Source organism: Pelodiscus sinensis, chromosome 2 (assembly GCF_052426305.1).
Source record: "Pelodiscus sinensis isolate ZL-2025 chromosome 2, ASM5242630v1, whole genome shotgun sequence".
NCBI classification, from domain to species: domain Eukaryota; kingdom Metazoa; phylum Chordata; order Testudines; family Trionychidae; genus Pelodiscus; species Pelodiscus sinensis.
The window spans coordinates 136,441,082-136,513,170 of NC_143053.1; positions in this window are offsets into that span (position 1 = coordinate 136,441,082).

The window sequence follows — 72,089 nt, forward strand, 5'->3', positions numbered from 1 at the left end:
GCTCAGATATGCGGCTGTGGGGTGCTCCGGAGGGGAGGAGAGAAGATTCAGATGCTGCTCCTACCCCTACCACAATCCCATTGGCCGGTTTCTGGACAGGCACTGGCCAATGGGAACTTCCTGTCTGAACAACAGAAGGTCACAAAGCACAATCCCTTTGCTCACTCATTCAACACATGGGTAAGCAGGCAGAAACATTTTAAACTCTGCAAGCCTTTAGCTCTGCAGGCAGCCAGGCAGACTGGTAAGTCTCCTGCTGAGACCCTGCCTCTGGCACTTCAGCCTCTCCCTTTCCAAACCCTCTGCCCCTCACTCCTGTACCACTATGCCACATGCACCCATTTCCCCTCCCACATCTTGCACCCCAATCCCCTCCTATCTTAGATCACATCCTAAAACCCTGCACCCTGTTCCCTGTTCCCCTCCCTCCTTTCCCCAAACTCCCTCCCAGATCTCATTCTCCCTCCTGCATCCCAATGCCTTACCCCAAGCTCCCTTTTGAATCCATCCTCCATCACAGACCCTGATCCTACTCCATTAATATTATGGAAAAGCCTCGACCACTTTCCAAAGTCTTGGGAGTAGCCCCCTATAAAAAATTATTGCATACACCTGCTCTAGGTCTATGAGTTAAGGGCTCGTATCACTCTGACTGGTCATGTACAAACTAAGTATTGTATGGTTCACAATGGATGCTCATTTAGGGTCCATCTACACAGAAGCGTTATTTCAGAAAAACTGACATTATTCGGAAATAACAAAGAGTGTGTATACACTACAAGCCTTTATTTTGAAATAGTGTTGAGCTGAAGGACTTCTTACTCTGACTCATGGTAACCTTTATTTCACAAGGAGTAAAGGAAGTTGAAGGAAGAATGTTCTTCCTTCCACTTCCTGCTGTGTAGACAGCACCAAAGCTATTTCAGCTTTAGCTACGCAATTGACGTCGCTGAAGGTGCGTATTTAATTCGACTTTTGCATTGCTGTGTAGACATACCCTTACGGTGTAAGCCAGAGTGGGGAACCTTTTTTCTGCTGGGATCATTTAACCCAGAAAAAAAATCAACATAAAAAGCAAACATAGGACCCCAGCTTTCCTTTGGGTGGGCAATGATAGGGAGACCATTTCCCTACTCCTTCTGCCTGCAGGTCTCCTTTCTCCTTGGAAGGAGGAGGGGTTGGCAGGATCAGGGCATGGGGATTGCCCACTTTGTCCACCCAATACTCCTGCCAGAGAGCAGGGTCAGGATTTGGACTACATGAATGTAAGCAATGGGCCAGATCCAGCCCACGGGCCATAGGTTCCCCACCCTGGGGTAAGCAGTCAACCAATCAATACATTTAGGAGGCTGTGGGAAAAATAAAACAACAGAGATATTCTTATGCTAGAGGGCAGGTGGCGGTGAGGTGCATCACAGTTCTGGATACCTCTACCCCTAGTGATTACTTAATTTCAAATTACTTATACATGTTTTTATGACGAAGTGCTTAATGTCAACAAATATCTGTTGGAAATGATTAATCTGCTTAATACAAATTCTGCAAACATAATGTAATGTTGGTTTTATTTCTATTCACTGTTATGGATAAGCAAGCATTCTGCATTGTGACAGTCCAATATGTCACAGATTAAAAGGGCCAGTGTAGGGTGGAAGCTATCCAACTCATTTCTTTCTCTACTTCAAAGACATAGACAGTCCAGTCCACAGGACATGGAATCACTGACGTATTGATGCTTGGTTTTGGAATTAACAGATGTACATTCTGAGACAGTCATGTGCAGCTCCTTTGGGACAGTGGCATCCCCTTCAAAAAAAGCTACCTTTCTTTATTTGCTCGGTAGTAAAGTCCTTTTATATTGAGCACTAAGAGCTTAGATTTAATCATTGCTGCTTTTAACTACATATTTAATATTGGACAAAGAAAACTGTTGACCTTTGACCTCCAACCCTGAAGTTGCTGCAGCACTTCAAGGCCTAATAACCATACTTACTGAGAGACATAGCTTTGAACTCCCCACGATCCCAGTGTGACACCAGTATTTTTATTATAAAATGAAATACACATATTACAATAACGTATATAGCAAAAAGACAAAGCAGCAGCTTCATATTATAAACTGTGGTTTTACATCCATTGAAAGTCATGATTTTGCATAATTGATGTAAATAATTTACACAAACATACACAGGGAGATGACAGGCTTTGTGGGATGGAGGTACAATATGGGTAACAACACTATTCTGCTTTGTAATGGATGAAAAGTTGAAGGATATGCCTTGGGGGCTGAGTAGATTGAGCATCTCATAGTAAATTGGAAATCTTATAAAAAAAAACCCTGAAAAGTCTATGTATTTCTTATATAAAACACACTTAGCTCCATGTTACTTTTCACATAAATGTATAAGTATGACTCCATTTTGAGTATGTGTTGTTCTGACTCCATTTTTTGACAGAAATATATACAGGCAGTCCCCGGGTTACGTACAAGATAGGGACTGTAGGTTTGTTCTTAAGTTGAATTTGTATGTAAGTCGGAACTGGTACATATTGTAGGGGAAACTCTAGCCAAACATTTTTTTTAGTTTTGGATAGCATAGGGAAAGGTTAACTCCCCTCTAATGTTTGTTTTGCTGTCTGTTCCCCTGTTCAGAAGATTTCACATCTATTTCTGTCCCTGTGACAAACTCAGGACTAAAGGAGTAACTCATCAAATACCAAACAGCTCTGCACCATGCTTTGAGCTAATAGCTTTATTTCCACACACCACCCAGGGTTCTAGGAGGAGGGTCCTTTTTTTGCTAACACAGTGAGGCCTGCACTTTGTTTGTTTTGGTGGAGTCTTTGTTTGCCCAGGGAGCCCAGCATGTATAGGGGGAGGAGGGGCGGAGAGGCTGCTTTTGTCTGTTCGGCAGCCTGTTGCTCAGGGAAGGGGGCAGCCTGTTGCTGGCAGGGGGGTGGGGGGGGCAGCGGGCGTGGGGAGGCACTTTTCCTCTGCCCGGCAGCTCTGCGGGACCCCAGTCGGAGCCGGCCCGAGGAGGAGGAGGATCCTAGGACCCAGGTGAGCGAGCTCCGGGAATGCTGCTGCGCATGTGCGGGAGTTGCCTCACCCCGTTCGTATCTAGGGATCCGACGTAAGTCGGATCCACGTAAGTCGGGGACTGCCTGTATTTTATATCAAATTAAAATACAGTTTTCTCAGTGCAGAAGATGCAATACGTATGTATGATGGCTGCTAGAATCAGAAGATTTTCACATTCTAACGCGGTATGGTATGTCCATTTGAATGTAATTGTACTGATAAGGCTTGTTTGTTTTTTTAATAAACATAAGCTACTTTGTTAAGCCTGTACTTAGATGTCACAAGATCTAAATTCTAATCCTGGTTTTGAAAAATCATTATGTTTCTGTTGTCAAGTATGTTGGCCTCTCTCTCAATCAGTATCCCTTTAGATAAAATGCTTACCTATCTTTGTAAACAGCTATGAGATCTACAGATTAAAAATTAATATATAGAAGTGCAGAGTGTTATTTGTGAAAAAAAAAACATCCAATAACAGATTTCATGGGAGTTTTTATGGTATTTTTATCTGCAATATATCTCTCTCTATACTTTTCTCTCTTTAGTTGATGACCTCTTTGTTTTGTTCAGGAGATTTTAAAAACTGCTTTTTTTTTTGCTGAGCATGGGCAAATTGTATCCCATCTACATATTATATAAGAACCTAATAGTTATAAATGTCCATTCTGGGGCACACCAATGGTCCATCTTACCCACAATCCTATTTCTGATAGTGGGCAATACCAGACCTTCAGGGGGCCTGTACATTGGTACATTTTTTGCAAGATCCACCCTTGTCTTGTTTCCCCTGCTTCTAGCATTCATAGGATTAGGGATATCCTGAGCACAGAGTTGCACATCTGGCCATACTGGCTCATAGCCATTGATGGACATTTCCCCCAAAATTTTATCTTGTTCTTTTTTTAACCTACTTATATCTTTGGTCTTCACAACAACTCATGGCGATGAGTTCCACAGATTGATTGTACACTGTGTAGAAAAAATTACTTTCTCTTGTTTATATTGAACCTTATGCTTATTAACTTTAATGGTTGACCCATATTTTGTATGATAGGAAAGAGGAAATAGAATGCCTGTATTCATTTTTCCTGCACGATTCATGATTTTGTAGATGCCAGTCATCCCCATCATCTTTTTAACTAACATATAGCAAAATGTGTGCACTTGCATTGCAGTGACATAGCCGGAAGGAGACACTCAGGTGGGTGAGCAATGATAGAGGTTTTTATCTGTAAAAAACAATGAGGAGTCCAATGGAACCTTAAAGACTAACATGATACAAAGTGATTTTACCCATGAAAGCTTATGCCCAGACAAATCTATTAGTCTTCAAGGTGCCATGGGCCTTCTCATTGAATCAGATGAGCTCAGTGTCGTAGGTAATTACAAAATAACTAAGTTGCTGAGTCTGTTTACACTGGGTGTGGTCATTGACCCTTGTGCAAACTGTGTCATAGTCTGTAGTTTGATATAACCACTTGCCAGATCCTGGTCATGTCATTGGCAAGAGGAAGATTGCCCTTGTGCAAGAACCGGCTCTGCATCCCTCCTGCTGAGGTAGCTAGAGCAAAGGATTTGAACTAGCATGCCTTAATAGTACCAACCCCTGGATCCAGTGCTGCACCCATGTGGCTATTAGCACTCAGCATAAGTTAAAGCAGCTTTTTGGCTGTACTTGCTTATGTCTGAGATGCAACCACAGGATCAGATAGTGGAACTGGGACCTTAATGTAAACCTTGCATTACTGGTTGGCCAGAGCTGAATATCTGGCCTGACAAGTGCAAAATGGTAAATTAATGTGGAAAACTGAGTTGGTGGCATTTTAAACCCACTTTGCAAAGGGCTAAATATAGTAACCTAGTCCTTAAAAGAGTTATGCTGGCAGTGCAATGCCCCCTCTCCTTCAGAATGTACCAGAATGGTGTTCTGGCACATTCCAGCACTACTCAAGCCCTGCCTAAATGCAGTACAGGACACTGGAGAATGAGACCCACTGTATTCATAAACCCTCAGTCCAAAGAAGCATTGCAGATCTTGTGCTCCAGGATAAAGCAAGTTTCCTCTTTTACTGCAGGCACTAGCACTACCTTTACATCTTAGGCCACTAGTAAGGTAAAGGCAAGGAAGAATCTAGCACGGAGCATAGTCAACCACCTGTCTTTTCCCATCTGAATAACCATGGGTATGTCTACACTACCACCCTAGTTCAAACTAGGGTAGTAATGTAGGCAACCGGAATTGCAAAGTAGGATTTGAATTTCCCGGGCTTCATTTGCATAAAGCCGGGCACTGCCATTTTTAAATGTCTGCTAGTGCGCACTCCGTGCCACACGGCACGGACTAGCTTCCTAGTCCGAACTACCGTTACTCCTCGTGACTACCTAGTCCGAACTACCTAGTCTGTGCCGCGTGTAGCCGCGCGGCATGGAGTCCGCACTAGCAGACATTTAAAAATGGCGGTGCCCGGCTTTATGCAAATGAAGCCCGGGAAATTCAAATCCCGGGCTTCATTTGCAACTCCTGTTGCCTACATTACCACCCTAGTTCGAACTAGGGTGGTAGTGTAGACATACCCCATGTTATTACTTCTCATAAGAGCCTCTGGTAACAAGTGGGACCAGCTGCAAAAAACAACTTACAGGAATGTTGAAATAAAGCTTCCTTTTCAATTATGTTGTTTGACATTTTTTGAAAGGTACCTAAAAGTCAAACACTCACTCCCTTATGTGAATTGAGCTAACTGCCTATTAAGCTCAAAGCACAGAACTCTCCCTTAACCATAGCAGATGACTACTTATGAGCCAAATTAATGCTGTTTCTCTTGAGTACTTTTCAGGGGTACCAATCCTGCTCTCCACTAATGTCAATGAGACCAGGAGCAAGTGGTAAAAGTCCTGCACAGCTTTCCCAAGTAGGTGAATATGAGACATTAGATTAACTGAAACATGGGACTTTGTTCTATTATAAATTCAGGAGTATCAAGGCTATTGTTGACCCTTTAGAAAAAACAGATCTATATTCATTTTTTTGTCACAGTTACCATGTTTGACTCTGCTGGGATCTTACCCATGCTTTTGGAAAATGCATGTATCAGATGCTTTTTTTTTGAGACATCTAAGGCTGCAAGCATTTTATAGATCAAAATGAGCTGTTAATTGGAATAGTTTTCAACCTATAATTTAGATTACTTCAGTGGAACCCTTTAAGCTTTACTATTAACAGACTGTGGCTTTCTGTGAACACTTTTCTTAGCTGGTGTGTTATTGCGTTCATAATCTGATCTCCCACATTTGGTGGTTTTAAATATTTATATATATGCATGTGTGTGTGTGTATACACACACACCTGCACTGTTCAATAATATTGTGAAACTTAATTTCAATGTTCTAAAAATACCAATGATGTTTTTAAAAAAACAAAGATGTTTGCGAGAAAAGAGATTATTTACAAGAAAGCCAATTACTTACCTTACTGTGTTAACCATCCTGGCTGTGTCTAGACTGGCCAGTTTTTCCGGAAAATAAGCTGCTTTTCCGGAAAAACTTGCCAGCTGTTTACACTGGCCGCCTGAATTTCCAGCACTGACTTCCTTCTGTAAGAAATCAGTGTTTTTTGCAGAAATACTATGCTGCTCCCGTTCAGGCAAAAGTCCTTTTTGTGCAAAACTTTTGCGCAAAAGGGCCAGTGTAGACAGCTGAGATTTGTTTTGCGCAAAAAAACCCCGATCGTGAAAATGGCGATCGGGGATTTTTTGGGCAAAAGCGTGTCTAGATTGGCCACGGACGCTTTTCTGCAAAAAGTGCTTTTGCGGAAGAGCGTCCATGCCAATCTAGACGCTCTTTTCCAAGAATGCTTTTAACAGAAAACTTTTCCGTTAAAAGCATTTCCAGAAAATCATGCCAGTGTAGACGTAGCCCCTCAGTTACAGAGACAGTGTAAATTTCAGTGCATCTAGAACAAAGAAGAGATGTTAGAAGTATTGTATAATAGGCCTCTTTCTTCTCCTGCTTGTTGTTGCATAGCAAGAACAACTCCACTAAAGTTAGTATTGTATAAATGGGACCAAAATCAAGTACAAAATATCAAATTTTAATCTGTGAATTTAGCTATATGCTGCATGTGTGGCTTATTTGGTGTACTGCCATTATGTTTTGTTGATGTGTGTTTGTGGTATGGCATCAGCATGTTTAGGTTATTTGTTTCCAACGTAGGTGCCCATTCTGCAAACACTGAGACATACTTACATAGATCCTTGGGACAGAGGCCATCTTTATGTTCTGTGTTTGTACAGCACTTTGCAGAATGGGGACCTTATCTAGGACTAGGGCTCCTGGTGGCTGGAGTCACTTCTTAACAGAAACTTGGGTTCCCCAGTATGGTGAGGAACTGTAGGAAAATCATCATAACTGAGTCTTAACAGATGTATTGCTGGATGCAGGGGTGTGAACAGAAATACAAAGATGTCCATTTTCGGAAGGGCGCTTTCCGCAACCATTGTGGCTATAGAAGCTGAGTCTCCTGTCTCCCTCCTCCCAAAATGTGGCCAGAGAAGTTGGCTTTCCCTGCCACAGCCCTGAGGGCAGTGGAGTTCACTCTCGAGATGGATCTTCCTCTGTGACCCTTGGGCTGAAGGAATTCACTCCCCCTGCCCCAACCTGATACCAGAGACATCTCTATTCCCACAGATTGAGAAGACCTATACTCTTGCTTGCACCCCTCTTGTGCATGCCTCTGACTGGATACCATGGGGGATGTTACACATCCTACCTCACCCTAGCTCACACCTGATGCATCCCTGACTGCAGATAGACTCTGAGACCTGGAGAAGGTTGACTGTAGAAGTGTTTGGGATTGCCACACAGACACATGCCTCATCCCTTGGGAAGGAAGGTCCAGAAACACAACTAAGGAAGCAGTGGCTGTTGATACCTGCTCAGTGGAGCAGTTTGTGTGTATAAACAGAGCAATCTATTAATTTTAATTGCCTTCAGCTGTCTGATGATGGGAGGCATATTTATGAGCATGCAGTGCCAAGCAGGTAGAATAAGCTCTGTCCCCCATTGTTTGTTCTAAAAATCGTATTTTTTTATCTTCAGGAGCCTTGTGACTTCAGCCCTTTGTGACCATTTATAATGGACCAAATTCATTGCAGCTTTTAAAGATGAAGTTAATAAATATGCAAATTTTAGGAAGCAAAGCCTGAACAGTGCGTTTAAATAGTAAGTGTTCTGTATTTTCTCACATTTTAAATGGTCTTCACATTTATAGTGTTTGTGCACAAGTGATACTTTCTAAAGAAATGCTATATTACTAGAAGCATCCAGAGACCTTCAGAAAAACAAGGGGCTTATCCTCAATTGATATACAGTAATTCCTCATTTAACACTACAGATGTTTCAGAAAATGATCGTGTTAAGTGAAAAAGTGTTATGCAGGGTCAATTTTCCCATTGAAAATAATGGAAAAGGTGGGGGTTGTGTTTCAAGTGGTGGTGTCTGTTGGGACCAGGACATAAGGTTGGGGGAGAAAGGGGATTGAGTTACAGCAGAGAGGGGAGGTGTTTGGCTCTTGGGAAGAGAAGGGAGGGGAATTTGGTTGGGAATATGCCCCTGTGACGGGTCTGCCGAGACCCGCACTGCATCCAACAAGGGGCCGGGGGGTTACTGGGGAACGGCACAGCGAGTGGTGAACCTGCTGCCACTTTGCAGGGAGGCGGTGGAAGCCCCACACAGCCACCGGCAATGGGCTGGCTGGGGAAATCATGTTATTCCAGGGACAGTCGTGTAATTCAAAAAACATTCCCTAAAAAAAAATCGTGCTATCATGAAAACTTATTAAGCAGGCACGTGTTAAATGAGGAATTACTGAAAATTGATGTAGATATATCCATTGTCTCATGAAGTTAACCATTTTAAAACAAATAAATATGGCCCTAATGTACTACAAATATCAGGGTATGAATAAATCTACTTCTATCCTTATGGGGCAAGCTAAGCACAATATAATAACTATGTCTTGACACAGTTAGCTTATCTTTTTGTTTCAGCTACCCTATTTAAACTCTCTAATAACTAGATTCAACAAATACATAAGACAAATACATTTAATTGGCTCAACAAGAAGCTTAAGATAAATTGGCATCAATTTCTTGTTTGTGTCAAGGAAAAGGAGACTTGGGGATTACTTACAAGCCTAGTATACATGTTTACTACGAGAAATATTTCTCCATCTGGATTTTCTACCCGGAAGAGCTTCTCTGCATATGGGTTAAAAATGATTCAAGAATTTCACTGGAACTTGCATTGCTATTTCTTTTGCACAAATGATATATATTTGGGAGGACAAGGCAGAGAACTAAGCAATCATGACTTCTGTAGTCAGGCATTTCTTGGCCTCTGTAGGAAAAAGAGCCTGCAATCAAGATTTTTCCTTCTTACATAAGAACATAAGAACATAAGAACGGCCGTACTGGGTCAGACCAAAGGTCCTTCCAGCCCAGTATCCTATCTACCAACAGTGGCCAGCACCAGGTGCCCCAGAGAGGGTGGACCGAAGACAATGATCAAGCGATCTGTCTCCTGCCATCTCTCTCCAGCCTCTGACAAACAGAGGCCAAGGACACCATTTTATCCCCTGGCTAATAGCCTTTTATGGACCTAACCTCTATTAAATTATCTAGCTTCTCTTTAAACTCTATTATAGTCCTAGCCTTCACAGCCTCCTCTGGCAAGGAGTTCCACAGGTTGACTACACGCTGTGTGAAGCAGAACTTTCTTTTATTCGTTTTAAACCTGCTACCCATTAATTTCATTTCGTGACCTCTAGTTCTTCTATTTAGGGAACTAATAAATAACTTTTCTTTATCAGCCCTCTCCACACCACTCATGATTTTATAGACCTCTATCATATCCCCCCTCAGTCTCCTTTCTTCTAAACTGAAAAGTCCCAGTCGCTTTAACCTCTCCTCATATGGGACCCGTTCCAAACCCCTAATCATTTTAGTTGCCCTTTTCTGAACCCTTTCCAAGGCCAAAATATCTTTTTTGAGGTGAGGAGACCACATCTGTACACAGTATTCAAGATGTGGGCGTACCATAGCTGTATACAGGGGCAGTAAGATATTCTGTGTCTTATTTTCTATCCCTTTCTATCCCTCGGCCTTTTTGACCGCCGCTGCACACTGCGTGGAAGTTTTCAGAGAACTGTCCACGATAACTCCAAGATCCCTTTCCTGATTTGTCATAGCCAAATTAGCCCCCATCATACTGTACGTATAGTTGGGGTTATTTTTCCCAATGTGCATTACTTTACACTTATCCACATTAAATTTCATTTGCCATTTTGCTGCCCAATCACTGAGTTTGGTGAGATCATCTTGGAGTCCCTCACAGTCTGCTTCTGTCTTGACTATCCTAAACAGTTTTGTATCATCTGCAAACTTTACTTCCTCACTGCTTACCCCTTTCTCCAGATCATTTATGAATAAGTTGAAAAGGATTGGTCCCAGGACTGACCCTTGAGGGACACCACTAGTTACCCCTCTCCAATCTGAAAATTTACCATTTATTCCTACCCTTTGTTTCCTGTCTTTTAACCAGTTCTCAATCCAAGAAAGGACTTTCCCTCTTATCCCATGGCCATGTAATTTACACAAGAGCATTTGGTGAGGGACATTGTCAAAGGCTTTCTGAAAATCTAAGTATACTATATCTACTGGATCCCCCTTATCCGCATGCTTGTTAACCCCTTCAAAGAACTCTAAGTGTATGTCTACACTACCCCGCTAGTTAGAACTAGCGGGGTAATGTAGGCATACCGCAATTGCAAATGAAGCCCGGGATTTGAATTTCCCGGGATTCATTTGCATAAGCGGGGCGCCGCCATTTTTAAATCCCCACTCGTTCGAACCCCGTGCCGCGCGGCTACACGCGGCACAAACTAGGTAGTTCGAACTAGGCTTCCTAGTTCGAACTACCGTTACTCCTCGTGGAAGGAGTTCGAACTAGTTCCACTCCTCCTCGTGGAATGAGGAGTAACAGTAGTTCGAAATAGGAAGCCTAGTTCGAACTACCTAGTTCGTGCTGCGTGTAGCCGCGCGGCACGAGGTTCGAACGAGCGGGGATTTAAAAATGGCGGAGCCCCGCTTATGCAAATGAATCCGGGAAATTCAAATCCTGGGCTTCATTAGCAAGTGCGGTATGCCTACATTACCCCGCTAGTTCGAACTAGCGGGGTAGTGTAGACATACCCTAATAGATTAGTAAGACAGGATTTCCCTTTTCAGAAACCATGTTGACTTTTGTCCAACAAATTATGTTCTTCTACATGCTTCACAATTTTATTCTTAACTATTGTTTCGACTAATTTGCCCGGTACTGAAGTTAGACTTACCGGTCTGTAATTGCCAGGATCGCCTCTAGAGCCCTTTTTAAATATTGGTGTCATAGCCTTAGAATATTCCTTCTACCTGTTCTTATTTCTCCTCTTTGTTTAACCTCTTTCCCCTCTCTGCTTCTCTCCGTAATTCCCTTTTCTCCTCTCCCCATTCTCTTCTTATTTTCCTTTTCATGTTCTCTCCTTCTGTTAATAAGGACTGAGTGCCCCAGAACACCCCTTACCTGCTTTTCCAGCTCTGTCACACTAACATGATTGGGAGGCTCACACACTAGGTTGCTTTGGTGAAATGGTGTGAGAATTGATTGACCCTCCAGCTGGAGGACTGAACAAGAGTTTGCAATCTTCTTGTGCTCAACTGGCTGCTAGGAGAACATAGCACTACAGTTTTTCCAGCAAACTTGTATCCTGTGCTAACAATATACATTTTTTGCATGTTCCTTCTCCATCCCATAAGGTCCCTGCATCATTCTGTGGTAGTACCCTTTTTACTCACCTTTATACTGTTTTGTTGTAGGAGAATGGGGAGGGAAGATTAGAATGCCAAATGGCAGGCTAGCATTTCATACACACAGCTGCAGATGGCACATACATTGGAGGATATTACCTGTCCCCAAAAGAAAGACAGGTCTTTTATTAGAAAGAAAATACACCAACAGAGTCTGTTCCCTAGTGTTCCAGTCCCAGTTTTGACATCACTGAGCATTTATCCTGTGTCCCCTTCCCAGCTCTAACCCCACATGACCTTGCTTGTGTCCCTGTTCCTCATTCCCTATTTCCATTCCCATTCCCCTACTTTCTGTTTGATCTCAGTTCATATACTAAAATTTGAATTCTCCTCAGATATATACCCTAACCAGTCATTTTACTGAAATTTTCCTAACCAATCCTAGCACGTTGTATCGTCATTCTCTGACCAATTATATCCCACCACTTTAATTAATTTACACCTAGCAAAATTAATTATGCAGCAGAGAGAAACAACTAAAGACCCAGACAGAGACCAGGTAGAACAACAATAGAAAAGTGGGGACCATAAAGACAAAACAATTTTTAAAAAAATGAGGATTTCACAACCACAACCCTGGATAAGTGAGTTCTTACCTGACAGAAAGCTACGAACCTAAGTTTTCTTTAAACATTTTGGGATCTTTCCTTTATCTGGAGGTGTTAGATTGGATAACCTGCTTAACAGCCTAATATTACCTTATTTCAAAGTAGCTGGTTTAGAATGTGAGGATGTGAATGTATGCTTCCCAGCTTATAGCTGCCCTTCTGATTAGCCAAAGAGTAAAGCTTAGACTGTTCCAGTGATGCAGGTGCCCATGTAATGGGTTAAACAAAGTAATGTACTGCAACAAATGAATGCTTAAATATCTTTGCAACATGAAATCAGCAGTAGGACCTCTGTAAAATGAAGGGGACGATTTCCTTTGTTTAACATAGTTTGTATGAAAGCCTTAATGTCTAACTAGCTCTGGGCAAGACCAAATTATGATGTTACATGGATTTTCTACAGATATGTTTCTTACTTCTGCTTTTGTTATGTAATGGAGTAAATAGCACTTGCCTAGTCATTTTCTCCCTCTCTGTCAAGGGGAGACTGTTTCATTAGCAAAGACTAAAGTTAAATGCAGGTTAAGTTGAACAAGTGGAACCGTATTAAGCTCTGTGTACTGCTCAGTCCACATGGTTTCATTCCTCATTTACACAACTGCCTTGGATGCAATGTGTTTGTGTTTTTAAATTTTTTTAAAAAAATTCGAATTAGTGTGCCAACGAGATCATGCTAATGAAGCGCGGGATATTTAAATCCCCACTTCATTGACTATTTCGAATGCCAGCATTTGCATCCCTAGTTCCAACTAGGGTGCAAGTGTAGAAATACCCATGTATAGGGAGGCTGTGGAATCTCCTTCTTTGGAGATATTTAAGAGCAGGTTAGATAGACATCTATAAGGGATGGTCGAGATGGTAGTGGGTCCTGCAGTGAGGGCAGGGGGCTGGACTTGATGTCCTCTTGAGGTCCCTTCCAGTTCTAGTGTTCTACGATTCTATGATATCCAAGATCCAAAAGTAGAACCTAATTTGTTTGACTCCATAGTCATTATTTCATATGCTTCCTCTCAAAGTATGGTATAAACATAATAGTCAATATTAATTTATCAAAGCCTTATTTTATCATGGTAAAAATTAAAACTGTGTTCTTTCAATGTAATTTTTTTCAGTGAGCTGAAGTTATTGTAAATAAGGCTTATATCACTACTTCAGGTTTAACACTCTAAATGAAGCCTGTGATACAACTTTTCGCACCCAATTCTAAATATAGCTAACTATTGGCCATCATTATCAGATCATCGTGCAGATGGCTGACTGAAAGGTTTTGGGGACAGTTAGCAAGATAACTATTTGTCATACCCCCCCAAAATTAACTGACCTTTATTTATATAAAAAGTGATTGTATTCTTTTAGGAAGCCCACTCGATTGTTTCTTTTAACCCTAAAAATCACTTTTTTAAATTTATATTTTTCAATATTAATTTAGAAAGGAAGTGGGCATGAAACTGAGATTCCATGTTATGTTTCTATTTGCCTCAGATTAGGATGGAATTTCATAAGGCTTTGCCTATGACACAAAGGCATGCAATGTTTGGACTACTGATACAATGAAAATTCCCTTCACTCTAATCACAAAACCATTTTTTCCACTTTGTGTCGTTTATCAACAATTTGATTCCTGTTTTATTTCTATCTTACTAACTGATTCAACATTGGACATTTGGATCTCCATAGCAGCCCATTTTTTTTAGTGTAGCAGTTTCCATATATAGGGAAATATGTTAAATCTGTGCTACTTAATGTGACTGAAACTCTGTTTATGCTTAGTTTATCTAGTGTTTATTTTTTTATTTCCTATTCAGGGCAAGTAAACATAAACAAAACCTTTTACAGTTAAGTGACAATTGATAGAGACCTCTGACTAACAACAGACATGTGCTAGGGTGACCAGAATACGGGACGATCCTGATGCTGCCAGCGTGACAACTCTTCTGGTGTAACCATGCTTTGGTGATGGTGATCCCACTGCCATGACCCTGCATGTGGAAATGATAGTTAATAAAGCCTATGCCAAAACAGAGCCACAATAAAGTCCCCAGCTCATTGCTGAGTATTACAGTAAAATAATAAGTTGGATTGTTGACAAATGTAATAACAATTAAGCAGACTAAATTCAGTTCTGTGTACAGTATGCAAAACGGAATAAGAATTACAATACCACTGAGAACTTTCTCAACAAAGACAATGTTTATTTGTGTGTATGGAAATGTGACAATGTTAATACAGTTAGACTTGCTAGTGAGGAGTGGATTGTGCCATATGCCTAATTAACAGAACACTATAATCCCTTATATATGTCTGCATTTTTGCTCATCTCAGGCATCTTTAAGAAGTTCTTTTTTCTTGAGGACCACATTGTTACATATTAAACTGACATGTATCCATTTCCATGCTCTGTATATCCACATTATACCTTTCATTTCTCAAAGTTGTGGTCATTAGAGAAAAAAACCTTTCCATGTGAGCATTGTCTTGCATGGTATTGAAAAGATGTAAAAAGTGATTTTCTTAAACTTCTTGAAGTTGCCATGTGCTTTAGTGAAACTTTTCACTTCCCTCTCCTCACTAGTCGAGCAATCCTTTAACTCAGGAGAAGAGATTTTGCTCTCTATAATGCCAAATTATTCACTGATCTCATCCATGTCCACTTCTATTTCATGCTGCAAATGCAAACAGCTTCTGAAACCCATCTTCACAGCTGATGGGTTTTTCCACGATCTAACTTGGACACTTTGTTACGAAGGCTGTCTTCAGAAAGGAGTCACCATGCCTGTCATGCAGATAATTATTTGCTTTTGGAAGATCCTAATATCCTTTTTAGTTCTTGAGTAAATCTCTTCAGTTTAGAATTCACCATGTAGCCAAAGGACTTGTTCTTATTCCTTCTCTCCTGTTTCATATTCAGTCCATTAGTAAACTCATACACTGAAAGACTACTAAAACCTCAACACCATCCATGAACAGCTTTAGAACATAGCTCAGAAAAATAAAATATAGTTCAGCTACCACATTGGCACTACTGTTGTCCCCAAAGCATTTCCAAATTCCTTTGGGACTTTCTTCCTCTCTAAAATCTCAAAATTGGTAGTTAAGTGGTTTCCAGCATATAGGTTATCTGCCAGTTGCTGGCAAAAGCCATCTGGTAACAACAATTGCACTCTCACCTCCACTAAGTCACAAAACTCCTTTCATTGCTCTGTTCTGCTAGCAAAAACATTGAAGTGCAGTTAATCCTATAGAATTAAATGTTCTACATCAATATTGAATTATCCTGACCTGTGGTATACTTCTGAACTGAATATGGGGCTAAAACATTTTTGCTCAATGCTTTTGCCTTGGCTTTTCCACAATTCAAGTATTTAAGAACAGGCAAATCATGGTAAACAGGTTTACCTCATACAGGGACAGTGCTACACAAAACTGGGACTGTCTGGCTTTAAACTAGATGAATGGACACTTAAACTGAACTGTTTATTCATGGTGAATTCATGGTGATTCATGCTTTGGAAGAATGGTGATGTTTAGCAGCATGGAATACTTTGCAAAAGTCAGCAGCAGTCATATTATCCTCATGATACACAGTAACTTTGAAGACAGTCTGTATTTTAGTTGAAGTAGCTGTGTTATGCAAGTCCTGTTAGTGCTCTTCAGGTGAAATGTGCTGATTCGAATCTCCTTTTCCACAATTGTTAATATCAATACCACACCTACATAGGCTGCAGAATGCCTGGTGCTTTTTTCCCTGGGTCCTTTAATGGCTGCCAGCGTGCCATATGGCATGCTCTGGGTAGTTCTGAAGCCTGACTAGAAGCGGGGGAAGGGGGCACAGCACAGCCCCTTCTGACACAGGCCCTATGCCTTCCAGGAACATGGAGCCAGCTTGCCGCACCTTGCCCAGGGGACCAGCAAATCTGTTGGCCCCCTTGCTGTCAATGTATTGCTGGCTGCCTGGTTTGCAGCCTCAAGCAGCCACCCAGAGGGAAGGGCAATGTGCAGACTGAATAACATCTCTTTCTGCACCACTTTATATGAAGGCACTATCCCTACCTCTGCCTTCAGAGATCCATTTGCATCCACTCTTCTTTCTCTCTCTTCTCATGTTCACTGGACAAAGCCACATCCCCCTCATACAGGGACAGTGCTACACAAAACTGGGACTGTCTGGCTTTAAACTAGATGAATGGACACTTAAACCGAACTGTTGATTCATGGTGACTCACAGATGTTTAAACCATGCTATCAGCCCAGTAAACTAGAGGGGCCAAGCAAAAGCCTTGAACCTTGGGAAGCCCTGCATCCTGTCATCTTACTGGAAATCTTTTAGTTCTCTTCCTCCTTAGCTTTTTTCCCGTAAAAAATAAGTGCTGCAATGATGACATGCAAAACAAGCATCCATCAATCATTGTTTGATTGATCAATGAATCAATCCTTCAGCCAGCAGCTTCCTTTCACTACCAAACCTTGACTGATCCCCAGAGCAGGTGCATTCTCCATAATGAGGGAGGCATGCTGCGTAAAAATAGTATGTGATCATGTAATTACAAATTATGTCATAATACTGCATATGCATAAGGGAACTGAATTAATATTATTCTGTTAACCTTAGTTTTGGCATTTCCTAACTTTTGAGTGCTTGACTTTGCAAACTTGACATTCTTTTAGCATAATTTAGGGAAATTTCTTCATTTAAAAAAAGAAACTGAAAAAAAAAAAACTGAGAAATTCCAACCTGTGGAACCAGTTTGATTTCCAGGTTGGGTTAGCAACTGGGTTCAGCGCTTTAAATTCATAGCACAGGTATTTACCATGGTACGTCTAAACTACATTCTATTTTCGAAAGAGGATATGCAAATTCTGTGGGGATTTGCATATTTTCTTCCAATCTCACTTTTGAAAGCGGATCTTTCGAAAGTGAAAGTAGACTGGATGCATTTTTTTCTGGAAAAAAACCCCTTTTTAAAAAAAACCGCTCTTTCTTAAAAAATGAGGTTTATGCAGTTTTTTCGAAAAAGGGTTTTTTTCCCGCCAAAAAAACCGCGTCCAGATTACTTTCACTTTCAAAAGATCTGCTTTTGAAAGTGAGATTGGAAGAAGATATGCAAATTCCCGTGGAATTTTGAAAATAGAACATAGTCTAGACATAGCCCATGTGAGCTAAAAGAGAGAGTCAGAGTAGTAGTACGCAGTTATTTTCCATGTGGACTAGGCAGAGGAGGATGAGACGCCCTCTACTGTTGGGTTTTGTTTGATGACAGACCATTCCCTGTCCTGGCTTGATCCCTAATCCACCTCTCCTCCTGCCCTCCCTGTCTTCAGCCACTCTTCATTTCTCTTCCCTATTCATTTCACTAAGGCTGCTTCTTGATTGTCTTCTACACTGCATGGATCTAGAAGGGCAACATTGAGACCACAAGCGAGAGTATTCCTGGTTTTGTTATCCAGTGCCACAGCAGCCCACAGAAGCCAAGAGGAGCAAATTCAGGGAAGTATTTATTCTTAGATCCTGCAACTCCAGGATGCTCAGTCACTCTGTAAGGATGGTGCATGTGTAGTAGGATCTATGAGGAGATGAAGCATATTGAGTAAAGACAGAACTTTGGAAAATTCAGCTAACAGGACTCTACTGAGAGTGTGCAAAGGGAGAATTTTCAGAATATAATATTTGAACAAGTTTTCATGAAACAGTGAAAAGCACACTCCTGATATCAGAGACCTCTTGCTAAATTCAAGTGGTTGCTGCAAATCATGTAGGCACCACAGTCTCATCAGAATAGTCAGAAGAATATTTGTTTGTATGGGCATAGTATATCCTTGTTCTCTGAAGCAGCAGAACCATTTTAGCAGAAATGTGAAGAAAAATAACAAAGAAAAATAAGAGGAAAACATCAGCCTGAAGCAGACAAAAAAATGTGAGCCATATGGCTGAAATCTGATCAACTTTTAAACTACTGAAAACAAGTTCTTATGATAGTAAAAATGTCAAGCAACCTTAGCAGTAAGTGATGTTAGCAGATCCATCTATTATAACATTCAGATCCAGTGAAGGATTATCTAGTATATAGAAATTAGAGCAGGAAAAGAGCTAGCAATATCCTCACCAATGCAGGTATCTTTTCCAGATAGAGAATTATGCTCTGCTGCTCAAAGCCTTCTGCCAGGTAAATTGTTTTGTGGTAAAAATTACAGGAGAAAAGTTGTAGTCTAATATACTAATTGTTTGCCTCTGGGGCTCTGAGTTTAAATCCTTGTTTAGGGCACAAGTTAAATGTACATGACTTTGGAAATCATATCCTAGTGATGAAGGAATGCTTGCTATATTGCAAAGAAACCATCCATGTTAGAATAATTGACTATCTCTTCAAATGAGACCATGGCTTTGTCTACACTGCCAACCAAATGGCAAATCTTCTCATTCACAGGTGCTCAACCCCCATTCCAAAACAAAAGTTTTAGCACAGCACGTACTAGTGTAAACAGCTCTTTGTCACCAAGAGCACTCTCCCGTAGACAATACAAACCCCACTCACAGAGGGTGGAAGTATTTTGTTGGCGAAATAGCATTTGCACTGCTCAACTTTTAGCAATTAAGTTGTGTCACTAAAAGCTGTATAGTAGACAAAGACCATGTTCTGAAGAGCAGAGGACTGATTGGATTTACTGTTACAGCAAAATCCAATGGTCCATAACTGATTTGTCCCACTAAACGTTTTCTTCTGATTGTGCACTGCCTTTGTTGGGATCTGATGTAGTGGTGCTTCAGCCCTCCAGGCAAGGCATGCTTCTGTTGTACTCCTTTCAGGGTGTTAAAGTCCAAAAGAAATAAAAACAACAACTCAAAACAGGGTCATATAACAAACCTTTGTCAGGCCCATGCCTTTCCATTCAGTGCCTGTCTTCAAATAACCAGTATTCCATCTGACCTCCCAGAGCATGTTCATCCTTGCCACCAGTTGATTCATCCAATTGGCAAGCTACCTCAGTCTCAGCGACGAGGAGTCCTGTGGCACCTTATAGACTAACTGAAGTGTAGGAGCATAAGCTTTCGTGGGCAAAGACCCACTTCGTCAGATGCATGTAGTGGAAATTTCCAGAGGCAGGAATAAATATGCAGGACAGGATCAGGCTGGAGATGACGAGGTGGATCCAATCAAGGAGGATGAGGCCCACTTCTAGCAGCTGATCTGGAGGTGTGGATTCCAAGAGTATATAGCAATGTGCCAACAATGTGCCAACAATGCCCCACTGCTATATACATCGGCCAAACAGGACAGTCCCTACGTAAAAGAATCAATGGACACAAATCTGATATTAGGAATGGCAACATACAAAAACCTGTAGGGGAACACTTCAATCTTCCTGGACACACAATTGCAGATATAATAGTAGCCATCCTGCAGCAAAAAAACTTCAGGACCAGACTTCAAAGAGAAACTGCTGAGCTACAGTTCATCTTTAAGTTTGACACAATCAACTCTGGATTAAACAAAGACTGTGAATGGCTTGCTAACTACAAAAGCAGCTTCTGCTCTCTTGGAATTCACACCTCCAGATCAGCTGCTAGAAGTGGGCCTCATCCTCCTTGATTGGATCCACCTCGTCATCTCCAGCCTGATTCTGGCCTGCATATTTATTCCTGCCTCTGGAAATTTCCACTACCTGCATCTGACGAAGTGGGTCTTTGCCCACGAAAGCTTATGCTCCTACACTTCAGTTAGTCTATAAGGTGCCACAGGACTCCTCGTCACTTTTGCAGATTCAGACTAACACAGCTACCCCTCTGATACCTCAGTCTCTGAACTATAACCAGTCTTTTCTCACATCAGGAGAAGCAGAACTCAGCTCTCCTTCCTGGTCAGTCTTCACCTGGGCTAGGTCTCTTTCTAACTCTCTCCATGCCTGATATATGTTACACATGTACCAAGGCAGAGGCAGATGGGGCCACAACCAGTCATTAACCCTCTCCTTCCAACATGGGGCCTGTCAGCAGTGTTCCCTGTAATCTGTGTGCTTGTGCAGTTGCTCAGGACTGATTCCAATGCTGCCCAGATGATTAGCAGAGTACCTAGAGCTAGGTGTTTTGTTTCTAATGGTGTTGCACATTCACATATGCATCAGTGCACATACAAACTTATTCCACACATGGATGGAAAAAAGGTGCACACAGGTGGAAAAGATTAGAAGGAACATTGCTTGTCAGTCCCATGTAAAACAGATGTTCTGAAATGTGTGTAATGATACATTGGCAAAACTTGCATTGGAGCTCAGTTCTAGAATATCTGGGATATTATGGATGAAGATATGTTGTCCAATCTGTAAATCAAATTCTGATAATTTTCCTCTTATTCAGTGACAGCTTACTCTGCTAGTAGTCCCAGGTGAAATCCAGTGTAAACAAGGGTATCAGCATGTGGCTCTGAGTATCCTTCATGGTAAGCCACTTATACTATGTTAACAGTATCATAACTCTAAAGCAATCAATATAAGTGTAAAATAAATGACCTGAATCTCAGCTGTATTTTAGTGTTCTGTGATTTTTTTCCAATTTGCAAAATAAGAAAGAGATTTCCTTTAAAAACAAAGTCAATTGATTGTACTTATAGTTCATTAGCTGAAAATAACTTCACAAAATTTCAGCAAGCCAAGAATCTAACAAGCATTCATCAGTTTCACAAGCTATTTTCTAAATAGAACATACTTCTTAAAGTGTCAAAGCAAAGCATCACTCAACCTGATCATTAAGAATGTTCTGACTATGCCCCTGACAGTATAAAGTAACTAAGTAACAGTTTCCAATATTGTTTCAAATTAATTGTACTTTGCAATCAAAAGTTCATCCCACACCTGAACAGAAAGAGGTCTAACAAGGTTAGTTAATGATATATAAACAAAATAAGGAGTGTATGTTTTATGTGCTGCTGGCTTCCTAAGTCAACAGCAGAAATGTGATTAAATAACTGAACTGTATCACCTTATGGAGCGGCACAGAATTCCAACAGGAGTAATTTAATCTTAAACTGGATTTTAAAAGTAATGCAGAAGTCAGCAAGTGAACCAGGCATATTCAATACATTCTCTGGACATTTCCCCCTCCAAAATGCAAGTTATATAAGCAAACGATCAAATAAACATGTACCTCTGTTAGTTAACCAGACTTTTCATTGGAATTGATTTTCTGGCTGATTCACTCTTTATAAGACCTTTCAGCCTTTTATACCCTATTGTCTCTTTCACTGGTGTTTTTTAATAGTGCTGGATGAGCTCTTAGGCTAGATGGGCAGACTGTGAGAATTATCCCAAAATTCCCATCCCCAGCTGGGCACCAGTGCAGTGCCCAGGGAAACTGAGGCAGTGCATACTTGCATGCATGTGCGCACGCACGCGCACACATACACACACACACAGAGTTACAACAGAGCAGCACAGGACAGTAGGAATCACATATGACATAACAAGTGAACAGAGCAAATACAATCCCTACTACATCACACCCTTTTTGATAGATGGGCACTATATTTTCTCTTTTCCACTCTTCTGGAATCTCTCCTATCTTCTATGATTTTTCAGAGATGACAGTTAATGGCTTAGGTACCTTCTCTATCATTTTCTTGAGTATTCTAGGAGTCATTTGATCAGGCCTTTGTGACTTGAAGATATCTAACTTTTCTAAGTAACTTTAACTTGTTCTTTTCCTTTTTTAATTTCTGAAACTACCTCATTTTTTCCAGCATTCACTATGCTAGCCATCCAATTAGCCCCACCCTTCATGGTGAACACCAAGACACAGAAGTCATTGAGAGCCTCTGCCATTTCCACATTTTCTGATGTTGTTTTTCCCTCTTCTTTGAGTCCTCCCATGTCCTTGGCCTTCCTCTTGCTTTTAATATATTTGTAGAATGTTTTCTTGTTACCCTTTGGCTGTGTCTACATTGGCAAGATTTTGTGCAAAAGCGGCTGTTTTTGTGCAAAATCTTGCCACCTGTCTACACTGGCCGCGAGTATTTGCGCAAGAACACTGATGTTCTACTGTATGAAATCAGTGCTTCTTGCACAAATACTCTGAGATACGCTCAGGGATAAGTCCTCTTGCACAAGTGTTTTTGCGCAAGAGGCCAGTGTAGACAGATAACATCAATTTCTTGCGCAAGAAAGCCCAATGGCTAAAGTGGCCATTGGAGTGTTCTTCCGCAAGAGAGCGTCTACACTGGCATGGATGCTTTTGCACAAAAGCAAATCTTTTGTGCAAAGGCACATGCCAGTATAGGTGCTCTCTTGTGCAAATACTTTTAACGGAAAAACGTTTCCGTTAAAAGTATTTGCGCTAAATCATGCCAGTGTAGGTGCAGCCTGTATGTTTCTAGCTATTTGGATCTTATTTTGTGTCTTTGCCTTTCTAATTCACCTTCATATTCTGGTGTATGTGTTACCTCCATGTGTTGCTGCTTGGATGCAAAGAAGGATTTGGACAAGTAGCGAAGGAAAAATGAGCCATGCCTTGAACAAAGGTTAGGATAGGAGACATTCCAAATTGGGGACGGTGGAGTGTCATGGGATTAGCTCCTTCCAGATATCCTAATCTAGTTTCTCTTCCCTTTTGCAAAAGACAGCTCTTTCCTTTCACAACACTCCCTCATAGTCCTAAAAACTGTTCACAAGGGTTATACCAAGGTGTAAAACACCTCAACTAATTTGTTCATAATATTTCTAATTGCATTACATTCTCCATTGTTCACTAAACAAGACCTAAAAACAGGTCTTCTTTTATGGCCAATACTCTGTATGTTACTGTAGGTAAATTATTAAGCCAGTGTTTCCCAAATGGTGTTGCACAGAACCCCAGGGTTCTGCGAAGTGAAAATAAGTGTTCTGCGAGAAAATTCCATTACAATGACATTTTATGATTTTTTTAAAATAATTATTAATATTTAAGCATTTATTAATTTTATTGAAAACAATTTTCATTTCCGTTTCCACGATAAGTGTCCCTGTGTAATGCTGGCTTAGCCAGAGAGTGGAGACGATGGTGTCACTACTCAGTACTGCACGTGCAGTCAGTCAGTGGTGCGATCACCTCTTATATACCACTATAAATCCCTGTACTCACTCTCAGGGAGCGTGGCTCACGTGGGTGTCTGAATACAAATATACTAGCGCTGCAATGAAGCTTCACCTGTCAAACCAGTTGCTTGTATGGGAGTGTGCAGGCAGTGCTCTTGCGAATACTTTACTTCAGTATAGTCACATGATTTATTTTATTTAAAAATTTAGCCATGACAAATATAAATTGACTACATATCTACAATACCTAATAATATTTATGTCATGACCTTGTTTAGCATTTATTTATTATTATCCTTACTTATTTGTGGTCTACTTTTTCAGCTCCATATATAAGATTGTTATTAGGAGTTCCGCAAAATTATTTCAAGTTTAAAAGGGTTCTGTGGCCAAATAAAATTGGGAAACACTGCGTTAAGCAATAAATGGAAGGATCTCTGGGTTTCCAGACCTTAGAGCATTTCTTATGTATAAAGTTATTTATTGAATGCCATGTGCTTGGGATTTCATTGTATGGAACATTGTGATGTTTTAACAATTTTTTTCTAAACATTTACACATCTCTCTCATTTATTTCAAATCGAATGATCTGCACAATTATTTTCTGCCATTTCCAGCTGATAGCGCACATAAAATTTATGATTGGCTAAATTACACCAGCAATAGACTTTGAAAGTAAGTATGAAAGCAAAGTGGCTGTTTTATGCACTAATAATGAAAAGCTGAGCATGTGAATAAAAATGAAAGGAATGAAAATAAGAGAAAAATGCGAAGTGTAGGTCATGACCATGTTTAAACATGCTGCTCCATATTGCTCCATATAGTTGTATCACTTTCTATAAATGGTTAGTCTGGAAATGGCGTTGACTGTCTCACTAAAACAGACCATTCAGGGGAAGCTCTTTCACCTTAATTATGTGAGTAAAATCCCCTTTTTTAGAAAGCTGATTTGCAGAACTGCTCAAAGATGGGGAAATTATTTTATAAAAATCATTGAGGAAAAATCTATTGTTCAGCATAAAAAATCTTATTCTAAAATATTTGACCATCTCTACTAGTGTTCCCTCTAAGATTTTCTATCCCTGGGCAGAGTGAGTTTTGTCTTGTGCACCACTATTGAGGTCATGTGCTCTTATTCGGATGTGTGCCATTGTGGCACCCACCAGTTACTAATATCATATTCATACATATAGTCTATAAAAATGAGTGGAGGGAAGATATATAAGCCTCAGACTGAGGAGATCTTTTTTCCCAGAGTAACAAGGAGGGGCTGGTTTAGAACCAGCAGAGGCAATTGGGGCAGTGGAACACCTGGAGTTAATTGACCAGGCCTGCAGAGTCAGGCCAGCTTAGGCTAATTGGGACACCTGGGGGTAATTAAGAAAACCAGTTCAGACTGGCTATAAAAGAAGCTTTGCCCACAGTTGGGGCACACATGTAGCTGAGAGGCTGGAGGAGGGCACTGCTGGAAGTAGGAGGAAGGGAGACAACTGAACACTAGGCGGATGAACTGGAGAGACGGAAGGTACAGGGGAAGGTCTTGGGGAAGTGGCCCAGGCAGGGGTCTTGGAGCTGTCTTATAGCAAGTGTCGGGGATTCACACAGGCAGCTACCATTACAGGGCCTTGGGCTGCCCGGAGTAAAAGGTGGGCCTGGGTTCCCTCTAACACCCACCTCCCCGTTTCCACTCAGGGAAAAGAACTATGGAGTTTGTTCTCTGTTTTGCTATACAATGGCCAATGATGGAAAGAGCTCCACAAACAGGAAACTAAAGCCCTAGGTATGGTGCCTAAATTGAGAGCTGATGTGAGCCTCTGAGGCAAGCAAATCTGCCTGGAAGCACAGGACCCACCGAGTTTTCATAGGAGCTTTGTCACAATATATATATAATTTTAAATATTATAGAAGAAAGAATACTACAACAGCCCTTTCCCAGTCACAAAGAATAAAAAGAACTGTTACATCAGAGTTTTCACCCAAGCATCCTTCTCGTTATGGCTGACCCTAAGTGCCAGTGTACTGTATCATGCCCTACAGATAAGGTAAGAAGACATTCTCCCCTCACCCTCCCCCGCACACAAACACACACATACCTGCAAAGTTTGAACAATAATCTGTTTCTCTTAAAGACCTGTGCTGTGCTGCGACACAACACCAGTAATAAATGGTGGCGCAATCCCCAAGAGATCAAACCTTAGGAGAAAGATTCCAGGAACTTTTGTCCCCAGCACTATCAATTTTTAGGCAGCTCTATTCTTCTCCTCAACCTGCACAGGGTGTCTTCAGCTCTGACTAATGGCTCTGCACAGCAGGGTTCTGAAATGCACAGGGGATGAACTAACAGAGAAGCAGGCAGGGAAGGGGACAGGTGTTTACCATGTTGTTTCCATTAATATTTGAGGGCCAGTTCAACACATTTTAGGGATTAAGTTTCAAAGCAAACCTAGGACTAGACAGGACACAGAAAAGAGAGAGAGACAGCATGGTCCCTGCCCCTAAGAAGCTTAGAATATCTATTGATTACTTTTGCTGTGAGGCTCCCTTGTATCTCCCAGCCCCAAGTGTTGGGCCACTTGCTGCCAGTCCAGCCCCATGTCCTGATCTCCCTGGTCCCGGGGCAAAGGATGAGCTGGCGGCTGCTGTCTCTGGGAAATGTCTGTGGCAGGGGGCAGCCAGGGACGAGGCCAGAAGCCAGTGGCCTAATCTGAAGTGGGCAGCACTGTGTGAATACGCTGCTTCCGGAGTAAGGGCTGGGTGCTGCCTGCTCTTACCTGTCTCCAGCAGGTTGCACAGCACAAACTCTTTGGCTGCCGCCATATCCTCCTGCCAGGTCACATCCAATGGCAGCACCTTGAAGGCAGCCTGAACCAGAGGCAGCTTTCCACTGCAGCCATGGAAGCTCTGGCCACCAGAGCAGCTGCCACCTGCCACGTGGCTCTGGTCCCAGCCAGAGCCACCAGAACAGCCAGCACCCATCACACGACTCTGGTCCTGGTTAGGGCCACAAGGGCAGCTGCTGCCCATCACGTGGTCCTGGCCAGTTGCCATCTGCCACGTAGCTTCCGGCTCCAGCCCTGGGGAAGCCCTGCCATCCACCACACAGCCCCACCCTGGAGAACCTGAGCAGCCACTACGTGGCCCTACTGAGGAGGTGAGCGGGCCTCAAATTCTTGATGCACACACGTGCAGGCACTCACCTTAGTGGGAACACTGATCTCTACTTACCTGCATGTATATTCTCAATCAAAACTCTTCCTGTCAAAAGGCATGTCTACACTAGGAAATAATTTTGCAATAAGTAAAATTGAAATAACTTCCAAAATAACAAAATTGAACTAGCGCGTCCACACTATGGGGGAGCATTGAAATAGCTCAAAATTATTTCAGAATACTGTGTCCACACTTATTGGAGCCTGCCTCACACATAGAGGCCCCAGAAGGACTCTGGAGAGGGCACCAGGAAGATGGACAATTCCTGCGTCTGCCTGCTCTCAGGGGCTCAATGCCACTCCTGCACTGCCCACCCCATCATGGGACACAAAACTAATGCAGTATGCTCTGCCCTTGTGGATGCCATAGCACCAACACCGTGGAGATGGAGCTGCTGAAAAGCAGTGCCAGGCTCACAGGCCTCAGGCTGTGTCCCATGGCTCAGTTTTTTCAAACTGCCCACATGTTGTTCCAGAAGGATGATGACCAGCACGAACCAGAGGAGCCTTTCTGCCAGGTCCTGGTGCTCCTGCTACTGCAAGTGAGCCTAAACAACCTGGACACTGTGGAACGCCACATCGTCCTGCAGCATCCTGCAGCAATGGGATGTCCAACAGTGGCTCCAAAACTTTCACATGCAGAAGGCCACATTCCTGGAGCTGTATGAATGGCTCACCCATTTCCTCAGGCAACAGGACACCTGACTCTGACCTGCCATCCTTCTACAGAAGCACATCACAAAGCTCACCATGCCAGACAACTACCACTCCATCGGGAACCAGTTCGGCATGGTGAAATAGACAGTTGGGGTCGTGCTTCTGCATGTAGCCAATGCCATCAACAACCTCCTGCTACAGTGAGTCATCACTCTGGGGAACATCGACCCCATTTTGCTGCCATGGGCTTCCCCAACTGCAGGGGATCCCACTGGCTCCTCGGAAGACTGGGAGGGGAAACCATGGGGTCAGGGAGATGGCTGGTGGCCAGCTCCATGCACAAGACCATGTGCTCCTCCATCACCGAAGGGAGCACATGTCCTCATGCTGGCTTGTCAGCTGGTCCCAGGCATCCTTCCACTGCTCTTGATCAGCCCGGCATGCCTCCCAGTCAGCAACCCACTCCTGGCACTTGTTGTCAAGCCTCTGGACGAGGGACTATAGGCAGGCCATCAGCTCCCACAGCAGGTCTTCTCAGATGCATTTCCTCCGGCAGTTCCGACAGTGTTGGGAGGAGGGCATTGGAGGTGGTGGACCACCATACTTCCAGCTGGCCCAGCTCTGAAGAAAAGTTCCAGTCATCCCAGGAGACACTGTGCATGAAGCCTCACCCTAATCTCTGAACCAACATCGAAGTCTTGGTGCAGATGATGGGGATGTGCTTTGAACAAGGCCATATGTTGCCTAGACAGTGGGCACTTTCCTGCAGGTGCACAGAAATCCCAGAGAAGCATCATTACACGTACAGCCTGGGGACAAGCAGGCATGGAAAGGTGCAAGCCAGGCAAGGAGCCTGTGGCAGTGGGGGACAGGGTGGCTTGGCCTCCTCCTGTGTCTGGCACATATCGGGTTGGCACTGGTGGCGTCCTTCAGAGAGAGAACTTCTATCCCTGCTCACTGGGGGAAGGGGGCAGATGTTGGGAGAAGTGAATGTGAATGGCAGATACTGCTTGCTAGAGAGTGTTACTGGGGTCTCCTCTTCTTCCTTCCACCGGCAGGTTCTCATGCAGGGAACCTTCTCATTTCTTAAGATGTTCCGTTACTCCCCTTTGGCTTACAGTCTGTACCCAGTGCCTCCGTGTGTCCTTCCATGCTCTACCTAACTTACACAATTACACAGTTATCAGTAAGACCTCTTTCTTGGCTCCTGTGTTACTGAACCAAAGTCTTGCTCACTAGATTGCAGGCCTGTTGCTGTTTTCATGTTACAGGCCTCTATTTAGGCCTGCTGACTCCATGTTACTGACCCTCAACTTATTAGTGTTGGCACACATCTAAAGCGAGGTTAAAAAAAGAGTCCGAGTGTTCTCTGTGATTAAGCAATTCATGTGTAAAAAATCAAATACTTTTAAAAAAATGTTGAAACTATATTGCACAACTGTTTTGCAATAAGCTGTACAGGCAGTCCCCGGGTTACGTACAAGATAGGGACTGAAGGTTTGTTCTTAAGTTGAATCTGTATGTAAGTCGGAACTGGCGTCCAGATTCAGCCGCTGCTGAAACTGACCGCCAGTTCTGACTTACATACAGATTCAACTTAAGAACCCCAAGTCAGCTGCTGCTGAAATTGATCAGCAGCTGATTCCAGGAAGCCCTGAGCAGAGCAACTGTGCCTTGGGCTTCCTGTAGTCAGCGCTGGTCAGTTTCAGCAATGGCTGACTTGGGGACGTCTGGGGCAGAGCAGCTGGGGTGCTGCTGGGTTGCTCCAGTAGCACCGCTCCTCAGAGCTACTGGACCAACCCAGCAGCACCCCAGCTGCTGTGCCCCAGGAGTCCTGATTCAGCCGCTGCTGAAACTGACCAGCAGCGGCTGAATCAGGACGCCTGGGGAAGAGCAGCTGGGGTGCTGCCGGGTTGGTCCAGTTGTGCCCAGAGCGGCACTGCGGGACCAGCCGGCAGCGCCCCAGCTGCTCTGCCCCAGGGTCCACAACAAAAGCCTTGTCTTCTGGGGGGGGCACACTAGCTGCGTCTCCCCCCCCCCCCCCCGCAGCAGACCAGGGACACAGGGAGCAAAGCGGCAGCGGGGGGTGCCTCGCCTCTGAGGCTTTGCTCTGGCGCGGGACTGCTTTTCTCCCGGTGCCCCTGGTTTGCTGGAGACGGTCCCCAGCAGACCAGGGGCACTGGGAGCAAACCCGCAGCCTCAGCAGGGTCCCCGCGCTTCTGAGGCTTTGCTCTCAGGTTTTCTCTCGGTGTCCCTGGTCTGCTGGATACCGTCTCCAGCAGACCAGGGGCACCGCGAGCAAACCCGCAGCAGCGGCGGGTCCCCACGCTTCTGAGCAAAGCCTCAGAAGCGGGGGACTCCACCGCTGCTGCGGGTTTGCTCGCGGTGTCCCTAGTCTGCTGGAGACGGTCCCCAGCAGACCAGGGGCACCAGGAGCAGCTTTTCTCGCCCCGGAGGTCGAGGTGGCTGACCGCTGCCTGTGAGCTCCGGGGCGAGAAAGCCCTGTTCGTAAGTGCGGATCCGACATAAGTCGGATCCGCGTAAGTCGGGGACTGCCTGTATTCATAAATATGCCTCTGCAGTACAGTACACAAGTAATTAAACAAGACTTAGACACTAATTTGTATTTTCTAACATTCTTAAATTGAGAAAAATAAGGCCTTTCTGTTAGAAAATCTACTAGCTACATGCAATTTATTACTTTGTTTAGTTTCTTACAAATGGACTGTTCATCAGAAAGCAGCAGGAACAATCCATCTCCAGAAGCTGCAATATATAATGAAACAAATTAACACATACAGAAAACTCCGTGTCACATTACTGGAAGTATATTTCAGCATGCTGTTGGACTAGCATAAATATAGGGTGGTGAAATGAGGTAATGGTGTAAATCTTCAAAAGTCCATGTGCTTGAAGCATACTCGTAAACCCCATTTAGTTGTCCACATTTTTGTACATCTTTTTTTTTTCATAAAAACTTGCGTCAGTGTGAGACATGGATGGAGTAAGGTCATATTTTCAGAAGTGTTCAGAACCTACAGTTTGAGCGAGATTTCCAAGAATTCAGCTTTCATTTAGGAATCTAAACAAGAGACTTTGTTTTTCGGGTGCTCAGCACCCAATAGCTTCCACTGAGTCACTCTTGCCTGATTTTTTAAATAAACTGAAACCCAGTGTTTTGACCTTTTGAAAACTGGCCACTTATTTGAAGCTTGAGTATGGGAGCTGATGTCTTTTTAATATCCATCCATTAGTAGTCTCATCCCTGTGGTTCAAAAATTGACTGGCTCAAGCGATGAAGTTTACTGTCTACATTCAATCTGAACTTAAATTTCAGCACAAAAAGTAGGAAAAAAGCAACTTTTTGCAGATCTCACCATATTTAAGAAATGTTTAGAGAGCTGATAATAAAGGACTGATACACCCAAGGTGTCAAAATTATTGATGTTGTATACAGTATATCATATAAGTGCCTTTCAACTTGTCACCCAATTTGTCATATCCTGGCACAAAATTAAGAACAGCACCTTTGACTTGTTACACCATCTCTCCACAGATACGCACAAAACCATTGCACAAACATAAAAGCATCCAAGCAATATTGACAAATTTATAAGGCCTAGCTTAAATAAAGCCGACATTATTTTTAAATACTGTGTATTATACGTACACACTATATGTGTAACATAAAAGTTAACTACATTCCTGTTTAAAAGTAGGCTATGAATATACAGTCATAAAAAGTCATAAATAGAATTTAACATTTGCATTTCTGTTAAATTACTGCTAGTGGATTTTGGCTTTTTTCTTGCATTTCTGTTTGGTTTTAGATGATAACTGCTGAAATATTAAAATAGCTACAATTACAAACTTTCAAGAATCCTACAGAACCCAGGGCCAGATTAAGGGGGGGCGAGCCGGACAGCTGCTCGGGGCGCCAACCTATGGGGGGCACCTGAGGGCAGCTGTAAGTGGAGCCCCTTATTGCTGCCATCAAGTGCCACATGCCCGGCTCCTGGATCGCGGGCTGCAGCAGCTCCCATCGGTCACCCTATAGCCTCCCGGGTCAGGGGCCACGTTAACCCCCACAGCGCCGGCCAGCAGCTCCCTTCCCCCCATGGCCACAGGACCCCGCATGGCCAGGCTCAGCCTGCCCTGGGCGGCCCCAGGCTGCCTGCCAGCGGTGGTAGCTGGGTTGCGCCGGGCCGGGCACGTGCATCCTGCTGCCTCCAGCTCCACATGCCCTCGCCTACGCACCGGGCAGGGGCAGGGCCGCACGTGCGCCCTCCCCCAACCCGGGGCACAATTAAACTGCTCGGGGTGCCAGAATAGCTCAGTCCAGCCCTGACAGTACCTAATAATATAAAAAGCCACTCAGATTTTTTATAGATTGAATGACTATTTTGATTCCTTTTTGTACTTATTTCTCAGTGTATTATAATTGCATTATTGAGTGTATTCAAATGACTGCTTACATGCGTATATTTCAGTTGTGCAATTGTATATTATGTTAGATTTATCTGAATATTTTCTGTTTGTACACCTAGTCTGGTAGCTTTGAGACTTAGAAAGCAATCTTAGTTGACATTATCTTAAGGAAGCATCTATAAAAGACTTCTTTATTCACTGCCTACTCAAGAAAGCAGATAGGTTCAGAGGCAGTTATAGCTCCAGGCTGAAGAAAATTGGATCTAGACTATGAAATACAGGGAATAAAAAAATGTAATTTGTTTGAATCTGGATTAGATACGTTGTCAGTTACTGAAAGCAGGGTGGCAATATTCTTCCATATATTGAAAACCATGTATTTAATTCAAACAACTCAGGCTGAAAAGTCATAGATTCAAAGACAATAGAGGTAGAAAGGACCTCCTGAGTTATCTAATATAAAGCAGGAAATATGTTGTGCTATTCTTTCCATGGTCCAGATTGTCCCCTCTGAAGAAGACAATACAAAGAAAGGAGCCAGACAGGCAGAAATAAGCTTTCCCTCCAGGCCCTGGTCTGCACTAGAGAGTTATGTTAGAATAGCCTCTCTCTCTCCTTATTTCAAAATAACAAGTGGAGTGTCCACACTACCAAGCCCATTATTTCAAAACAATGGGCTGGTTATTTCAAAATCTCTACTCCTGCTGTCATTGGAGAACAACACTTATTTTGACATTGTTATTTCAAAATTGCATACATATGAATGAACCGCTGCTGCTAATCCAAAATAATTGGCCTCCAGAAGCCTCTCACAGCTGTCCTTATGGCTGCTCTGGACACACTTGCCAGCTCCACTGCTCCCCTTCTCTTGTAGCATTTTTAAAGCAGCAGGCTTCAGGAAAAGGGCTTGTGGCAGGTGCAGACCTTTGCCACAAGCCCTTTGCCAGCCCCATGCCATAAGCCTCAGCAAACTGAGCCATGGGAGATCCCAGCATTCCCTCTGAGCCTCCTATGGCTGCCAGAACTCCTACAGCACCCTTGGCTACCACTGGCCAGGGACACAGGAGAGCACTAGATTGGTGCACTGGACTGGTGCGGAGATCCTGGATCTCATTGAAGTCTGGGTGAGGAGACCAACCCCCAGGATCTTCACATCAGAAAGAGAGACACTGGTGTCTATGGCCAGATGGCCACCAGCCTGGCCCACAAAGGACACACCTGAACCCTTGACTAGCTCCAGAAGAAAATAAAAGAGCTCAGGAAGGCCTACAAGGACAGGAAGCAGAGTGAACACACTAGGAGAGCACCTCACACATGCCATTAATATGAGCAGCTTGATGCCATCCTGGCAAGGGGGCCGCTCCTGCATCATTGTTGAGTACAGCCAGGACATGGCCAGCATCAGCCTCCAGGAGGGCAGAGCTGCATTTGAGAATGAAGAAGAGGAAGAGGAGAAAGAGGCCACTGTATGATACACAAGGAGCTTTCTCTTGGTACTGATGTCCCAGTTCTCAAAGACCCTTCATCTTAGGCTGGCAAAAGCAGAGCTTGCGTAGATCAGGTGATGTGGATTTCTGCATCAACGTCGATTTTGGCAGAGAGCTGACTTCCAAGGTACAGGAAATGCTCTACATTTTCCAGCAGTTCTCTGTTAACTTTAATAGATGCTACATGAGATTGTCCCATCAGTGAGAGTTGATGGAGCACCTTGGTCTTTTTGATGTTCAGTGTGGCTACGTCTAGACTGCAGGCTTCTTTTAGAAGAAGCTTTTCTGGAAGAGATTTTCCAAAAAAAATTCTTCTGAAAGAAAGTGTCCACATTGCCAAAGCGCATTGAAAAAGCCATCTGCTTTTTCAAAAGACAACATCCACTCTAAATGGATGCTATCTCACAAGTAAGTTGTGATTACTACGGATAGAGTTGCCACCAGGGCACCTGTGCTTTTTCCTCTTTCCTCTTCTTCTGAAAGAACTCCCTCTTCCCTGTCCACAGATGCCTTTTTCCAAAAGGGCTCTTTTGGGAAATGGCTTCTTCCTCATAGAACGAAGATTACCCATGCCAGAAAAAACCCTCTGTTCTTTTGATTTTCTTTCAAAAGAAAGCAATTCCAGTGTGGACATAATTGAAGTTTTTTCAGAAGAACAGCTGTTTTTTGAAAAAAAAAAACCTCTATAGTGTAGACATAACCTGTGAGGCCAAGATTCTTGTACACTTCAGCAAAGGCGCTTAAGATGGTCTGAAGAGCTACAGGGGAAAGAGAAGCAACCACTTTCTCACTCTCTGAGACTGTAAACACGTGTTAATACAGATGCAGTGAACATTCATTTTGTTGTCACAAGAGCAATCAGATGGTCTCTGTGTGTTCAAAACTACTTTTGTGACCTGTAAGCTTCAATACTGTAAAGCAAAAATAAAGATATGCTCACCTTATCACTATGGCTTGGTGACCAGTAATTTCTGCAAAACAGAGATTTGTACGAAACTGTTAAAATTAGATTAGGAAAAATGTTGTAAGATAAAACTACCACCACACAGCAGCTGTTCTTTGGCCATTTTTCTATTCTCGCTCTCTAACTTCTATTGTTCCATTAATTCCTTTATTTTATGCCCACTTCCCCCCTCCTGCCACCTCCTCTTCTCCATTCTCCTCTGTTAAGAAACAACCTTCAAAAAGATTCCCTTTTCTGTGTGGCTCTTTACCTTTTTAAAGTTTCTCACTACTTTGGTAGAAGTTTTGATTAAGTTGGATCTGTTGGATCAATTTCAGATTTTGTAAGGGAGACTAATTTCTATTTCTTTTTTCAAACAGTTAATTGATAGTGTTTTTAATTGTGTGCAGCATGTTTCTTATTGCACTTTTAGTAAAATATTGGTAATATTCTGTGACTGTTATTTTGTTACACTTATTAACATTGGACATACTATGCAAATTTGACTTTTCTTCTATTAATCCAAATCAGAGATAATAGATTTGAAAATCAGACCTATTTTTGAAAGTTCTAGGGCTTGCTTTCCCTTTCTAGTTTCCTTTTGTCAAGCCTATATACTGGTGGTTGTAAATATAGACATAAACACACTATGTACCAGCACAGCTTTTTCATGAGTGAAAGAAGGAGGGGCTTACCTTTGTACTTGCCATTGGGAAAAAAAACCTGCAAAATTCCAGACTTCTTTAAAACTGTTAGGAGTCTTATGGCACCTTAAAGATTAATAAATTTATTTGGGCATAAGCTTTTGTGGGCTTGAGCCCACATCATCAGATGCATGGAGTGAATTCCAGCCAACAAAATCTTATGTCCAAATAAATTTGTTAGTCTTTAAGGGTGTGTCTTGACTACTGAGTTTTGTCGACAAAAGTGGACTTTTGTCGACAAAACTATACCTGCGTCTACACTACCGCTGAGTTCTGTCGACATAACGTCGGCAGAACTCAGCTGTTTTGTCGACGCTGGTAAACCTCATTTTACGAGGCATAACACCTTCTGTCGACAGAGTTCTGTCGACAGAAGGTGTTATTGCCTATAGGGTTGCGTCTAGACTACAGGGTTTTGTCGACAAAGCAGCTTGCTTTGTCGACAGAACTGAATGTGTCTAGACACTCTATGTCGACAGAAGTTTTGTCGACAGTATCTGTCGACAAAACTTCCGTCGACAAAACCCTGTAGTCTAGATGTACCCAGCGATGTGGCACGGATATCTCTGTGAAACTGTTGTAGGTCACAAGACCTAAGTCTATATTTCCTTCTCCTTTCCTTAATTCAGCTACAATATATGACATATCTCCAAATGGAATCAAGCTGTCCTATTCAAATAAATTAAAAATGTATATTTTTTTACATTAAATGTATTAAAATATTTATTTTCCATAGATCTTTTTCAATTGTTATTCAGACTCAACTCTGGGTAATGGTCTGTCTTTAGTGTTCTCTTACTAGCTACCCGCAAGTTTTAAAGTCATACTTTCCATTACAAAACTTGTATGATAAATAAAATATTTTTCTGAACCTTGTTTAAAATCAATATTTTAATAGTACTAACAAAAATTAAAAAATAGAGATGCAATAAAAGAGACTTTAGAAATCAAATATTAATTTGAGAAATTCAGCTGCCGAGAAGAATTAGAAAGATCATAATTCATGTCAAGTTCAAATAATTATTCACAAGAAAACCATTCAGGGCATGTCTACACTCCAGGGTTGGAATTAGTGGTCTATTTAGGACATGCTAATCGATGTGAGATGGGCACTCCAGTCAATGCTGGGAGTCCTGCTTTCACAAGGAATAAAGGAAATTGAAGGGAGAGTGTGCTCCCTTTGACTTCCTGCACCATGGACAGTGCCAGAAATTGAGTTAAGGTAGTTAGACTTCAGCTATGCAATTAACATAGCTGAAATTGTGTATCTTAATTTGACCTTATCTTGTAGACATATCCTCAGGCTGCATCTAGATTGGCATGATTTTCTGGAAATGCTTTTAACGGAAAAGTTTTCCGTTAAAAGCATTTTCGGAACAGAGCATCTAGATTGGCACGGACGCTTTTCCGCAAAAGCACTTTTTGCGGAAAAGCGTCCGTGCCATTCTAGACGCGCTTTTCCGCAAAAAAGCCCTGATCGCCATTTTCGTGAGGGTCTACACTGGCCCTTTTGCGCAAAAGCTTTGTGCAAAAGGGACTTTTGCCTGAATGGGAACAGAATAGTATTTCCGCAAGAAGCACTGATTTCTTACAGTAGGAAGTCAGTGCTTTTGCGGAAATTCAAGAGGCCAGTGTAGACAGCTAGCGAGTTTTTCCAGAAAAGCGGCTGATTTTCCGGAAAAACTGGCCAGTCTAGACACAGCCTCAGAGTGTTAAAAGCAGTATGAATGTTACTTTTTGAGGAAAAGACACCTGAACAATTCTGCACATAAAATTAGTTAAAACTGTGTAAAGATGTTTAAATATATGATGTCAGTGAAATGATCCAAGATTCCATATAAAAATATATTTAAGGTAACTAGTAAATGCAGACATAAAATAATATATCTCACAATGATACACTTCCTTGATTCTTATTGCTCACATATTCCTATGTATTATACGGACATGGAGGAAATCTGCCATAGGGCATTTGGGTCATGTACCTGTATAATAAAATGATCCTGGAAGATTAATTCAAAGGAATCTATTAAATATAATCATTTTCCTTTTGATAAGAACTAATATTAAACTTTTAAGAGTTTTGGCAATATTCAACAAATGACATTAAAGATTAAAAGTGTCCTTGCATTAATTGTAAATGTATTTGTGAAGTTTGTTGTCAATGTTGAACTGACATGTCTTTTTTAATTTAAATCTTACAATTTAAGCCACTCAAGCAGATATGCCAAACTTTGAAGACTAAGATAAAATGAGTTCTCTGTAAAGTACCCTGAAAATTATATGCCAGAATAAGATGTTGAATTTATCCAGTAGAAAAACATAGGCCCTTTTCTGTAGATTTTGGGCAAGAATGGGCATTTCATATACATGTATACATCTTGTAAGACAATGGTGCCCCCAACCTAGATGGCTCTGCATGCTATGTCAATATAAAATATTAAGAATTATTATTAATTAATTGTTATTATTGTTTGACAAGAGCATGATATCCTGGACTGATTTTATGGTAGGAGAAACAAAAGTAGAAATCCAATATAAGGGCTGTCAAATGGTTATAACATAATAATAATAATAAATAATAATAATAATAATAATGTATTAATTATATAATTCAATTGGCATACAGGTATGGTGGGTGTTTCAAAACTAAAGGAATTCAGAGAGTCTTAGGGATTAAGGCTTCTAAGATGGTGAGTGTTTGCCTCACCAAACGCACATATAATATGGGATTGAGCAATCCAGTGCAGTCCAGCACAAAGTTCAACATCTCAAAATTATTTTAAAGTATTTTTTCTATAAAATCTAGAAACACTGTTAGAAGACAGATTTTTAAAAGAACGTTGAGATTGCAAAGTGAAGTTTTCAAAAGGAAGGGAATACCAAGGTAAGAGCACAACAGCAATCTTGATGATTCTCCACTGATTTGAATATGCGTAATTATAGACCATTCTGTAAAGATGGTGGTAAATATTACTTTTCTGCTCTGGTGCATTTTAGGACCCATTTTGCCCAGGCATAAATGACTATGCAAAGTTCACATTAGTAGAACAACAGGACCTCTTGCCTTTAATCAGATGATCACACACTGTAATATCTGAAGGCAAGATGGTGCACAGTGAAGGAGTCAACTAAGCAATTTTTATTTGTAACCTCACTGTTCAATAAGTGCACATCTGCCTCATTTATTGTACACTATTATTTACTGCAACTACCTACTGTGACAGCAGGTTAAAGGATTTGGCTGAAGGAGAGAGAGGCCGCTCTTACAAAAGGAACAGCAATGGTCCTGGCTAATGAGGGGCAGCTGAGACAGGGCTGCTACCAATCAATTAAGGGTCAGGTGAGACTGATTCAGGCTGCCACGAGACCTCTTTAAAAACCCTCCCTGTGAAGGAGGGTGGAGAAGGAGTTTGGAGAGTGAAGGTGGAGAGGAACAAACAAGTGATATGGAGACTCAGAGGAGCAGAGCAGAGCAGAGCAGAGCAGAGCAGAGCAGGGAGCAACACCAGCCCTGCTCAAGGCTGCAGGGGGAGGTGAGGGGCTTGAGCAGGGCGTGTTTGAAGACTCCCTATCCCCAAACGGCCAGAGGAGGACTTTTTTACTCAGCCCCGACTGGCCCAGGGCAGCGCCCCAACACACAGCGCTAATTTGAACTAACTTAGCTAATTTGAACTAATGCATCCAGACTAAAAACTAGTTCGAATTAGCGTTTTGCTAATTCGAACTAGCGTGTCCACATTAAGTGGACCTTGAACCGGGGTTAAGGATGGCCGGAAGCAGTGCCGGCAGGGCATCAGATGAGGACTTAGAGTGTGGAGCTGCTGCCTCAGGCTAGCCGTGGGCTGCGCTTAAAGGGACCTGACCCCCACCCCAGACAGACAGTTCTCAGGGGTTCCCCACTTGCAAAGCAGTCCTGGCTTGGAGTGCCCACACGGGGCACATCACAGCACACGGCCATCAGACCGGCTGCACTTGCCGCAGGCTGCCATCTGGGGAGAGGGGGCAATTGGGGGGCTGCAGGAGACCTTCCACCCCCAGAAGCCCACAGAGCCAGCCCAGTCCTCCCCATCGGGGGCTCGTACCCCATTCCTCCCTCACCTCCTTCCACTTACCCTTCCCTAGCCCCCCTTCCTGATGTACAAAATAAAGAAAACGTGTGGTCAAAAATAGAATCTCTCTTTATTGAACAAAACTCGGGGAGACTGGGAAAAGGAGGTGGGAGAGGGGAAGAGAGAAGGTGGGAGAGGGGAGGGCAACTAAAATGATCAGAGGTTTGGAACAGGTCCCATATGAAGAGAGGCTAAAGAGACTGGGACTTCTCAGCTTAGAAAAGAGGAGACTGAGGGGGGATAGGATAGAGGTCTATAAAAGCATGAGTGGGGTGGAGAGGGTGCATAAAGAAAAGTTCTTCATAAGTTCCCATAATAGAAGGACTAGAGGACACCAAAGGAAAGGAATGGGTAGCAGGCTTCAAACTAGTAACAGAAAGTTGTTCTTCACAAAGCAAAGAGTCAACCTGTGGAACTCCTTGCTGCAGGAAGCTGTGAAGGCTAGAACTAGAACAGAGTTTAAAGAGAAGTTAGATCAAGTCATGGAGGTTGGGTCCATGGAGTGGTATCAGCCAAGGGGTAGGAGTGGTGTCCGTGCCCAAAGTTTGTGGAAGGCTGGAGAGGGATGGCACGAGACAAATGGCTTGGTCACTGTCTTTGGTCCATCCCCTCCAGGGTCCCTAGGGTTGGCCACTGTTGGCAGACAGGCTACTGGGATAGATGGACCTTTGGTCTGACCCAGGACGGCCATTCTAAGCTCAGGGCTCAGGGTCGGGGGTCTCAGTGGACCACCTTGATTTTCATGCAAACCTGCTCCTGGGTGGCCAGGCTGGCAGCTCTCCTGCCCTAGACGGCCACTTTCCTGTGCCTAGTGTGGAGGTCATGGACAAGGTCCACGATGTCCGCACTAGCCCAGGCGGGTGCCCGCCTCTTGCGGTCCCGGGCAAGCTCCCGGGAGCCGCCAGCCTGGTCCCGGGAAGAGGGGGAGGGCTGGGGGGCATCGGGTGGCTGGCTCGAGCCGTGCCAGGTGCAGGGTCTGCTAGCTGGATGCTGGCAGGCTTGCACCTGGCACGGGCATCGTAGCCAGCCCATCCCCTTTAACGGGTCCGGGGCCAGGAGGGGGGCATACGAGTTTCCCTGGTGTTGGCCAGAGTGGCCACCAGGGAAAGCTGGGGAGGGCTAGTGAGCAGAACAGAGGTCTGGAACCCAGGAATGGGACTGGTCCTGTCACACTACCATTAATTTAGCAAAGTTTGTCTACTTGCATTATAAAACCTTTTCAAGCCAAAAATGGCTATTAGCCCAATTAAAGGTCATTCAACAATTAGAAACCCATGCTGCCTTTTACAAATACCCGAGAGCTAGCTATACTCTTGCTGTTAATGAGGACGACTTCCCAGATGCTAGAAAGCAAGCTTGTGAATGTAGTGTTTGGGAACTGATGGTCAAAATACATATCTATTTCTTCTTCCTCATAACCAGTACACTCCTATGGTTCAGCATTAATGAACTTTTCCCTAACTAAAATAAATGTGGCAATAGAAAAATGCCTGAGTGGATTCTGAATTGTCCTCAATGTGATGCATTTCAGGACTGGATGTCCTGATTCTGATAGACATTATTAGCCAGATACTCATTCTCCATTCTGCTATGGCAGCACGTACCAGGCAGAAAACCATCTTAACTCAGTTTCTTGGGAATCTCCAGGTGATGCAGTTTGATCCCGTCCACCCTGTCCATACAGGGTATGACTAACAGAGGAGACATGGCTGGAGCATTGTTTTGTCCCAGACGGGAACACTTTAGAGTAGATGTCAAGTTGTTTTAAACTGCATAAAGAACCAAATTAGCCCCTGGCCAGTCCCAGGACTGGAAGGAAAGACAGGGGGAATGAAACTGGCTTTATCTCCTCCCTCATCTTCAGAAGCCCTGCTCCAACATAGCTAAATATCAAGTTACTGAAGTTTTGAAAGAGATGATGTTGGTTTGACTGGGTTAAATATAATTCAATACTCTTTCCGTTACCCTGGGACACAGTAAAGATTAATTTAAACCTAATATTAGACGCGCCCTGACTTGTAGTGCAGATGGTAAATATCCCAAGTCCCAGGAGAAAGGATCACCTGAGGCCGATTACTCGTGGCCATATCTATCACCGGTGCGTGGTTTTCCAAATAAAACTCCGAGTCTCAATTTGGGGCCAAACCATATATTATAAATTTAAGATATAGAACAGCATGTAACAATAACTCTATAATCCTCCCTATCCCTGAAGACAAGTAGATAGTAAAGACCCCTAAACAATAGGACTATACATTACATTCATGTGGCCTAGAACAGCTGAGGCGCTCACAACCTTTATGCCTTGGCTAGTTGCAAGCCGTGGCAGAGGAACAGTGAGGTGATCCCTCGATGTCACTTCAGGATCAGACCCTCTGGTTTGATGATGGATGGGATATGGACTATAAGTCGAAGGCCTTCCGCTCTCCGGTAATAATCCAATGGGATCCAAATGGTTTTCACCCAGGAATTCTCCACAGGCATAAAAAACCCAAAAATAGAACCCACCACACTCACACAAACACTACACTGACTAAGCTCATACTCTCACACTCTCTCACTCATTCTACCATTTACGTTACCATAGAGAGACATTCTACAGAACCAAACGCAATCAGGAACCCAGCAAGAAAAAGGGAACATGAACCTCTATTGCACTGGGATACTTTAAGCACTCTCCGGCGGGAAGATTCCAAAGGTGCTGAGTGCACTCTTTTGCAGGTGGGGTGCATAATATTCTGAACCGTGTGCAGCTATTTTGAGTGAGTGCAGAGCAATTTGGGCCGTGTGCACAACATTTGGTACCATGTGCAATTTGGAAAGGCGGGAAACTTCCAACTGGCAAACTTCCTTTGTTCAAACTAAGATAGATGGTTTGAACCAACTGCCTTAGTCTGGTTTAATCAGGACTCATAACACACTACTTCACAATTTCCCATCCACACAACCAAGAAACATAAAAACTGAGGTAACATTCCCCTCCTTGATGGCCCTTCCCCTCCCCGAGACCGCTGGGGCCCCAGAACACAGGGCAGTGGGACCTTGAGGGCAGGTAAAGTCTCTTATGCTGACCGATGCAGGAGCCACTCCAAGCCCCATCACTGAGTCCCCCTCTCTCCCACATTCCAGGTTCTTCTCCAGTCCCTACCCCCAAATAAACACACTTGTTTTTTCCCAAAACAAAAGAGGGTTTCTTATTTGCTCTGCAGGAGAGGGGGGGGGGGGACAGGGGAGGAGAGGGGGAGGAAGGGCACACCAGGGGAATGCAGGGCACCTTTTGTAGGGGCATGGGGGAGAGTCTCACAGCTGGCCTTGGCTGAAACTCTCCCTCAAGGCCTCCTGGATTAGCGTAGATACTTCATGTACTCATTGAATGGCACTGGTGTCCAGCTGATCATAAGTCCCATAGCCTGGCAAGAAAGTCTCCCCCTTACTGTCACAGAGGTTGTGGAGCACACAGCAGGCCACCACCATGAAAGGGATGTTGCGCTCACTAACATCCAGGCAGGTGAGGAGACTCTTGAACCTCCCCTTTAAGTAGCCAAACGCACACTCCACACCATGCAACACCTGCGCAGCCTGTCATTGAAGTGTTCTTTGCTGTGGTCCAGGCTGCCCGTATAGGGCTTCATAAGCCAGGGGAGTGAGAGGTAGGCTGCATCACAGAGGATGCACATGGGCAAGCCCATATCCCCTACACTAATGGTGTGGTTTGGGATAAAAGCGTCAGCATGATCTTCAGAAACAGGCAGGAGTTCTGGAAGATGCAGGCGTTATGCACCTTCTCCAACCAGCCAACCCCAGGGCTATGTGCAAGTGGACATAAATTTGAGCAGTTCTGAGACTTCTGCATTGAAGTTGGCCACTGGATCAGGGGAGAATAAAAGCCACCTTTGCACTCTCTCTCTCTGTATTAGGGCCTGTAATCCTGGGGGATTTGGACCTCTATCTTTTCTTCTAATTGGGGTTGAATATCTATCCTAGTACTTTTATATGGGACCATCTCATTTTCAATAAAAAAGTAGTGATGTCTTTTGTGTTCCTCAGATTATTGCAGCATACATTTTATCCAGTTCCTGTTCCTGAAAAACAGAATAGTACAGTAGTTTCAGCTGTGATTCATTTTTTTCATGCTTACGGTACCTGTGATACTAGATTGATACAGACTGTCAAATGTGGCCAGAACATGAGTGACTCTATTGACATGCTGTTCTTTACAAGAATGTGTTTCTATATGGCAATATGAGGACATGTCCAACAACATTATTTGAAGCCATACGATGGCTACATGAGTGGTTACTACTTGACCAAGAACTAATTTACAAAAAAGTTGTGCTTATGGACATCCAAATTAAGTCTGCTCTGGCAGAAGCTAAATAGTTGCTCAGGGTACTAATCACAGTCAATCAGTTAATTAATTAACAATGCATTCTGCACATTAGGTTAGGAATAGCAGACAAAATTGTGATAAATCAAATACAGTTGATATATTGACTAAGCAATGTATACTTCATTGCCCTCCATTACTTCATACAAAGCCATGTTTCTATTGTGAATGTCTACTGAACGTTGACATGGCCTGGCACACAGGATGGTCCACAGAGGATGCTTGGGATCCCTCTGAAAGAGCAAGACATTATGTAAGTGAATGAGGCAGCTATTCAAAGATTTTATGTACCTTGCTTAATTCACTACCACCCTCTATACTAGCTGAAGTTGACAGCCCTTCCTCACCACACATCAGTAATCAAACATCATCTAATCTGTGCACAGTCTGCACCAGACATTCTGCTGGTAAAAGAGTGTGTGATAAAGGATTAAATTGCGCCGTATCATGTGTACATACAAGGGAGTAGAATTAAGCTGGCCTGGACAACCATGGCTTTGTTATTGCCTAACTTCCCAGCTATTCACTTAGCAACCTTAACATTTTTAAACAAAGATTTTGAATGGAATAATTTAGCAGACTAAATTTAAGACTTATCTCCATTATTACTAACGTATTGTTGGATTTGTGTTAATGGTGTCCATCAATTGCAGACCTATTAGAAGTTTATGTGTATGCTACACACCCTTCATTTAGACTAAATGATGGCACAATTAAATGCCTTTTAATTTAGTGAGAGCTGAAACAATAGCAGTCACCATTCACGGCCTGGACTAGCATGGCAGGGCCTGAGAAGAAGCTGAGCTACGTGGCCCAAGAAGTTTCTGTATAGAATGATCACAAATGTTTGGGCTGGGGCATTGATTGGTTATGTGTCTGAGGAAGCAGAAAGTAAGCACACAGTGTCAAGACAGTATGACTAGCATTTGTGGAAAGCCGACAGATTGCATCTTTGGGGCACTTTACTCACTGAAAAGGAACACTTGGATCACTGACCAAGGCAGTAGATACCTGTTGCTACTGGATACAGGGAAATAGAAAATTGTATAATTATTTGTAAAGACATATTTGGCTCATCTCATCAATTTCTCCTCCAAAAAGAAACAGCCTGACAAAGACACGATTTGACTAACCATTCCGACCAAATAAGGGCAACACTTTAATAAGGGAAAGTTTCCTGGGTGAGTAGTTCCTTGGAGTTCTAGAATACAGGAACAGATGATGAAGATAGACTTTTAATAATTTGTGGTTTTTTATAAATAGGTGTATTTTAATTCAGTAAAAGGAAATGTAGCTACCGTTCAAATAATAAACATAAACTCAGATATGATCAGTAGCTTTTCCTAAAGAATTTAAAAACTGCAAACATTAAAGAGAACTTAAATCAGAGATAAATTGGATCAAATTTCTGATGCCACATGTGTCTGACCTTTATATGTGTGCACAGGAAAAGGAAGATGTAAAGAAACTTCTCCCCAACTCATCAGTCCCCTTATACAAGCACAAGCTGCATGGGACAGTGATGTAGTGCTACCTCTGTGCACTATCAAATGAGTGTGAGTCCAGAGGCACAGTCAATTCCACAGTTCCTCACCTATGGAGCAAATCCTACTACAACCCAAAATGGAGTCATGCACAATGGTGCAATCTGGCTTTGGATAGCAGAGTGCAAGCATTATGTTTATTTAATGCAGTGAAACAAGCTAAAAAAGATATAATTATATTTTGATAGATAGATAGATAGATAGATAGATAGATAGATAGATAGATAGATAGATAGATAGATAGATAGATAGATAGATAGATATGAATCAGTGAAATAAACAGTAATATGTTATTATCTTCCTCTGTGGCATATGCAAACAGATTTATAAACAATTCTTGCTCTTTTTTTCTTTTTTTTTTTTGCTGCCAGGACTTCATTTTCTATTCTTTTTGGTAATGTGTGTAATAGTAGCAGATTACTATAGTAAAAACATGTATTTAAAGATATAAAGTAGTCGACATCAAATTAGATTTGTTTGTATTTTTAAATGGTCTCAAAACAACTTGCAGTTAGTGTAAAATTGAAAAGATACACAGGACTAAAAACAACCATTCATAAAACAAAAGCTGTGGCTATGATACCCTCTATAAAACTCTCAGACCCGTAAAATGTATATTCTGTAACCTGATGACTAAGGCTCAAGTGCTAAGTACAGTAAAACGCCAATAGTCCGGCATCCAATAGTCCGGCACTCCTGATAGTCCGGCATCAAAATGGCAAGAGCCTAGTGAGTGAGCTTCGGCAAAAAATGAGTTACAAGGTAACAGCGGCAGCAGCTGAACTGAGCAAAAAGGGTAAAAAAGGCTTTAAAAAACTAAAACATTACAGTATACTGTATACAGTATGTACAATAAAAAGGGTTAAGAACACTTTATATACAATATATAATGTATACAGTGTGTATATATAACCGTCTTATAGTACCTCCTGATAGTCCGGCATATCTGATAATCCGGCACCACTTAGGTCCCATAGGTTCCGGATTATCAGAAGTCTACTGTAATAATTTTTAAAAAAATTGTTCACTTGTGAGAATAAACAATACAATACTTTAAAACTTACATTTAAAAATGCTTTTTGGTAGACGCTCATGTTCTGCACTTCCTTGTACATTACACAGTCATTTTAAGCGTGTGCAAAGAAGTGAATAGGTGGTATAAAACATTACCATTGCCTTTCCCCTTGGTCCTGTGAACAGCTGAGCTGAATCATAGATTCTGGCAGAAAAAGTCCAAAACACTGTGGAAGAATTTCTGTATATGAATAAGCTATTGTCTGCATTATTAATCCACCTGGGATTTTACAATTTGTATTATATATACTCTATTTAACGTTACTTAAAATAATATGGATGTTGTTTTAGGCATTGAAACCATTTTTATTTCACATAAGGAATATTATACTAAACTTAATCTTTACAGTGTACAGTGTCCCTCACGTACAATAAAATACCACAGTAAAGGGCAGAGATTTCCAGTAATTAGCAAAGTTAGAATTTTTTCAGCTTAAACATAAGCAAATATAAAGAAAATTAAAATTAAAACAAGTTACAAATATAGATTTATTTTGTAATGTAACCAAATATGCAGAAATAGCCCACCAAAAATTGGCTGTATGTCAATAACTTTGAGGGAGACCCAATCTTGATTAAAGCACATTATTGACATTCAGTATACAGTGTGTAATGCTAAGCATTCACATTTCCTGTTCATACATTATGGGGCCCATTAACAGAGAGAAGGACAGTAATAAAATATTATTTTCCATTGAAATAAATATATGTATTGAATAACCCTCAATTTGAATGAAATAGTACATGTAAAAAGTCAGATACAATCCCATAAATCCACGCAAAGAAGACACTAGTGTGGAATGGAGGGGTCACTCCTCTCCTTCGGATCAAGGATCTCATGTCATGGAGAATGGGCAGGAACATGTACTATGGACTCTGACACCACAAAATGATAGCGAATCAACTGAAAAGGAAATTTAGCTTTGGCTGTTTATTCTTTTCTCTATAGTTTCTTCTGCAGTGCTCACTATCATAGCATCTGAGCCACTGCCGTCTTTAGCAGAGCTTCATGGTTTCAATTGGATACACAGAAATAATGAACCCCAGTTAAAGCCACAATCCTGACTGACCCTGGAACCCCAGCTCCACTCACTCAGATTTGGCCCAGTCATCCCCTGGCAGCTATGTCCTAAGCATCTTCTGGAAATGTGTTGAACAGTGCAACTAAGATCTATTATAAGATGGTTCTTTCATTGCTTAAAGCCCCTTCTCATCATGGAAACTCTTTGAGGGGAGTTCCTGAAACACTGTTACAGTAGATAGGAGAAATAACGTCAATACTCATCTATCATAAGCCAATTAGCCATAGAGATGTTTGCTGATCTGCCCTTTTGAGGAACATATCTACTACTGTTTCCCCATTTGCCTTGCACAAGAAATTGGCATGCAAATTACTTTAACTTTACCCTGGAATGACAGGATGAGAATTAAAGTAAATAAATAAATATAATGTTTCTTTACAGATCAGTTTCATCTATTAACAGACACTTATGCACTAATCATATTGAATGGGTAATGCATTGTTCCATGGTGAATGCATGACAGAAGAACTTAGTTGTTTTCAGCTTTTTGTTTGTTTTATTTTTGTTTTGGTGAAGGAAGGTAAATAATATATAGTAAACTATAATAGAGATTAGCAGTATAAGTGTAAATTTGCACAAGGAATATCACAGCCCTAAATTATCTCCCTTTACTAGAATATTCTCTGCCTGAAATCCTTTTTGTCCTCCCCATAACTGTACACAACTATTGTAACTTTATTTGAGCAAGGGGAGAAGGTGTTTCACCACTTGCCCTCTAAACACTGAAAGAGATCAGCACAATGAACTGAAAAACTAGCAGTTTCAATTACTGTATAATTTAAAAATCATTTATTAAAAATAACCATACTATTGAAACACATCATACATTCTGACAAACATAATCTAGAAATCTAGGGCATTACAAGGAAGTATTAAAATTACTTTAAAACTTAAAACTAGTGCTGTCTATCAAATAGGGATGTCTTGCCAAATTTGTTTTATAAAGACTGTTGCTAGTGTTAGAATTATAACTCTGAAAACATGTGTAGCATTGTCCCTATGAAATATCTACATTTTGGACAAATATGGCATACATTATTAAAACTGTTTTCTCCGAAGCAGAAAGCAAATTATGTTTCACTTTTTTCACACCTCCAACACATATACAGAAATATATCCTTCCTAGAACAAGACTAAGTGATTTGTTCTGTACAGTATCTATGGACCATTACTGAACATTTTCAATAAGTCTTGGAACACTGGGAAAGTTCTAGAACATTCGAAGAAAGCTTGTGTTGTGCCAAGTATTTAAAGGATAAACAGGACAATGTGTGTAATTTATGGACGTATCAGTTTGACATCAATACTGAACAAAATAATGGAACAGCTGGATTTGATGGTTAAAGAATGAAAGAGAGATAGTGTAATTAATAACAATCAAGGGGAATTTATGGGAAAAAAAGATCTTGTCAAACTAACTTAATATCCATTTTATGAAACTATAAATTTCGTGGAAATTGGGAAAAGTAAATAATGACATTGACAGATCACTGATATAAAGCAATCTGTGTCATTTTGTAAGATGGGCATAAGCAAACAATATACATTTCAATATGGCCACATGTAAAGTCATATACAGGAACAAAGGGTATAAGTCACACTTATTGGCTGAGGGACTATCCAGTAGCCTCTCATGGTTTTTCTACATTCAGGTATAAATGGGAGCACTGAATATACTAAAAAAGGAAAATGTACAATGCAGGATGATTAAAATGACTAAAAACACATTTTTAAAGAAAAAATATTAGAAGTTACACTTCCATTGTGCCAGTTTTAGTGCTGTCTGTCACAGCAGCTGGATATCAAGCAAGTAAGGTCATGCTGTGCCAATGTGGAGAAGCCATATCTAAATAAAAGTTCTATTCCAAGAATGAAAATGTCAGATTTAAAATACACATTATGCAGGCACATAGCAAGTCCCAAATATTCACCAGCCCTGCAAGGCAATCAGGCACCAGGGACTGTTTTTTCTTCACTTCCCTTACTATTTGTAGTTTAGCTTCTCTAAACTGGTCACTCTGGAAACACTGCAAGTACTGTAAGCAAAGTCAGACAGAACTGATACAGTTGAACCTATATCTTTTGTAAGGCCATTGGCGTGTGACTGTCCTGACTTCAGGGGTGTGCATGTCAACATAGCAAAACAGTCTGTGAACAGGGTAAGACGAATTGTAATGATCTATAACTCAGGATAGTAACTTCAGAGACAGGGACTTGACATACCTGATTTCTAGAGTGAGATGTGTGCATACTTGAACAAAATATCCTCTCTTTCCACAGTGACACTAGGCTGGTTTTGCTGTGTGGAGAAGGAACAATAATAATAGTGGTTATTCAATGTCTCACAGGCAATGTATTCCATTTAGCAAAATCTTGTCTGTCATTCTTGTACTGATATGGAGAATGCACTGTTCATTAATTTACTAGTTGGACATGATCTGAGGTGCTCTAAGCAATTACTTAATCTCTAGGGGTATGTCTACACTACAAAGTTAATTCAAACTAACACACGTTAGTTCGAATTAACTTTAATAGGCGCTACACATACAAACCGCTAGTTCGAACTTAATTCGAACTAGCGGAGTGTTTAATTCAAACTAGGTAAACCTCATTCTACGAGGACTAACGCCTAGTTTGAATTAAGTAGTTCGAATTAAGGGCTGTGTAGCCACTTAATTTGAACTAGTGGGAGGCTAGCCCTCCCCAGCTTGCCCTGGTGGCCACTCTGGGCACCACCAGGTAAACATGTCTGCCCCACTCCCGGCCCCAGAGCCCTTAAAGGGGCATGGTCTGGCTACAGTGCCCGTGCCAGGTGCAAGCCTGCCAGCACCCAGCCAGCAGACGTTGCACCTGACACAGCACGAACCAGCCACAGGCTGCCACCCAGCCCTCCGCCTCTTCCCAGGACCAGGCTGGCAGCTCCCAAGAGCCTGCCAGGGGCCGCAAGAGGCGGGCGCCCGCCTGGTCTAGTGCGGACATCGTGGACCTCATCCACGACCTCTGCACTAGGCACAGGAAAGTGGCCGTCTAGGGCAGGAGAGCTGCCAGCCTGGCCACCCAGGAACAGGTTTGCATGAAAATCAAGGTGGTCCAGTGAGACCCCCGACCCTGAGCCCTGAGCTTAGAACACAAAAACATAAGAACGGCCGTACTGGGTCAGACCAAAGATCCATCTAGCCCAGTAGCCTGTCTGCCGACAGCGGCCCACACTAGGTACCCTGGAGGGGATGGATCGAAGACAATGACCAAGCCATTTGTCTCATGCCATCCATCGCCAGAGGCCAGGGACACCATTTCTACCCCGTTGGCTAATACCACTCCATGGAGCCAACCTCCATGACTTTATCTAACTTCTCTTTAAACTCTGTTATAGTTCTAGCCTTCACAGCCTCCTGCGGCAAGGAGTTCCACAGGTTGACTATTTGCTTTTTGAAGAAGAACTTTCTGTTATTAGTTTGAAGCCTGCTACCCATTCATTTCATTTGGTGTCCTCTAGTTCTTCTATTATGGGAACTAATGAAGAACTTTTCTTTATTCACCCTCTCCATACCACTCATGATTTTATAGACCTCTATCATATCTCCCCTCAGTCTCGTCTTTTCTAAGCTGAAAAGTCCCAGTCTCTTTAGCCTCTCTTCATATGGGACCTGTTCCAAACCCCTGATCATTTTAGTTGCCCTTTTCTGAACCTTTTCCAAGTCCAAAACATCTTTTCTGGGGTAAGGAGACCACATCTGTACACAGTACTGAAGATATGGCATACCATAGTTTGATACTTCCCCTCCTCCTTCTTCCCCTGGCTTCCCCCTTCCAGCTCCCTTCTCCTAGGTTTCCCCTTCCCCTCTCCCACCCTCTCTCTTCCCTTCTCCCACCTCCTTTTCCCAGTCTCCCCAGAGGTTAATCCCCCCCCCAGTTTTGTTAAATAGAGTTTCTATTTTTAAATACACGTGTCCTTTATTTTTTACATCAGGAAGGGGGGCTAAGGAGGGGTAAGTGGAAGGCGGTGAGGGAGGAATGGGGTATGAGCCCCCGATGGGGAGAACTGGGGTGGCTCCTCGGGGTGGAAGCTGTCCTGCAGCCCTCTGGTTAACCCCCCCCCCCGGATGGCAGCCTGCGGCAAGTGCAGCTGGGCTGATGGCCGAGTGCTGTGATGTGCCGAGTGTGGGCATTCAGGACACTCCAAGCCAGGGCTGCTTTGCTGTCCCTCATCAAGTTAGACAATGTCTGTCCGGGGTGGGGGTCGGGTCCCTTTAAGCACAGCCCTTGGCTAGCCTGAGACAGCAGCTCCATGCTCTAAGTCCTAATCTGATGCCCTGCTGCCACTGCTTCCGGCCATCCTTAACCTCGGTTCAGGGTCCACTCAATGTGGACATGCTAGTTCGAATTAGCAAAATGCTAATTCGAACTAGTTTTTAGGTCTAGATGCACTAGTTCAAATTAGCTTAGTTCGAATTAACTTAGTTTCCTTTATAGTTCATTCTGCTTATAGCAGTAACAACTCACATATACATTCTGTAGCTCTTTCTTCCACAAGTAGGACTCAGATAATATCATTGGGGATGTCCCCATAGTGGCACGTAGCAACAAGTTCTCATCAAGTAGTAACATTTCTCTGGACTCATCACTTTTTGTGTACATGGCAGAAGTCTAACAAACTACTGCCACAGTTTACTTTAGCATGAAAAAGAGTTCTGTATAGCTCAAACTGAAGTTTATCCATCTGGATATCAAGAAGAGGAAATCCATAAAATACACCCAGTATAAAAAACACTGTAAATTTCAGTTTATCATTGTAAGTACAAAATAGTAAGAGATTGTATACATCGTGTCTATCAACTATTCTTTGAACTAATCTTACAGTATTACAGACAGTGAGTAATTAATTCAATTATATTTTGTTTAGATGTGTAATCATCACATTCATCTTCATCAAACCTCAAATATTTACAAAATCAAAAACTGGACATACATCCCAATTACGCACACTATGCAGTGTTCTATGACCCTTCACACATTTTCAGGATGGCTGCCTGACTCGGAGTACTCAGCCCACTCCAATAGTTTCTTGTCTATATTTATACCCCCCAAACAGCAGTGCCTTCACTGTTAAACAAACTCTATGCCCTGTAGAAAAGTTTAAAAACAATAGTTTCCCTTTGTAAAGGGATTTTTTTTCTGGTAACATAGGAAGATGAATAAATATCCTCATAGAACATTGATATTCTGATCAATTGGGACACAATTCTATTATCCTGAAAAAATTTTTTGTTCTGGTGCAGCTGTTATGTGACAAATTGCTTGAAAATTGTGATATTTTTTCTTACCTATAAGCCTGTTCCGTACAGATCTCATCTATCTCATGAAGTTATTGTTACCATTTATTTGGCACTGGTGAGGCCACATCTGCAGTACTCTGTCCAGTTCTGGGTCCAGCAGAGGGCAACCAAAATGATTAGGGGGCTGGAGCATATGACCTATGAGGAGAGGCTGAGGGATTTGGGCTTATTTAGTCTGTGGAAGAGAGGAGTGTAGAGGGATTTGATAGTAGCCTTCAACTTCCTGAAGAGAGGTTCCAGAGAGGATGGAGAGAGGCTATTCTCAGAAGTGATGGATGGCAGAACAAGGAACAACAGTCTCAAGTTACAGTGGGGGAGATGTAGGTTGGATATTAGGAAAAACTATTTCACTAGGAGGGTGGTGAAGCACTGGAATGGGTTACCTAGGGAGGTGGTGGAATCTCAATCACTAGGGCTATGTCTACACTCGTGGCTTCTTGCACGAGTAATATGCAAATGCGGCTAAGCGTGGAATATCCCTGAGCCTCATTTGCATACCTAATGAGCCACCATTTTTTTCAGAAGAGGTTCTTGCGCAAGAAGGAGCATCTACACTGCCCGTTCTTGCGCAAGAAAAACCCTCTTGCACAATGCCGTTAGACCTATTACTTTTCAGGAAGAACGACATTGTGCAAGAGGGTTTTTCTTGTGCAAGAAGGGGCAGTGTAGATGCTCCTTCTTGCGCAAGAGCCTCTTCTGAAAAAATGGTGGCTCATTAGGTATGCAAATGAGGCTTGGCGATATTACACGCTTAGCCTCATTTGCATATTACTCACGCAAGAAGTCGCGAGTATAGACATAGCCTAGAGATTTTTAAGTCTTGGCTTGACAAATCCCTGGCTTGGATGAATTAGTTTGGGTTGGTTCTGCTTTGGGCAGGAGACTAGACTCGATGACCTCCTAAGGTCTCTTCCAGCTCTAGATATTTTTTTATAAGTGTAAAACTTTTGTCAGGCATTTCTCCAGAAGTAGTGCCAACCCTTCATTATCTTCTACTGGAAAGACATCACACATTTTGCACATAAACTCATTTTTCAAGTGTAGCAATTCTAAAGTTGTTTTCCGCTATTTTGTTTTATTAGCTGAACAACCTGGAAAGGAATTTTACCTTGCTTTTCAGTCTTTCAAGTCCATTCTTATTTGTTATCTGATTTCCCAGACTTTCAAATGTAGAGCTTGAGCATAATCCTGGAAAGAAGAGATGTGCTGCTAAGATTTTAACAAGGTCACTCAAAATTTATTTTAACTTATAATAAATCCCATGCAAAGCCTTTTCCGAAAGATCCCTTATTCCTGATTTTAAGAGGAATAAGGGATCTTTCAGAAAAGGCTTTGTTTTCCAAAAGATCCCCGTCTAGACTGGCGCTTTTTGCCGGCAAAGCCCCGAGCTGGAAAAAAGCGGCAGCCATGTTTATGCAAATGGAGCGGGGAAGATTTAAATCCCTGCTACATTTGCAAATGCGATGTGTCTAATTTGCATCCCTTTTATGGAAAAGGGATGCAATCTAGACACAGCCACCCAGTTCTTTCAGCCTTCCTTCATAGGTCATGTTATCTAGACCTTTAATCATTCTTGCATACTACACAAAAAGTTTCTGCATTGTCTTTATTTATGAGAAGGGCATATTTATGTCTTTATTTATGAGAAGGAACCTGTTTTGAGTGAGTGGTCACTGATCCACAGAAAAGTCAGTTGGGGCCACACCAGTGAGATGTAAAAAAAACCTCCTCCAAATCTTCCCCCCCCCCCAAACCTCACTAATGTGGCCCCAACTGTGCTGGTGGGAGCAGGTGACATGGTACTGGGGAAGCATGCTAGTGGGTGTTGGAGCAAGGGACAGGGTGCCAGTGGGGGCAGGGTTCTGCAGCTGGGGGCAGGGGAGAGGGAACAGGGTACCAGGAAGGCAGGCGACAGGGTTCTGCAGTAGGGGGCAGGGTTCTGTGGCAGGGGGCAAGGTGCCAGTGGGGGCAGAGAGTCCCTTGCACCTGCCTCCTCTCAGGATTCTCCCTCCCCAGAGGAGGGAAGCCCTGTCGCATGCCTCCTCCGGGCCCGACCTCCCCCCTCCGGTGGAGCAGGGAAGCCCCCATCGCATGCCCCCTCTGGGCCGGCCCTCCCCTCCCCACAGAGGAAGGAAGCCCCGTCGTGCACTTCCTCTGGGGCTGGCATGAGCCTCCCGCAGAGCAAGGAAGCCCCTGTCGTACACCCCCTCTGGGCCCGACTCCCCCGTCCCGCAGAGAAAGGAAATCCCAGCGCATGCCTCTCGGGACTCACCCAGTAATTTCCCGGCCCACCATAGACCTGAGGCAAGGAAGCAGCCAGCGGCATTTCCACAACCCCTGGAAGTGACGCACGGCTGCAGAACTTCCATCCACCCTGCAGGAAGCTGCCACTACCTCCATTGTCACTGGAGGTAGGTAGTGGGGCTTCATGGGTGTGGGGGGAAATGAGGGGCCCGGAACGCCTCACAATCGACTAGTTGGTGACCACGGTTCTACTCCAACTGAAACCAGTAGGATAGGTGACCTACTAATTCAATTGGACATTTTTGGTTTAAAATGAATGCAATGCTGTATTGATAGCTCTGGATATACAAAGCCTCTACTTATATATACATAATATGTATAACATGGGCAGAGCCTGTGTAAACTTCCTCATCAAAGTGCTTAATTTGTATGCAAGAGACACAATGTTCCATTGCCTAGTTGCCATTATTGTTCAGACATTATTAAGTAGGTCCAAGTGTTCCAAGAGCCTTTATTTATGCATGCTCAGTAGTTAATACACAAACCCTTGGTTGCATGTTTTTGCATGTGTAAATGCTATCAACTGTAAATGGAAGCATCATAGCTAAAACACCGACACAGGCGTTTGCCTCCTCATGGTTGCATGCACACAAAAAGAGACCAGATTAGAAAAATGACCCCTAATTTCTAACTTTTCTTCTTTTTTTTTCATGCAAGCCTTTGCATTAGGGAAGTAAAATTTAGATTATTTTACTAATTGAATAATTAAATATGTATTGACTATTTGCTTAGTCGACATGGGTGCTTTGGCTTTGAAGTGTAGCCACAGTCCCAGAGCTGTGCCTACACTTCAAAGGCAAAAGTTTCGAAGGGAACATGGGGCCAGCAGGGGACTAAAGCAGTCCTATCTAGCCCCCTGCTCCCTGCAGCCTTTCAAAACGGCAACGAGGAATGGAGACCGGGGTCAGTTGGGGACTGGACTCCACGCAGCACTGCTGCTTTGAAATGCTGCATGTAGCCTGGGTTCCCAGGTGGCTCCAAGCTGCATGCAGAATTTCAAAGCAGTAGAACTTCATGGAACCCAGTGTCTGGACCCAGGCTCCATGCAGCACCCCCACCTCGTCCCCCCCGCCTTGCTGCCTCTTTATAAAAGAGGCAGCAAGAGGGTGGGGAAAGTGACTAGTCAACTAGTCGTTCACATCCCTCATTCTCATTCTTCTCAACTATTTTAAATAGATATTCAGCTTTCAAATATTTGTTTAAATATTCTTCTCCTTTTTTCATACATACAGTATTAATTTGCTTTAACCTCTCTCCAGACTTCATCTAGCTTAATCCTTTATTTATTTTATCATATCCCTCTGACTTTGCTACAATTTATTGATGTACCTTTTATGAGAAGGTATCTCAAGTTGTAGTGTTTTCTCTCTTTTTTTGATTGATCAAAGCAATTTAGCATGATATGCATATTAACCCTAATCTTCATGATGATGACCCCTTCCTAGTTTTCTAGCATTTTCTGAGATACATTTCTTTGCTGGGAAAAAGGGTGGCAACAGGGAGGCAGGCCAGGTCAAGAGATGGGACTCCTTCCACCCAGGAATCTTGAAATCATATGATCCAATGTCTCTGCAACCAGAAATGCCCTCTTATGAAAGCGCCCCTGACACAATCTGGCAAGATGGAGGTTTTAAACCATAAGGTTTTAAAAACAAAGTAGTAAATTACATTTAATGAACACAGCTATATTTCTATTACGCTCAAGGCAATTCACTTATTTTAATTGATTACAAAACTTACCCGTCCAACAGTCATTTATGTAGGCTACCTGCAGTAAAAGAACAATCATAAGCATATTACTAATTTTACAGTTCCTTTCATGTTTTCAGCTTGACAAGTTACAGACAAGATGTCTGTGTATCCTCAAATTTCAAAAAGGTAGTGTTGACAAATTGAAGCTTCTGTCATTTCAAAGGAAAACCTGACCCATGCTTTCTGTGTGTACATCCATCCTAAAACAAGTAATACCCTATGATGAGCAGAATGTAGCATTGGCCTTGAGCTGGCTGTACGTAAACAATACAGAAGGATATTGCTGATAAACGGAACTACTCTCAGATTGCCAGAGATAAGAATGTCTGGAGGGAAAAAAGGAATACAAACTGACATGAAACACTAAAAAAAAATCTGTATAACATGCAAATGTCATCTCCTCTGATTGAATTTATGCAAAGTGATGTTATAAACCTGTTCCTTTTGGTGAGTCAACAAACAGCGTATCTGAGTTGGATACATAACAAGAGGGTTTGTACCATAAAATTAGATGAAAAACCTAAAATGGCTTCAGCAATTTGTTTTGACAAGCTGAAAACACTTGAATGGATAACTGAGAAAGTTGGAGCCTTAAGTTAGACATGTATGTTGCTTACATCAACAGATTTACCTTATATTTATGTATTTTATACCTGTATAATAATTCTTCAGATTACCTTTTAATATTTTAGATGGTGATTTTTATATACTATCCCAAGGAGCTGAATATGCTACCCTAAAGACATAATAATATCACATGGCTCTTTAGATAACGTTTTAAGTCTCCTATTTTTATATTTGTACAGAGAATTGATACCACTTTTTGGGGTGCTGTGTCACATGGGTTTATTGGGGAGCCGAGGCTCATAGGAAGAACCTGACGGAAGAAGACAGCTGGAAGATAGTGTAGCAGTGATTAGGGAAGTTGAGGGAGAGGAAGAAAAAAGACTATTCATCATTAGAGTTGAGTATCTGAACAGAAACTCAGTAAATTCAAGTGATATTAACTTGTCTGCATGGTATATTAACAGATATAATAACATATCGGATTGTCAGAAAATTGTAACTATTAGTTGTGATTGCTGCAGGAGCTAAATTTGAATTTTGTTCATTGAAATTTCTAGGGCTACATTGTGAGTTGGATAAGTCTCTGCATACAGACCTAAGAGGGAACAAGAATCATCCTACCCCCATCCCTGTACATCCCTGGGCTGGCTACCTGGACCTTGTGTATGGGCATGAAGGAGTAAGATAGCACTGCACAACCACACTTTCCACCATAGAGCAGGTGATTGGGGAACAAGCTGGTGGTTATGAAGTCTTGAGGGGATATATTGTGATTTGCTACTGGTATATGTCAGTATCAAATTATTTTTCTCCCTTTTCTTCCTCTCCCATACAACAGAGTAGGATGGGTGCTGTGTCTTAGAAGTGTGTTGCTGCGACACAGTGTCTCCTAGGGGCAAATCTGGAGAGGTGGCGGATGCCATTAACATTGACAAACGCTGTCTAAAGTAATCCACATATTGAAACGATTAACATCCACATTGTGAGCACTAAATTAAATGTAACAGTTCAGGGAAAGAAGCATGGAGAGCCTACCTGGAATACTGTGTTCTGATGTTTATTAAAAAGGAGCAGAGCACACAGAGGGGAGGCTTGTAAAAAAGATTGGCAGCATGGAAAGAGAAAATGAAAACTGAACGAACAGAGATTGAAAAGACTGGCACTGTCTAATTTAGAGAACACTAAGCAAGGGCATAATAGAAGCATTCAAATAACAAAACCTATATAAAGATAAAATAGGAGCTCTTATTTGCCCTCACTCATATAACAAGAGGAAAGAGATATTTAAACTGGTAAAAGGAAATGCTTGTTTCTATGGTGCATAGTTAACCAGGAAAACTTGATGTCAAAAAAACTTGACTAAGATCTTGGTATGAACCAGAGGAGGACACTTACAGGCATGACAAGGACATCTATAGTTACATTAGATGGTATTAGAAATAAGAAGGGATACAGACTTTTATTTGTGCAGGACTTAAATAGGCTTTGTCAGTAGGGTGGGATCTTCTATTATTGTCTACTGTGGAATGTCCTCTGAATCTTCTTGTACTGAGCACTGTGAAACATGAGATATTGGACTAAGGTAACCACTGGTCAGATTTGGTAATTTCCAGGTTTCATGTTCCTCTAAAAATCATGGCAATTTTTATGAACTCCAGTTCTAAAACTGCACCACATAACTAACATGAAGAGGTAATTCTATATTTTGGGCTATTCCAAATACTAAATGTTTTTTCAATATTGGGCTAAGTTAATGTCAAATTCAGTGTTCCAAAAATTATTACAAGTTCCTATTTTTACTCTTAAAAGTGCAGATGAAAAGTCTTAAATTTTATTTTTATGGCTTCTTCAAATGACAAATCTACAAAATTGTGAAAAAGAAAAAAAAACTCACGGGCTGAAACTTCTTATGTAAAATTTCAGCATGGATGGAATTTTAATGGCTAAATTATAACGTCTTAGAAGGGAAAATGCTGCTATAAATTTAGCTACATTACAGGCATAGCTACAAAGCACTGCTGCAGTGCCCGTCTAACAACACTCTAAAGATTGCTTTAAAATTTTCACCATGATTAGAATAACACTTAACAAACTTTGCTCCTAGATAATAGATTCAATATTTTGAAATTTCCATTAATTTTGGCTTTCTGTATTTTTTAAAACACTTTTCATTTCTGAGGTGAGATAATTTATTCAGTGAATAACACCACTGAGGAGACCTGATTTCTAGTCCCAGAGCTACCACTTATTTGCAGGATGGCCTTGGACAAGTCACTTAACCTCTCTGGGCCCATAGGGATAACAACACATAATTGCTACAGTTGTGTTGTGAGGCTTAATTCATTAATGTTTGTAAAGTCCTTTGTGATCCCTGAAGAGAAGGTGATATAGAAATGCAAATTATTTTAACAAAAATTAGTACAGGAGGGAAATGAGCAATATGGAGGAGAGAAGTAGTAGATCAAAGAAAATGAAACAATAAAACACAGAGGCTATGTCTACACTGGCCCCAAATTCTGGAAAAGGGATGCAAAGCAGGTAAGTCAGCATAGGGAAATCCGCGGGGGATTTAAATATCCCCCGCGAATTTAAATAAACATGTCCGCCGCTTTTTTTCCGGCTTGGGGAAAAGCCGGAAAAAAGCGTCTAGACTGGCGCGATCCTCCGGAATAAAGCCCTTTTCCAGAGGATCTCTTATTCCTACCTTCTTATTCCTGAAGGTAGGAATAAGAGATCCTCCGGAAAAGGGCTTTATTCCGGAGGATCGCGCCAGTCTAGACGCTTTTTTCCGGCTTTTCCCCAAGCCGGAAAAAAAGCGGCGGACATGTTTATTTAAATCCGCGGGGGATATTTAAATCCCCCGCGGATTTCCCTATGCTGACTTACCTGCTTTGCATCCCTTTTCTGGAATTTGGGGCCAGTGTAGACGTAGCAAGAATGTTTTCCCACAAAGGAGACATTTGTATTTCTTGTACTGGAACTTGAAAAGCTCATGATTTCCATAATTATTGTACTAGACTCCTATAGATAGTTGAGTGTATATAACCATTATTGTTTCCTGGCAACCTATAAAATCACAGCATGTCATCATATTCCTGGTTGGCTGGCTGATCCTTTAATAGGAGATGGACTATCAACTAACCTTTAATTATTAAAAACAAAATAATATGGTTACTTATGACCGACTGCTGTTCTTCTTAAAGTCTATGCAAAATTTTCATTGATTTAAATGGGACCACAACTGGAGGTATACAAATCATATAATTTAAATACACACTAAAAGGGATGAACTTTTTTTGTAGGGAAGCTGCTGTCTCTCATAGGACAAGTGGACTGTAATTTTTAGAACAAGGATTAAACCTTCTACAAATGTGTCAATTGTTAATGATGTTGAATAGTAATAGAGAGGTAGCCATGTTAGTCTGATCTTGCTAAAACAAAAGGAAAAACTATGTAGCACTTTAAAGACTAACAAGATGGTTTAATAGGTGATGAGCTTTCGTGGGCCAGACCCACTTCTTCAGACATATTCTGTAAGTTGTATGACTCCTGCAAACATTTTAGGCAGGCTGGGTGTGGATCAGCATCGCATGCCCTCAAGTGGCAGGACTTGAGTCCTGGGCACCAAGGTGTAGGTCCAGTCCCAGTCCTGGTACCAGGTATTAGATTTCGACAGATCCTATAAACCTCCTTGCAAGAGGCATAAGGGATCTGTTGAAAAAGGCTCTCTTTCTCCACAGATCCCCCTCTAGACTGCCACTTTTTGCTGACAAAGTGCTGAGTCGGCAAAACACGGTGGCCATTTTTATGCACATTAGGCACAAGCTATTTAAATCCCTGCCTCATTTGCAATGTCATCCTGCCTAATCTGCATCCCTCTGCAGACAGAGGGATGCAGTCTAGACATACCCTAAGGGAAGACAAAAGCTGCTCCATTCCTTTATAGCTACACAGAGTGGCATGCACCAAAGGAAAGTGTTTGAGTTGGCATAATAGTTACTGCTGACAGAAAAGGTTCTCTCACAATTGTGCATAAGGCATGCACATACCTACAGTAGTATGGACATGTGCAATTACTCAAAGAACTTTGTTCGTATGGATAATCCCAGTAATATCACAGAAGTAGTCTCACTGCTAGCATGAGAAAAGTTACCCACTCTAAAAGTTTGCTGTACCAGACCATTAACTGAAAGAGAGTTTTATATGATAGCCAGGGCCAAATTCTGGTCCTCTGTACAAAGACAAAGGAAATAAGCTTTGCCTATATGAATCATACTAAGAATAAGATGCAATCCAAGCCTACTTCTTCACTCAGTTATTAAAGACTCTCTTTTGTCTCTTATGTGAACCTGTGGCAGAATACATCTGTGCTGTGCTGGGGCCTGCTGGCAGTACCTCAACATGATTTTTCTTCCCTCTGCATTTTTTAGTTGAAAGGCTTGGATCTGGAGAGAAAAAAAACATAAAATGCAGGTTGAATTTACAATTGTGGAAAAGAAAAAGAAAAAAGAAAAAGGAAGAGCTGATAGTATTATAACAGTCAATTCAGAGAAAGAAAAGCTGAAAGATCATTGGACTGTAACCAGTGAATGAAGAAAAAACACAGCTGGAAAGAAGAGCATAAATGGAAAGTGTTCATTGTGCAATAGTAGTGGTTTTATTAATGCCTCAAAAGAAAGATCTAACAGATGTTGCTTAGAGTGTGACTTGCATTACAGAGAGAGTGAAAAAGAGGCAACTGGAAGGTTTTGTGTGGGGCCCAATTTAGTAAACAACATAATTGGTTCCCATGTTGCAGAACACAAGACTATAGAAGCCCAAATTAAAGTCAGCTTCCATAACATTATACAAGAGCTAGACACAATAGTATGTACAGTATTAAAGGAACATTGGAGTGAAATTGAAGGAAGCAGAATAAGCAGCAAGGAAAATTAACCAAAGAGAAGCATCAGATTTAAATGGAGTTATTTTAAAAAAAGGTTCCTGAAAATCAGAGGGTTTACCTGAAGTTGTAAATCTTTTCAAATAAGTGAAAAGTTTCTTACGTGTAGGTATGTGCATAAAGCTGAGGATAGAGTTGCCAGATGTTTTAACCAAAAATACCAACCCCACCAAAAAAATGGGAAAAAATTGTTGAGAAAAAAAGGGGGGAGATCAAAGAAAAAGAAAGACCCCGACAGCAGTTATTAAGCAAAGCAAAACAAAAAAAAAAATAAAAAATTAAAAAAATCAGCATGGCCCCTTTAAGAAAAGGCTTTTTTGCTGGTGGCCATTTTGTTTTTCTGTTCCAGCCACAAGACAAGCCCCTGCAGAACCAGGTAAGCACTCACACACTTACACCGACATATGGGTTGCAGAAGGAGCCAAGGCATGTGGATCCTGGAAAGTCTGTCTGCTCATCATGGCTGGGGAAGCTGGTCAGGAGAGACACTGGAGAGAAGCTTCTCAGGGAAGGAAAAAAGAGAGAGTCTCACATGTGCGCTTTCTCTTTATATAGTGTCTGAATGGCTCCTGTGACTCATTCGCCTCATCATCAGGGAGCATGCCCAGACTTCCCTTTATCCAGCAGAGATCATGCCCATACTGTGATGACTCATTGAAATGTGCTCTGTTGTTCCAAGCCTTCTTCAAAAACACTCTCACAATCACACTCACGCTCTCTATTCATTCAGGGGAGAATGCAGCTTAGGGAAAGTTACAAGCAAGGTGGCTCCCTCCCTCTGTATCACTCTTGTTGATTTTCTGTAAAATTGGTATTTGAAGTAATTTCTCACCAGCACCTCTAACTTTTGTCTAAACTGTGCCTGTCGAAAGGGATTGCTGTTTCAGCATTTCCGGGAACTATTTCAAGCTAACAGAAAAATGAGAGAAAGGGCAGTCTTTTTTTATTCAACAGGTGACTAAAATAAGCTCTTTAATCAAAACAATTATATTTCTGGTCAGATTCCAGTAAACATCTTGGAAGATTTAAATGCAAGTTAGTACATAACTATTGCAGCTAGAATTTTAAACTAGAATTTTATCATCTGCTTGTGACCAGCTAAGTCTCAATCAAGAAAGAAAGTGTGATCATTGACAATCATTGTGTGCCCTAAAAAATGCACTATATGGTGGCTAATCTTGTCCTTAAAGTCCGGTTATGATTAGAAAAGAGATTGAAAAATGATGCTGTACCTTGTTACTGACCGTGGGAGAGATGGAGAAGTAAAACGGGCTTTTGTAGTCTTATGACCCTTGTTACAAAATCGTGACCTTGTGATTTTTCAGTAGCATACACCTGGGGGAGATTTTCAGTCTTGTTAATACAGATTGACTGGCCTGGTGGAATAGGTTAGTTGGCTGTACAAGCAGGTTGTTATACTGTGTGCAGTCTGATCTCACTAAATTAGTATAAAATCATCAGAATCTAGGACAAAAGAATTATATCACAGATGAATTTGGCCCATACAGTGGGGTGCAATACAACATGTTGTAAGGTAGAAATGAATATGTAAAAGAAATGCAAATGTATAATATCTTGATGATGTAAAATGTACCATGTGAACCTCTGTATAGTGTTCAGGGCTGATGATTTTTCAAATGTAAAGGTCAACTTGTTTATTCAAATACCTGTAAGCTTAAGATTTTATGAAATTTTGCAATGTTACAAAATGAAGTCTGAAACTCCATTTTGTATTTAGACATTCTCTCTGGTGTCATCCATTTGAGTTATACATTCTGACACGTCCATAGGTGGCTGTTAGGATTTAAAAACTCACTCACCTGTTGGTTATAATTTGCATAAGTTATGAATATGTATGAGCATTCTAAGCCAACCAATTAGTTTAAACCACACTGTAAAAGCATCCTAATTCAACCAATCATTTTAAAGTGAAGCATTTATGCATATGCATGAGTAGAAGCTATAAAAGCTCTTGATGCACATCAGTTCATTCTGGTCCTCGGGCTTATCCTGAGATCAGGGCGTCGCTTGCGTCGGGCTTAGGCTTAGGCATAGGAGTGAATGCTGGTATGAGAAAGGTCCTGTAAAGGTTTATCTGGAGAAGCTAGCGGAAGGCTATGTTCCCTCCAGTCTATATAATCTAGTATTTTTCTGTGAGTTAGGCTGACGGAAGGTCAGACCTTCTCACTTAAGGTTAGGATTAGTTAGTTTAGTAGTTAGTTAGGTTAGTTCCCGTCATCGAGTCTGTACGTCAGGCTGCGTCGGTCCACGCATGTTGGCCGTCGTCATGTCTGTACGTCGGGCGCGTCGGGATTAGTTTAAGGTTTTATTTTTAGGTTAGGGTTAGGTTAGATAGAGCAGAGTCTAGCATCCATCGCCTGTTCCAGAGGTGCCGAAGAGCCTGAAGAATCGCGCTTCACGGAAGGTGAAGTCAGCAATTCTGCTCAGCTCTCCATGGGACTCCTGGTTGTTCCTCTCTTGAGGTCCGGAAGGACCAACGGATTGAGGTCGCCAGCTTTGACCCTGAGACAGCCGATGAGGGACACCTGGTTGTTCCTCTCCTGCGGCTTTCAAATAGCCAAGGGATTGAAGGTCACCAGCTTCCCATCAATCGTCCTGCGTCGAAGACTCTGTGGTAGGCATAGAGACTTGGAGGGACTTCCCATTCTTGTCCGTGTAGTTTAATAGGGGACTGCCCCCTTATTTGCTAATTAGAGGTATACCATTCTATAAATTCTACTGTTTGTTAAATTTAATCTGAGTAAGATAGTCTTGTGGTTATCACTGAAAACCCAAGTCTTAAGTTTTTATTTAATGCGCCATCTCAATCTAAGCGTTGACACTCTGCCAGTGATTAGATACGGAAAGAGGAGTCCCAACCTGAAATACCATCCCTAAGCGGATGAGTCTGGTTATTTAATAACTCTCTGGGAAGTCTTTAAACACCTTTGATCTTCCTTACTCTGTTCGATAGACCGGTAACAATGTCATTCACCAGAATGGTTAAGAACAAATATTTGCATTGCTTCTAGCACCTTTGTCATGCTAAAGTCTTGAAAAATGCTTTGTAGGCAAGAGGGCCAGTTTAATTGGCCAGAATACAATAGACGAAATGTCAGTGAGTTGATCTAATCAGCTAGTGGCACTAATAGAGTTAAATTGGTTTTGAAATACCAACAGGAGGTATGTATAAAAACACCTCAGCCAAAAAATTGGCCTCCTTCACTGTATCTGAAATACAAAGTCTGCCTAAAGGGGATTTGAAAAGATCACCATGCAGAAAGGAGAGGCAGTCAAGGTCATCAAGAACATTGTATTTTAAAACAATTTCCATAGGCTTTATTGTGCCTTATTGTACAAAAGCAAGTGTCCACAGCTCTGGGAAACATTTATGTTTTAGGGGGAGTAATTTTCAGAGTTCCCCATTATGTAGGAAAAGTTCACCTGCTGTCATTTTCCCCACTCTAACTCCACAGCAAACTACCCCAACTTCCCTCATCATCCTTTTTGTTTGTTTCTTCTGTTTTGTCATATCTTAGCTGGGAAATTATTTCAGTGGGAGTCCTGTGTAGAACAAATTTGAAGTAAAATATATTCAAAGAAGGAAGAACTCAACTGAGTAAGAAGGTACCAGTCTATTGTTTTCTATTTTCTTACCATAATTCCATCTTAATAAAATCTTCCATTTAAATAATACAGTGCTCTGTCCTAGCCCATCTTAGAAACATCACAGAACTGTAGTTGTATCTGAGAAGTAAATTTCATCTTTAAGCTGTCTCACATGTTGTGCAGAAAGCCTCTACACTGCTAAAGATCTGCATAGGAGCAGCTACATAGGATTGCCAGCATATCCCTATGGGCCATGGAGAAGACCTCTACACTGGCCCTGCCAGAATAGAGGGTCACAAGTGCAAGTGGATGTGGATCCACTTTTTACAAGAAGCTAGTGGCCCCAGGACCCAGTGCATCTAGCACAAAAAGCCTTTTCCTGCTATTAAGCCCATAGGCTGGAACAGCAGCTCTATGGAGACTACAGAGCTGCCCTGTACCTTGTATCTTGATTGGTGGTGGATTTCACCTTCCAGTTGCTCCACATTCCAGCCACATTCTGATGAATGCTCAGGCTTTATGAGAATGGGATGGATTTCACCATGTGTGCATTTCTGTTCACTGTATCAGCAAAAATAAATGTATTCTAACTCTACACCACCAAAACACCCATGTAAGTATGATCTGAATGCTTTCCTGGCTCCTGGACAGTCAACAGAATTCTGGACTGGTATTCCAGCTGCACATTTTCATTCCCCTCAATTTTTGCCTTCAGTTCCAATTATGCAATCCTACATGAAGTCGATTAGATCGGAATTTTTATTCCCGAGTCATCATTTAGGAGTCAGGGGTACGAAGTACCCAGTGTGACTTCTAGATGTGCTGCAGGTAAGTATGGTAAGTAATTTTCTACTCCAGGTAATCTCACTTTATCTACATCCAACCTGATTTAATTAGCTCTTATGTAACACTCCCATCTCTGTATCCCAACTATCTGTTTCTTTTTCTTTCACCTCATGCACCTGAGAAAATGAGTTGCAACTCATGAAAGCTTATGCATAATAAAATTGTTAGTCTTTAAAGTGAGTCCTTCTTTTTTTTGCTGAAACAGAATAAGCTGGTATAACAGGGAACACTTGCTCTGCACTACGTGAATGGGAATTAACCTTGAACTAAGAGCTGAGAAAGTCATACCCCTTCCACCTCACTGAACATGTTCCATGTTCACAGATATGAAAGAGAGCAGCTGAGCTCAGCTGGGGCTGTCTGCTGGAGGGAGACGATGTGCACTGTCTGTTCCAGCTACCATGGAAACCTAGACATGAAAATGCTGAAACCCAGACTGAAGACAGGACGCTTCCAGAGGTCCCACAGAGTTTGGAAGCATCAAAGAGAAGAGCATCTATGGACAAGCCAAGGGGAGATGGAGGCCTGCACCACAGCTGTGGGGATGGTGGCAAGAAGTAGCCCAGTGGAAATCAACGACCAACTGGTGAGTGGGCTGATGCCAGGGAGTCAGCATGCTTCAATAGGAGCTTTCCCTGCTGACGCAGTGGTTTGAACTACAGCCACTAATATGTTTCTGGGCTGGGGTCCAATGGAGAGAGAGGAATAGACCCCCCCCCATGGGGGAAATAACCCCATCCTCAGTCTCCTGCCTCTTGCCATCAGGCCACATTGCCCTGAGAACAGGGGTCAAGTTAATTGATTTATCAGGCCTTACTGAACATATAGACATGGGCTGGGGAGAACAAAGCTGGGAATTGCACATACAGTAATTCCTCATTTAACACTATAGATATGTTTCAGAAAACGATTGTGTTAAGGGAAAACATGTTATGCAGGGTCAATTTTCCCATTGAAAATAATGGAAAAGGTGGGGGTTGTGTTTCAAGCAGTGATGTCTGTTGGAAGAAAGGTTGGGGGAGAAAGAGGAGTGGATTACAGCAGGGAGGGGAGGTGTTTGGCTCTGGGGAAGGGAAGGGGAGAAGGGGGGGGGGATTGGGTTGCAAGTATGCCCCTGTGACCCACACTGCGTCCAGTGAGAGGGGGGGTCTTTGGGGAATGGCGCAGCGAACCCTCCGCCGCTTTGCAGGGAGGTGGGGGAAGCCTCGCACAGCCACCGGTGACGGGCCGGCTGGGGAAGCCCAGCTGCCAGCCTGCAAGTGGGGACGGAGGAGAGGGGGCAAGGTGTCCAGCGAGGGGGAGTCAGCAAGGAATGGCGCAACGAGCGGCGAACCTTCCGCTGCTTTGCAGGGAGGCAGGGGAAGCCCCGCACAGCCACCGGCAACAGGCCGGCTGGGGAAATCGTATTATTCTGGGGACTGTCGTGTAATTCAAAAACCGTTCCCTAAAAGAAAAATCATGCTATCACGAAAACGTGTTAAGTGGGCACATAAACTGAGGAATTACTGTACACTCATCCCACATTGGGCGTAGTCTTCCCCAATTGTGTCTCACCTGGCTATCTTTGAAACCTGTCAACAGGGAGAAGTGTTTACCATTTATTCTAATAAATTAATATTTCTGAAGATCTACTTTGGCTGGAAACCAACAATAGTTGTGACATATGTTCCATATTTTCTGAATAAGAATCTACGAACTGGGTTAGATTTGGGACTCATCCACTTTGACTGCAAACGGTCTGAAAAACAACTAAAAAGAGCTGTGGCTTCACTGATTTAGTTCCCATTTGACTCACTAGTCTGTCCTGTTCCTTAGGCTGGTGGCTATAGGCTGTAAACAGATGATTTAGGCAAGTAGATGTATTGTGCTGGGAGACTGTTATTGATTTCAATAGGTGATGACTGATGGGATTGTGCTACAGCAGGGAGCTATTTGTATTTGTGGCTATTGTTTGCATGCTAGTTGTCATTTTAGTTATGTTGATTTGTAGCTGGGTTGCACTGGGAGATTTGTGGTGAGCTGTGCTTGGGAATTTTAGGATTTGTAGCATGATAGACCTATGCCTTACTGTCCTATTACAATAGATGCATTAATTGATTAATATGTATATAAATTAAATACAGTACAAACTTTGTTATCCAGCATGCATGGGGAATGGGAGTTGCTGGTTAAGTAAATGTGCCAGTTAATCAACCTTTTATGAATGCAAAAATGTTTAAGAAATAAAATAACCATACTTAGCACTACTTTAAAAGCTTCAGAGGGGTAGCCGAGTTAGTCAGTTACAGGAAAGCCTTAAAAAAGAACAAACAGTCTAGTAGCACCTTAAAGACTAACAAAACATATAGATGGTATCATGAGCTTTTGTGGGCACAACCCACTTTTTCAGATTACAGGAGTGTTGAAAGTCCAGCTCCAAGAATAAATAAGGGAACGGGCTGGAGTGGGAGAAGGGAAAAAAGAGGGGAGGAAGAAAAAAAGAGACAGTGAGTAGATAAGCTTCAGAGGGGTAGCCTAGTTAGGATATGTCTACATTACAGCATTATTTCGAAATAGTTATTTTGAAATATCTTATTTTGAAATAACATGTCTACACACAAAATGCATTTCGAAATACCTTTTTGCTATTTCGAAATAGCGCATTCACACTGATTGGACGCTGAATCGCATTTAAGACCATCCGGAACTGGTTCCGCTAGGGCATCAGGTCAAAAGTTACCTTGTGGCCAGGGCAGCTAGCAGAGCATCCTGGGAAGGGCTGGAGGTCCCCTATTTCAAAATAAGAGTCTACACAGAGCTTATTTTGAAATAGCAATTTTGAAATTGGTGCTATTCCTCGTGAAATGAGGTTTACCAATTTCAAAATAAGCCTTCCGCTATTTCAAATTAATTTCAAAATAGCAGTTGGCTTGTGTTGATGCTAGGAAAGTTATTTTGAAATAACGGCTGTTATTTCAAAATAACTTTGTTGTATAGACATACCCTTTAGTCTGTAACAGGAAAAACTTAAAAAACTACAGTCTAGTAGCACCTTAAAGATTAAATAATTATAATAGTTACTACTTTTAAAACCAGTGTCTTACTAAATACACTACTATTTTAACATTATTAATATATATTGAACAATACTGAATTTTCTTAACTGAATTCAAAAATGAATGAAATGAAATAAGCATACTTTACAACTTTTAACTGCATTACTACAGTGTATACACTACAACTTTTAACACTACTGTATTACTGTACCCAGAACTGTAACTTACTGCTCCTCTACGGCCTCAGGGTCATCAATATCAACAACTTTTGCTGTGGATGTTGATGGTACTGGATGAGTAGCACAGCTGAAGATCTTGCAGATGTCTGCCTGCCTGCAAGTCAGTTGCCTTTTCTTTAGGAAATTGTTCTGGATAATGTGCAGTTGCTAGGTTTTTCGGCACAGTAAGAAAACTGCTGCTTGGCAAATTTCACCAAAGTTTCCGGGCACTGTGCAGCAGTAGCCCAAGAGACTTTGGCTTCTTCAGTATGGTCTTCTTCCTCCAAATCTATTTCTTCTGCAGTACAGGTACCTCTCTATAATTTCAGAGTCTGTCAGATTTTGTAACACCTAGACCTTGATTGTTGTTTACCCACTATTGAACTTCATTATCCTTCAGTTTGGTGATTGGATTTGTGGAATTGCCATTTTGAAGGACATCAGGTATCTCCTGCAGCGCTCTCCTTTTTGGTCTTATGCTGAAGCCTTGAAATTCTTCATCAGAGGACCTCTGCATAAGTATCACTTCCACCCACATTTTTCTCCATGCTCTCTTTAAAGTTGTAGTCTTGACAGCAGACCAGGCTCACACAACATTGAAGACTTGATGCTGTACCACGAATTGTTCCTTCCTCATAAAATCCCTTCTATAGATTATTTTTAGGTTTAGAATAATTCCCTAATTCGTTGAAGTGACATTTGCAGGCAGGAAAATATTGCCAGACACAAGCTCTGCTTCAGAAGGGTGATATCAACAGTTATTTAAAACCAGAATAACCTTTGTGTCTTCTGTCACTCCACGTTTTTCTGGTGGCCTTTCACATCAGGAACAAACTGTGACAGACTGCTGGCTAAGCCAGAGCTCTGCCCCTACAGCCTGGCTGAAAAGGGAAATGGAAGCCAGCTGAGCAAGCCCAGGCTTGAGGGGCAAATGGGAAGCACTGTGGACCTCATTAGCCTGGCTGCCTTATATAGCCCACTGAGGGGAGGTGGAAGGAGAGGTGCCAGAGAGGGGTTGAGTGTGTGCCCCTACCAAAAGGCAAGGCTGGCTGAGTTTGTTGTGAACAAAGCTCTGTAAATAGAAGATGGTGGGAAATTGGCACGGACAATAAAAGGTACGGGTGATTATAAAAGAAAGCGTATCTGGTTGATTTGTGTATGAAGAAGGGGTCCCAGGGTGAGAGACCTGCGAGAGGATCTTGCTACAAAAGATATGGTGGAACCAATATAAAAATACATTCTTGTCCATCTGTGTATTAAGTTGTGCCTTGTACTCCAGTGACAAATGGATAATGCCCTTGAATGCTTCTGGCTGCTTGAATTTTGAAGCCTCCAGCAACTTGATTTTGTGTGTGCCAGCAGCATTTGCACACGTAAGCAGAGTGATGTGGTCCTTGGTCCTCTTGAATACAGGTGCACCAACCTCACCTGCAACAGCTAGGGTTGAAAATGGCCGACAAGCCAAGAGTTCTGTTTCATCAGCATTGTAAATGTTCTCTTGGGCTACACCATGTTCCCGAATCAGCTTCTGTAAAAGCACATACTATTTCTCTGCAGCCTCATGCTCAGCAGACTGTCTCCAGGGACATCAAGCCTTGTAATACCATGTCACATCTTAAAGCATATCAGACAACCATCAGAAAAAACACAGGTCTTGGGCATTTCTATCTGCTGCTAAAAGTCCTTGGCATCTGATCAAGACTGAGCAAGAAACTGGATTTCCCTCAGAATGCTTCAAGGAAAACTATTCATAGAGCACATTGTCTAATTGCTCCAATTTTGATTTGTGCAAAGTATGATGTTTCTCAATTGTTTTGCTTGTCTTGGCACTTGTCATAAATTTCATCAGATCTGCCTTCTGCGCCTTAATATCATAGATCATCAAAGAGCTAACACCAAACTCTTGCATCAATTGGCTCCTGATTTCTACTCTTTGAAGGCACCTAATTAGGTCCAATCACTGAATTATAGTCAGCACAATACGTTTTCTGTCCTTTGCCTGTTGCTGGTTTACTGCTAACCATAGTAATATATTCTAAGGCCAGACAAGAACAGCCTTTACTGCTGCAAGTTTGCATACATGACTTCTGCAAGCACTGGAAAATGATGCTGGATGGCTACCAGAATTTTTCCAGGTAACCAAATAGTGAATTGTATTGCCGACTTTGGTAGAAGCTGAGTAACAGAGTTTCCTGGATATTC